Source organism: Megalobrama amblycephala, linkage group LG17 (genome assembly GCF_018812025.1).
Source record: "Megalobrama amblycephala isolate DHTTF-2021 linkage group LG17, ASM1881202v1, whole genome shotgun sequence".
In the NCBI taxonomy this organism is placed as follows: Eukaryota; Metazoa; Chordata; class Actinopteri; order Cypriniformes; family Xenocyprididae; genus Megalobrama; species Megalobrama amblycephala.
The window spans coordinates 14,744,620-14,816,708 of record NC_063060.1 but is presented as its reverse complement, the minus strand read 5'-3'; the positions used below and the strand labels follow the sequence as shown (position 1 = coordinate 14,816,708).

The 72,089-nt window shown below is 35.5% G+C and overlaps 1 long non-coding RNA gene across 1 annotated transcript; it reads right to left on the bottom strand.

The window, feature by feature from the left end:
* Nucleotides 1-22,405: 22,405 nt before the first annotated feature.
* On the bottom strand, nt 22,406-70,269 carry LOC125251165. Its single transcript, XR_007180934.1, has 4 exons — nt 69,453-70,269; nt 31,442-31,549; nt 22,924-23,053; nt 22,406-22,774 (listed from the first exon to the last, which is right to left on the bottom strand). It is a non-coding gene; the product is annotated as an uncharacterized LOC125251165 (long non-coding RNA).
* Between the last annotated feature and the right edge of the window lie 1,820 nt (nt 70,270-72,089).

Genomic DNA, 72,089 nt, shown 5'->3' with positions numbered 1-72,089 from the left:
AACTGTATAAATTGTGTCAAGAGTCAAGAGTGAGGGCTTTTACAAGCATTAGTTGACACTAATAGAAGATACAAAAATAAATAGATTTTTTTTTTAGAAATTAAGTAGAAATTTCACATTTTTATGCATGAAAAAAGTAATAAATCAAAGTAATGTTATGTACTTACTATGTAATTACTAGTAATGATTATGCCTATTACAAATACTCATCATTTTAAACATTTTTAATTCAAAATGTTTTATCAATTCATCAAGATAATAAAGTTGAGACAAATATAGACAAAATACACAAACATGTGCTAACTTTAAAAACATAACAGACCGTGTGTGTCTTAGTCACTCTCATAATTTTGTCAAAAGCAGCCTATACTCTTCTGTCCCATTTTGTGTAATCTTTGTGTCACCTGTACATTTACTGAAGTTAAATGTGCATTTAGTGAAGAAAGAAGTACATTTTCTGAATAACATCAGAGCTCTAATGTTGGGAAATTCGGTCCCAATTTACTACTATGTTCTGGTCACATTGTATTGCAAAACAGTTTTGCTGCTCTTGAGGTGGGATATGGGTGAAGTTAGGGACAGGTTTGGTGGTATGGGTAGGTTTAAGGTTGGGTTAAGGTTTAAGAGATGGGTCAACAGTGTAATTAAAAATATTAAATTACAGAAATTAATTACAGATGTAATTACATGCAGGTATCTTTTAAAAAATAAGTACAATGTAAAAACATGTATGTACACAATAAGTGCATTGTATCATTGATTTAAATGTAAGTAAAAGTTAAAGACACATAAAATAAAGTGGGACCAGAAATTCTGCTAGGAATTGTTAGGATGTTTGTTTACAAGAATCAGAAATCTGTACGAGCATCACATAGTGTGGTGTAATTCTCATCTGTCTTTCACTCATGTGACTCTCTCTGTCTTCCTTGCAGGAGTCTGACCTCTGGTAACTGCAGCCTGTTCAAACATATCCTCATTTCATGCATAAACAATACAGTAGAGGGGAACGGCATAAGAGCCGCAATGAGAAAACCCTCTTCATATTGCTTACTGGTGGCTGATGAACCCACAAATCAGACACAAAGACTTCTTTATGAGAACATAGTGAACCCAGTGAGATAAAAGTGGAGCATACAGCTGAGATAGATTATTAAGCCGCAGGACTTCGAGCAGGTGTTTTCATCCAGCGCGGCAGTGGTTTTAGGTTAGCGGCTAACTACCTCAATCTGTGACAAGACTCCCAGCACAGCATGTCACAGGGGGCCGTTGTTTTTAGCCGCTAATATTAACATTTTTCTTTTTCTCAGCCTTCTCTCTGCAAGGTTCTTCTCAGAGAGAGCGATTTTGAGTGCGCTTTGGGCCACGTACTATTACGTGCAGCGCTCAGGGGGCTTTTAGGCAAGCCGTGTGTTGACATAAAGCAGGGACGATGGATTTAGCCACAAGAAAATTACGCGAAGTCAACCAGGCCGGAGTGGTGGGCATTTTTGTCATTACGGGGTAGGCGGTGAAAATAAAACAGCGAGAGATGTTGAGGGAAAGCAGTCTAGAGAGAAATTACCACATTTATTTTTAGAACGAGTCGATGGTCTTGCTAGTGTAGATGCTAGCATTGAATGTGTGCATGTTTTTTTTTTTTTTTTAAGCTACAGTATATGAAAGTCCATTCTGATTCTGATCGTGACTTTGTCATTCTATACATGTGTATTTTCAATATTTCTATAGTCCAGTTTAGACACTACTATTAGTAGACTGTTTGCTTATTCAAAATAAACTGCTAACACTTTATTTTGATGGTCCTTAACAGATATTCTAATGACTATAAGTAACTTTACAAGTGCATGTTATCTCTATTACTTATTCTACTAGCCTGAGCCTTAACACTTAACATTAACCTAAGAATCTACTAACAGTCTACTAATACTCTAATGAGAGTTAGTTGACATGTAGTAGCAAAGTTACTTACAGTTAGTAGAATGTCAAAAGTTGACCATCGAAATAAAGTGTAACCCTTTACCATCTTCATATGTGACCCTGGACCACAAAACCAGCCATAAGTTGCATATTTGTAGCAATAGCCAACAATACATTGTATGGGTCAAAGTTATCAATTTTTCTTTTATGCCAAAATCATTAGGACATTAAGTAAAGATCATGTTCCATGAGAATATTTAGTAAATTTCCTACCGTAAATATATCAAAAATTTATTTTTGTACGTAATATGCATTGCTAAGGACTTCATTTGGACACCTTTAAAGGCAATTTTCTCAAAAATTTTGATTTTTTTGCACCCTCGGATTCCAGATTTTCAAATAGTTGTATCTCGTCCAAATATTGTCCTGTCCTAACAAACCATACATCAATGGAAAGATTATTATTCAGCTTTCAGAGGATGTATAAATCTCAATTTCACAAAATTGACCCTTATAACTGGTTTTGTGGTCCATGGTCACATATATCCTCTAACCCTATATCTTTGTCTCCAAATCTAACCTCCACACACAAGCCTACTGTATATTTATTTTTAAATGTTCATTATTTAATATATTTATTGAGCCATTTCGTTCAACTGTTGGCTGCTTCAAATATATAGTATATTTCTGGTTTTACTATTTGTTGTGAGCCGGATCACTTAACTCAGTTCAGCAATATGAACTGTCTCTTTCAGCTCCCAAATGACTCTTCATTTAGTAGCACTTCTGGCTTTTATAATTCATTCAAATTTAACAATCGACTGTTATGTAGGCACATAGAGTATGTCACTTAAATTATTCAATGTAATTATAGTACAGATTATAATGTCCAGATTAAATGTCACTAATCTCACCTGTAAAACAAGAAGGTACTAAATGATTTGTGCTTGTATGCAAATAACTTGCATACAACCAAATTAGCATCAGATTACAGCAGGAGGTGCACATGATGGCGCAGTGGTTATGCCACAAATAATGTTGATGTGAATGAGGTCCGTCCTCACCGAGCCATGCTAATTTGTTTCTTTTATTGAGCCTCATCAACTGCCACCAATGGACCTGAACGTCTCCCCATGCGGAAGCTAAATCCACAGGAGCGCAGATGGTTAATGTCCAGCTTTCCATCAGTGGAAGGTGTCGCCGCGCTCCTGTCGCATGGACACAACACAGGCCTCGTCAGCTGCTGAAGAGCTTCAACTATACTTCACATACACTGCCTGTGTGTGTTTGTGGCAATTGTTTGAGTAAGATTTACACTATTAAACTGACAGATACATTTTATGAACAAATAACAGAATGTCAATCTTTTTCATATGTATGATTTATTTATTTAGATGCTATATTGCTGTTATCATTTAATAGTTGAAAGTTTGATAGGACAGAGAAAAAAAGACAGAGATTTCAGAGATATTTATGATCAGTGTTGTATTATTTTCGCCATCCTTAATTACAAAATCCATAATAATGTATTAGGATAATTAACCATGTATTAAGGTAAGAAGAGTAATTAATCACCCTTTTAAAAATAAATAAAAATAAAATAAATATTCTATTTCATTAGAATTTGATCTGTTCTGATGTCCGGTAAATTCAATAAACTGTACATAAAAGCTGATTTTTTTTAAGGTAACACATTGTTTTAAGTTACTTACTATAGTAATAACAGTAAATTATGCATAATTACAAGTAACTAACCCTAAACCTAACCTTAATCATATAGAAGAAGAAGAAGAAGAAACTTTATTGTTATTATAATAACATAACGAAATTTGTTTAGTAGCTCTCAGAGACCAGCAGCATTGGAAAAACAAAAAGTAGAATCCACATAGTATAAATAATTACAATATAAATATCATAGTATATGCAAGTATATATATATATATATATATATATATATATATATATATATATATATATACAGTGGAATTGAATTATGCAAACAATGTAGTGCAAACAAATACAGCCAAAGTATCAGTACATTAGCAGCAACGCTTAAATGTTTAACTGTTCAATTTCTCCCACAACTATGTGTGGGTTTAGTAAGTGCATGTAGTTAATTATTATTACTAAGTACTTATTTATGTAATTACACTGTAACAATGTCATCATAAAATAAAGTGCAACCAAAAAAAAAAAAAAAAAAGAGAGTAAAGCTACTTCTGTGTCTAAATGCAGTCATACAGATGACGATGATGTCATATGAGTGATGATGACCTCACAGCAGCCAGTGTGGATTCATTTCCATTGAGAGCAGTTCAAGTCCAGCAAACCTAAGGTGATTTTAACAGTCCCCATTCACCACGGCTGGAGTTTGTTGTGTGCCCAGACACGCCAGCGTTCAGATAAAATATGTTCCAGGAGATGCTTTCAGACTGCTGTTTCACACTCCACTGAGTTTCTTTCTCTCGATACAAGCTGACACAATCTGTCGGAAAGCTGCCTGTGGCAAACACTGATTATAAAGTGTCACTCTTAGAGAGGGCAAGAACCAAACAAAGATACACTTACTGTATGTATGCGCACAAGGAGACCCACATGTTGTTCTGTGTTAGTACTGATCGATTTAAAATGGTATTTTATTTAAGATGTATAATCATGTTTATATTTTATATTCATTCAAACTTAAACATTTTTTGATGAAAAAATTTGAATGTTGCTTTGTGTGTCTAGTTGACTACTGTGATTTGTTTATTACTTTTATTTTATTTTACTTATTTTATTTTTCATTCAGGTGAACACTGTAAGTCTGATCACATCTCTATTCCACTACAAGAAATTTGATTTGAGGAGCAGAAATAATAATTGTATTTTAGCAATTTTAGAATTATAAACACATTAAGAACAAAACCACTCAAACTCACACACACACACACAAAAAAAAATGTTTCCTACATTTTTTGAGTAATGGACCTCCGTCATATTTGGAACCATCCTCAAGGACCGAAGAATAAGATTGGCTCATTAGTATCATTCATGTCTTTGTGACGACCAAATGCAATGAAGTACAATTTACTACTACGTTTGTTGACTTGTCCTATATTTAGTCATACTGTCAGTTATATTATACACATATAATCTTCTTCTTTTATGGGAACATGTCAAATGTTAAAATATACATAAATTCATATTCAGATATTTTATAAGGACCCCCTGGCATTATGTCAAGCACCACAAGGGGACCCCTGGTTGAGAAACACTGTCCTACAGCTCAGAATAACAACAATATGCATGCCTTTATTATTATTATTATTATTATTATTATTATTATTATTTTATTTTATTTATTTTATTTTTTTTACGTTCTACACGAAATACATGTCCACATGAAATACATGTCCTGACCAATAAACCCTTTCTGCCTCCAAACGGCTTTATTAATCTCTATCATTTTCAGTTAGGTGGACATGGAGTCATGCAGAGGTTTTAGTCTGTCACTCTTTAAAGTCAGTGTTTAAAGTCAGTACTGAGGCAGGATTATGACCGCATGTCTCTTTGCTTTCATTTCCTGAGCATCAGTGTTTGTGGTGGGAGGTAGAGGGGCTTCAAAGAGCTCATGGTGGAGGGGTGTGGGGGGGGGGGGTTTGATGCTGAGAGAAACGGGGGCATTTAGAGGACTTCCAAAAAAACAAAAAAAAAATCCTCCAAAGAAGCTCCACTGCTTAATACAGCCTGATGAGGGTGTATTAATGTCAATGTGGCTGCAAATATATTATCCCACAGATATTTCTTCAGATTGGATGAGTCACATTCAAAGCCAGTGTACACGCCTCACGCATCAATACACTATAGAGTCAGGCTGAGAGATAATGTAAATCAATTATATTGTGATAATGACTAACTGTATGGAACTTCACTCATTACATTCAAAATAAATGGATTTAAAGTACTAATTTATTATGTGAGAGGAAAGAGGCCACTGAGTGATACATGATATTAATACAGCAGTGAAGGACGTTGATTGAAACAGTGGTCAGTTTAGAGGTCATGACCGATTTGGTGTGCGTTTCCTGAAGTCAACTGTGGTCGCAAGCTCCGTCGTTACCAACACAATTCAGTGGAACTTGTTCAGTGGAACTTGTAACACTTTTTTCAGGAGTCTTTGATGTATAGAAAGATTAAAAGGACAGTGTTTATATGAAATATAATCTTTTTAACATTATAAATGTCTTTACTGTCACTTTTTGATCACTTTAATGCATCCTTGCTGAATAATAGTAAAAAAAAAAAAGCTTTTGAACAGTGTATTTCCTGCCTAAAAACACTACTCAACCATGGTAGAATCACTGTACTGGTGACTTAATAACGATTCAGAAAATAAAGAAAGAAAGAAAGAAAGAAAGAAAGAAAGAACAACCTTGTAAATACATAAATGTGAATTATATAGAGGACTGAGTGAGTTCATGTTCTGCTTGTGAGTTTAAAATATCTTAAAAAGCAATAGAATTGCACAGAGAAGACCTCATCCGAACACATGTATTTGTGTGAACCTCTGAACTCATCTTCATTGGCATCCAGCCGTTAGCAGTGTCATCTGAAGCTTTTTCTATCTGCTTCAGCCCTCCCGTACACAAAGCCTTTTCTCTTAATCTATGTAAATTCACCCTCTCACCTCTAACCCCTCTGCCAGATCCAAACCAGACGCTGGATTCATCCAAATCACAACCACTTGAAGCGGTGACCTCCATCAGGTGACTGGTCTGGTACTAATTAAAGCGGAGGGCGTAACCTCTGCTGGGTTAAACCAGCACACCCACCGTCTGCCTGCAGCACCCAGAGACAGTATTACACCCAGCAGGGTCCCACCACAAAAGCCAGTCACTTTTCCTACCAGCAGCTGCTCAATCTGCTTCTAATGGTGCCCAAAATTGCAACAACATGCAACGTTAGCAAAAAAAAAAAAAAAAAAAACGTTTGAGATTCATGTGAAATGAAAGCCGTAATTGTGGACTGTTTGGCATTTATAAAGAGTTAAGTTGATAATAAGGTGAGTAATCTTGTCAGGCAACATTTTGGATCAGTTGTCAGAGTCAAACACTTTGTCCTGACTTAAATATTGGTGCACTGTTGACACAAGAGCATTATTGGAGAAAAGTAACTTTACTCAAGCCATTTACTGTTAATTCATCTTCAGATGTTTGGAGGAATTTACCCTTGTTATAAAAGGGGATTCCCTGAAGGGTGTGTGTGTGTGTGTGTGTGTCTGTGTGTGTGAGAAAGACAGACAGAGAGAGAGAGAGAGAGAGAGAGAGAGAGAGTATGTGCTTGTTTTCATGATTTATGACACAAATTTGTATAATGACATGGGTATTACACTGGTATTACGACGTAAACGTTTTATGAGGACATTTCAAATATTTCAAATAGCTTTAAAAACATACTAAACAATGTTTTATTAAAAATGTAAAAATGCAGAATGTTTTCTGTGATGGGTAGGTTTAGGGGTAAGTGTAGTGTAGGGGGAAAAATGTACAGTTTGTACAGTATAAAAACCATTACGCCTATGGAATGTCCTCACTAAGATAGCAAAACAAACCTGTGTGTGTGTGTGTGTGTACTTGTTTATATTACATTGTGGGGACCAATGTAATATGTGTGTGTGCATGTGTGTGTGTGTGTGTGTATGTGTGTGTGTGTGTGTGTGTGTGTGTGTGTGTGTGTGTGTGTGTGTGTGTGTGTGTGTGTGTGTGTGTGTGTGTGTGTGTGTGTTTTTCTATGTCTAAGCATAGCTGAAAATTATTGTTTCCCAAAAGAATTATTAGCCAACTATGGTAGCAAGTTCCCCTGAATTGTGTTGGTAGTGAGGGAACTCTATAAAGCCCTTTCTTCTGAAAAGCACAAAGTGCTCTGATTGGTTGGCTGGACCAGTGTTTTGTGATTAGTCAAGCGCTTAGTGTGTTTGAGAAATGTCCCACACCTTACTATAACCTTGAATTTCAACACACTACTAACTAACTCAACCAGGCCCCGCCCCTTTATTTTGCGTATTGTTTTAATCAGGAATATTGTGACATATTTTTCCCAGAAGAAAACTCAAGACTACAATGGAGTCTTTTCAGGGAGTTCAAAAACAGTGTGCACTGATATAGAAAATGACTCCCTTTGGACTGACTTGGTGTTTTGGAATTTTTCAGACCTTTTTCATGCTCAAACAGCAACATTACACACTAAAGAAAGACGAACATGGAAAAAAGCATAATGTCCTCTTTAATGAAATTAAATGATTTTAAACCAGTTAAATGCAAAGTCCGCCCCTCATCCGATTTCATTGGCCAATCACTCAGTCACCTGTCAAGCAAAGAAATGTCAGAAACATCATGGATGGATCAAATCATGACAACAGTAATGTGACCATTGCTATACTGAGGTTAAGATTAGGATGTAGGACGTTAGGTTATTATTGAATAGGCAATGAATTGTTAACACATAAAACACAGGCAAACACAACTTAAAAACTCTTGAGAAAAATTTACAAATGTAGTTAACAGTAGTTAATACAGTAAATTGTTGGTAAATTGGTATCACTCCCCACTGCAAAAAAAAAAAAAAAAAAAAAAGTCACCATGAAGTCAAAATCGAATTCTTATTTTACAGAAGGTTGCAGTACTTATTATAAATGATTTATCTGTGTACATCATACGGAAGAGGATTAGGGCCAAGCAATAATAAAAAAATAAAACCATCTCGAGATTAAAGTTGTTAAATTTCGAGAAAAAAGTCGAAATAAAATGTTGAGAATAAACTCATTAAATTACGAGAAAAAAATCGTTCAATTTTGAGAAAAAAGTCGAGATAAAATGTTGAGAATAAAGTCATTAAATTAAGAGAAAAAAGTTGTTAAATTATGAGAACAAATTTGTTAAATTATGAGAAAAAAGTCGTTAAATTTCGAGAAAAAAAGTCGAGATAAAATGTTGAGAATTGAGTAATTTAACTTTTTTCTCATAATTTAATGACTTTATTCTCAACATTTTATCTCAACTTTTTTTCTCGTAATGTAACGACTTTTTTCTCTTAATTTAATGACTTTATTCTCAACATTTTATCTCGACTTTTTTTCTCGAAATTTAACATTTTTCTCATAATTGATTTGTTCTCGTAATTTAATGACTTTTTTCTCGTAATTTAATGACTTTTTTCTCAATATTTTATCTCGACTTTTTTCTCGAAATTGAATGTTTTTTCTTGTGATTTAACGAGTTTATTCTCAACATTTTATATTGACCTTTTTCTCGAAATTTAACGAGTTTTTTTCTCTTAATTTAACGAGTTTATTGTCAACATTTTATTTCGACTTTTTTCTCGAAATTTAATGAGTTTTTTCTCGAAATTTAACAACTTTAATCTCGAGATGGTTTTATTTTTTTTATTATTGCTTGGCCCTCATCCTCTTCCGTAACATCATCATCATTATTATTATCATTTTTAATTCATGAGCCTCATAATATTTATTAAAAATATATAATTTTGTTAATCCCCTTTCGAAAAATCTGTTCTTTTCATGACGTGTGTCTTCGCAAAGGGTAGGACTAAATATCCTCCACAACTGACTGCAAACTGCCATTCAGATCTGCCTACATTTAGTTAGCAACACCCAACTTCATGATTCAATCAAGAACTGAAAGACGAAAACAAACCCCGCCCTACATTTTTTTTCTCTCATTCCAGAAGCTGTTTCACTTGGATGTAAGTCACAATAGGGAAGAAAATACAATCGCAACTTCAGTTTAATTCCAACTTTAAAGTGACAAATATTCTGGTAGCTTTTTACAATATACAAATTTACAACTGTTCACATGTTTGAGGCTGGGAAGACTTTTTTTAAATGTTTTTGACAGAAAGTCTCTTCTGTTCACCAAGTCTGTGTTTATTTGGTAAAAAAATAATAATAATAATAATAAAATAAAAAATACAGTAAAACAGTAATATTGTCAAATATTATTACACTTTAAATGAACTGTTCTATTTTAATATATTTTAAAATGTTATTTATTTCTGTAATGCATTCCTGTATTTTAAGAAATAAAATATTTTTTAAAAAAAATCACCTTTGACATCCAAATCTCTTACACTACCCAACTCATGCAGACCATATCAATCATACACACACACACACACACACACACACGTACGTCTGTTGCTCTGCTGGTGTCATTATTTATGGTGGCTCCAGTGTTCTTGAAGGGTGCAAAGTGTTTCTAATAAACGGTTTCAAATTTCCCCAGAGTTTAACCGTGTGTGTGAGTGTGTGTGTGTGTGTGTGTAAGGGCTTATGCTCCTAAAGAATCCCAGACTGCTGACAGCCCAGGGGTCATCCAACTGTCTCCCCCGCCTTCACTGCGAGGTGAGGAGAGAGAGAGTGACTGACAGACAAAAGCCATAAATAAAGTTTTCTGTCGTCAAGTGTGAGGTGATCCATTAGAGCGCACTGTCAGCAGGGCCGCTAATATTTCACAGGTAGAAGAGATGTGTGTTTATGATTCAGGAGTGAAAGAGGGATGAGTGAGGTGCTGCAGGTCCCTCCTCTGCCTGAGGCTCTGCGGGACAGAGGACAGATAACAAATCATGTCTTTTCTCTTTTATTATATGCTGGATAGGCTTATGTGTTACACATAAGCAAATATTAGGAAGAATTACATTTTCCTAAAACATGGAAGAGCTGTGTGTGGTCATATTAACTTTTGTCCAATCAGATGATTTCTAGAATTAGAATGTCCCTCCCACCTTTGTGTCAAAACTATACTACTAGCCTTAAAAAAAAAAAAAAAAAAAAAAAAAAAAGGATGAATCCTTTGATATGAGCCACCCAACTTCCTGTTTCAATAAGAGAGGAGGTTCAGCTCACAAACAGCAGCTGTCAGCAGAAACTATCTGCCACTGACAATCTGAAGGAGATTCCTGCCACTTGTAGCCGCCAATCAAACAAGAGTCATCGTAGATTTATATTGCATGACTTTTTGTCCCTGTGCATTAATTAAGGTGACTGTCAGGGACATTTATGTTGTTGATATGTACTGAAGACTTGGCAACCATCTATGTGTTTTATGACATTATATTCATGCACACTACTTTTCAAAGTTTTTGGGCCTTTAAGATTATTATTATTATTATTATTATTATTATTATTATTATTATTATTAGGAATTTAATACATTTTTAAGGTAGGACACAATAAATTGATCAAAAGTGACAGTAAAAATATTTGAAATGTGACAAAAGAATTCTATTTTACAAATGTAATTTTTTTTTTTTTTTGTAACTTTTTATTCATTAAAGAACCCTGAAAAAATATGTCATGGTTTTAGCAAAAACTGTTTTCAACATTGATAATAATCAGAAAGGTTTCCTGATCAGCATATTAGAATGATTTCTGAATGACCATGTGACACTGAAAACTGGAATAATGATGCTGAAAATTCAGCTTTGATCACAGGAATAAAATATATTCACAAAGAAAACAGTTGTTTTAAATTATAATAAAAAAAATCACAATATTACTTGTTTTACTGCATTTGTGATCACATAAATGGGGAACATAAGAGACTTCTTTCAAATAAAAATACATGCTTCTTTGCTTCACTTTTTTTTTTTTTTATTCTTATCAAGAATTATTTGCTGTGTATATACATTTCTTGACTTGCTTTAAGGGCTCTTATAGGTTCTTCAGATCAGGTTTTAACTCTAGGCATCAATCACCAGAACATGGATTTGTAAAGAACCTTAGAACTTTACATATGACATCATACGAACTTAAATAGGTTCTTGGAATCAGTGGAGCTTCGCTGATGGAATCATATGGAAACAAAAAGAAGGCTTCTCATGATATCATGCTAAAGTCATTTATTTTGTTTGAATGACAGGCCACATATTTCTATGACTTGTATTGTGTGCCTACAATGTGCTTATTTTTTAATGTGAAGGATAAGTTAGTTTCTAAAACCATTTCAACTGTATGTCCCAGTTAGATAGTTATAGTCATAAAGGTTGTTTATTGGTATCATGGTTCCATGAAGAATTTTTTATATTATTATTGTTTTGTTTTGTTTTGTTTTGTTTTTTACACTAAAAAAAAAAAAAACATTTCTATGGGGAACTCAAATGGTTCGTCTGCGTTACCATTGTGAAAACCCCCTTTTGGAGCCTTTATTTTTAAGAGTGAAGGTAAACATGTTTGTGTTTGTAGTGATGTTTAACACGAGGTGAAATCATTGTGTTCAGAACTGAGCCTTGGGTCTAGTTGGGCCAAATCTTGTCACCACCAACCCGAGACAGAAGCTTTCAGCCAAGCATTTAGCCAACAAAGAAAATGAAATCTTATCTCCCCCCGCAGTTTTATCTGAGCTCAGCATCAGTCAGCAGGCTGTAGAGGAATTAAAGGTTTAATATTTGATATCGTCAAGGTCATCTGCATTCATGAGAACTGGGAAAATGTCTCTTTTCTCTCGTGTTTACCCAGACTAGCCCCATAGTTTCCACATGACATGAACAGAAGTTAATGGCAGCTCAGATTTAATGTCAAATTAAGACCTCAGAGTCTTAGATATGGCAGTCATGGTTTATTTAAGTTAGAGTGCATTCTCTATTTATTTACAAAACTTAGAGGCATATATGATTGTTTCACTTTTTAATGTGGTCTTTATGACCACTATGTTGCTATTGACCAAACAGTCAATTTATTTTTCGGTCCCACTTTATTTTAAGTGGCCTTAACTACTATGTACTTACATTTAAATTAATAATTCGATACAATGTACTTATTGTGTACATACATGTTTTTACATTGTACTTACATTTTAAAACACCTGCATGTAATTACATCTGTAGTTAATTTCTGTAATTACATTTATAATTACACTGTTGACCCATCCCTTACACCTTACCCCTACCCTTAAACCTACCCATACCACCAAACCTGTCCCTAAACTTACCCGTATCCACCTCAATAGCAGCAAAAGTGTTTTGCAATTCAATATGAACCCAGTACATTGTACTTATTTTTGATGTAAGTACATAGTAGTTAAGGCCAATTAATATAAAGTGGGACCTATTTTTCAAATGCAATTCCTATGGGTATGGAATCACATGGAATCACAAATGAAACACTAATAACTGTTCAATAATACTGATATTACATTATGACTTTGTAATAATACTGTTATTAAGGTATAACTTTGTAATAATACTGTTATTCGATTATAACTGTGTAATAATACAGTTACTACATTATAACTGTGTTATAAATCTGTTATTGTAGAGTAATTACATCCAGAGAGTGAATTACATGGATGTTTAAACTCACTAAAGGAAGGCAAAACAAAATTATAACATTTTTAAAACCATTTAAGCAATTTCCATTTGTGTTGTTAAGTGTGTGATTGTGCTCAGGGGCTCAAAAGACAATTTGGGTTGCACAAAACCAATCTCTACAATTACAGCTAAAAATTAAACGCTTAAATTCCTTAATTCTTCCAGGATGTTATTGTATATTATTCACACAGATTCCATCATAAATCTGACTTTATCTTTGGGCCACTTAATTATTCTCTCTTTTTCTCCTCTAAGCCATGACCACTGCAGAACTGGCCCCAACACTTTCTAGAAGCACTTGACCTCTCATTGAGCAGACGCATAAATTCTTGCTATCTGGGATGTGGGGTCGATGGCTGTTTAACATTAGTATCAGGTGATTCATTGCTGAATTACCTCTATACAGTGAGACAGCAAGGTGAGAGAGAGACAGGAGGAGAGAAATATGGGGGATGTGGGGCGAGGTAATGGGGTGTTATGAGATGAGACCAGCGTCAGACCAGCATCTCTGGAACGACAGGAGACGTCGTCAGTTTGTATCTATCTACACATACCCTTGTGCACAAGAGAAGACGTGTGAACAGAGCCAAGGACGTGCATAAAAAGAGCATTAACTCTTATGGCACTATCTTCACACAGATTTGTGGAGAATGTGATGCGGGACAGCAGACAGATTTATAGAACAAGGTTGAAGATCAAAGTCTCCCGTGTTCTGTTCGAATCCAAAAACAGACAGCACAGATTTTCAGATATTATGTGTATTTGATATGACTAGCAATTTAACGATCAACATATATTATTTATTACCTACTCAATATAATGGACTGGTGCAGTTTATGTCATATTTAAGTTACTGTGAATATTCAAACTAAAAAATCATTCGAAAACCATATTATTTACATTAACAAGAAATCATTATTGAGTTTCAGACTTCATCAATCATATACGAGTTTAATTTCATCCTGTGTACAGTACAATTTGTAAAGCAATAAAAAGTGTAATTACCATAAAACCATTTATTATAACATTTGCTTTTCACAATGTTTGAACATTTTCACCCTGGATCTCTCAGTCAGGTAGGAACACCCACAGCCACAGTCAGGTCATGTGACACTTCAGCGTGTGAAGAGGTGAAAATGCCTGGAATTCCCTCCCATCAGACAACGGACGAGTGCAGAAGTCTTCAACAACTGGAAAACAAACTCTGCTTTGACCTACTAGCCTTCATAGACAGGTGACAAAGAGCTTCACAAATGGAGCCGAGAAAGCTCAAAGTATTCTGTCTTGTACTGGCAAATGCAGCCCCCCTCTCTCTGTTCTTCTTTACAGCTGCGTTTGTTACGTGTTTGACGGCCTCAGGAGTATAAGATATTCTTCATCCCTCCCCACCTAGCCCTTCTGTTCTCTCCTCTCAGCGTGAAGGAGGAGAGGAAAAAAAAAAAGAGAGTGACAGAGGGAGAAAATATGATGTTATTGAATCCTCTATACGAGTACAGACACAGTGTGTGATGTAGTTGTGTATGTGAGAGGTAAACTATTGTTGTATGTCTCCTGCGCTTGTATTTTTTCTGCACTCTTAAAAATAAAGGTTCTTAAAGCTGCATGATGTCATAAGAAACCTTTTACATGTTAACATATGATTCCATCAGAGAAGCTCCACTGATTCCAAGAACCTATTTAAGCTCCTGTGATGTCATATGAAAAGCTGTATATGGTTCTTTACAAATCAATGTCCTGGTGATTGATCTTGAAGAATCTAAGACTTACTTTAAAATGTAATTTATTCCTGTGATGCAAAGCTGAATTTTCAGTATCATTAGTCCTGTCATCAGTGTCACATGATCCTTCAGAAATAATTCTAATGCTGATTTACTGCTCAGTTGTTATAAATTAGTATTGGTATTCAGTTATTAATAATGGCTCTTATTCTTCTTTTTATTGTTATTATTATGTTGTAAATACCGTCATTTCAAGATGCCAACACGAGCTCTTTATGTCCTCGAACTGGGAACTATTACTTTCAACACTTAGGTGAATCTGCAGTGGTCAGGTGGTACAGTGGTCACATGGTACAAGTAAGAGCTCTCAGAAAATTCCCAGCTTATAAATTGTAATTAGAATTCTGCAAGGAAGTGAATGCTTTTTACAAGTTGAAATCTCGTGATTACAACCTGGCTTGAATGCACCTTAAAATAGGTCTGCACGATTTATTGCACGATACGAAAAAAAAAAACATTGAAATTCTCAAACTGTGAGTTTGAGAAGCTTATAATTTGAAAAAGCAACACACGTCAAACATCTTTCCAGACATGAGAACCATTTATTAACATATTGTCCAACAAAAGACAACATTTAATTAAAGCTGCAAGCAGCGTTGAAAGAGCCCTCGCACCCGGGCCACCACCACCCGGTGGCCTTAGGAAAACAGTGAATAGTGGGCAACATGCATTTAAGCAGGTAAATAGAGGAGAAATGTGGCAAAGACATTTCGATGTGCCACACTTCCTGCTGCCAGCAGGTGGCACTTTGACCATAACTGAATATTTGCATGTAGATGTTTTTAGGTCAGGACTCTTGTCAAACGTGAAGTTTGGGGCAGATCGGACATTGTATGCCTGACTTACAACAGCTTGTATGGTGAAAACATGATGGTGAAACATCAAACTTTGTCAGAACATCACGGACACGCCCTTAAATGAAAACTCAAGATCTTTGCAAATTAACATCGCCAAAGCCTTAAGATTAAACTGACCAAATATGATGCTGATGTGATGAAATCTCTATAAGGAGTTAATCACAGCGTAAAACATGCCATTTCCTGTTGCCCTCAGGTGGCGCTATGACTGTAACTGAATATTGGCATGTAGATGACTTCAGGCCAAGACTCTTATCAAACGTGAAGTTTGGGGCAGATCAGACATTGTATGCCTGAGTTACAACATCTTTCTGTTTCATGGTGAAACATCGAACTTTGTCATTCCGCCATGGACATGCCCTTCAGTGAAAACTCAAGATTTTTGCAATTTAACGTCACAAAGGCCTTTAGATTAGACTGACCAAATATGATGTTGATCTGATTAAATCTCTAGGAGGAGTTTGTTAAAGTACAATGTCTGAAAATGGTAAAAACTGCAAAAATTTGCAAAGAAAATTCAAAATATCTGACTTCTTGTTTCAGATTTTCTAGGTATGGGGCTGTTACATGTGTGTACTGAATTTCATATTTGTACGTGAAATGTAGTGCGAGGGGCACTTCGTTGAAATTTTGTAGGTGGTGCTATCGAGCCATTTTGCCACACCTAATTCTGAAACCTGTAAATTTTTACCACTTCTGATGTGTGCAAAATTTTGTGAGTTTTCGAGCATGTTTAAGCCCTTAAAAATGTGATTCATTTTGGAGAAGCATAATAAGAAATGGAGCAATTCCAATATGGTCCTCGCACCATCGGTGCTCGGGCCCTAATAACTCCAAACTCACTTCATAACAACAGCTGAGCATCCTTCTGTGAGATGATGTGGCTTCTTACACAGAATAAGGCAGTCATGTGTTTATTAGTCATGTTTAATCAATCAAAGCGTTTCAATCTTCTGTTTATTCAGCTACAGCGATAGTATTATGCCCATAGGGATTTCCTGGAATGACACGCCTTATCTGCTTCTACGGCAAGGCATATTTGGAGGTTCTTCGCAAGAGTGGCCTCTAGCTTTCAGATGGAGAAGCATTTACTACTGATCACAGAGCCGTACAGTTCACAGCTTTTGCCAAAACCTGTGTGGTTTAATCGCAATAAATCATGCAGCACTATAGCTTATAGCACTATAACTAACCCTAAACATTTGAATGGAAATGTATCATGGTTTTCACAACAATATGAAGCAGCACAACCATTTCAACTCTGATGATAGAAATAAATGATTCTTGAGCAGCAAATCAGATATTAGAGTGATTTTTGAAGGATCGTGTGTTACTGAAGACTGAAATGATGCTGAAAATTCAGCTTTGCCATCACAAATATATTCAAATAGTTATTTTAACTTAGAATAATAATAATTCACAATAGTACTGTTTTACTGTATTTTTGATCACATATGCAGCTTGGTGAGCATAAGAGACATCAGAAACATAAAAAAAATGTAATTTTGCCTGGCTTTTGATTGGTTGTGTAAAATAAATGCTGGAATGGAGAATATTTGGCGCAAATATGTAACATGTTAACGGAGACGGTAACAAAAGTATAAAGCTCTTGCTCAGCTGAACGGGATCAAAGAACGTCCCTCTTCGACCCAGCTATGCCCTGACGGCCGGGCCGCATAGGGGAGGCGTCTCTCGCTGCTCGCCGCGATGATTAGTGTCCGTGTAACACTTTGAACGCTTCCAGCTCAAAGCAGAATCCAGCTGGGTCAGAGGCTTCAAACATCTTGGAAGAGCGGATGAAATATGTAGGCGTGGGTGTGTGCGGGTGGGGGGCACTGGTTCCCGAGCCACTGAAACGCTTCTCAGAGTTTAGATGTTAAAAGATATCATATTCATTTTCCTGCCTTTAATGCGTACCCCGGGAATAAAAGACAACAAATAAAATCTGGGGGGCAGCGCGCATGCCTGTCATTTTTCCTCGTGTTCCTCCAGGTCGCCCTCCCGCGTTTCATCGTAAATAGTCCCAATGTTGGGTTTGTGAGCTGCTGGCCAACAGAGCTCTTACCCTGAGTTTGACACGTGATTTATTCTGCTGGAGGTATTAGATGCAGGTCACTGTCAACAAGTAAGTTGTTTTTGTTGGCCGTTGGCTGCACAACTCTGTCGCACTCTTTTGTCTTGATAATTTGCTAAGTTCTTGGCAGTGCTGCGCTTTTATAGTATTGTCTTCACTCATATTTTGACGGTCTAATCTACATACTGTTTTAATAACAGATTTATATCCTCAGAGTTTCATCAGGGTTTGGCCAAGATAGACCTTTAGAGCTACAAAGTAATATAAAGAATTAGCAACAAATAATGATGATGATGATGATGACAATAATTATGATGATAAGATGACGAGAAAAGAGGAAAAAAATAGGATAATTGAAACTACTATGTTCAAAATGGGCATTTAGTTTGAGATCATATTTATACTAGCATTCTCCTAAAGGTCGACAAAATAAACATAGGCCTGTATTACTAGTAATAGCATAGCAAATCATGGTTCATGGCTGTGACATACTATCCAAAAGTTTGCGGTTGGTAAGAGTTTTTAATGTTTTTGTAAAAAATCACTTCTGTTCACCAAGGGTGCATTTATTGAATCAAAAATACAGTAAGAAAAAAAGAAAAAAGTAATGTTGTAAGGTTCTTACTGAGTGTTTTTGTCTTGTTTTCCATTTCAGATATCTAAACATTCTTAAATCAAAATGCAATATGACTTATAATAATGATTTAGTCTTGTTTTCAGAAACATGTATTTAAAAATAAGCAAGTTAATCGTTAAAACAAGAAACAATATCTGACAATGGGGTCAGAAAAATTAACTTAAAGGGATAGTTCACCCAAAAATGAAAATAATGTCGTTTATTACTCACCCTCATGTCGTTCTACACCTGTAAGACTTTTCAAAAATATCTAGTGATGGGCCAATTTCAAAACACTGCTTCATGAAGCTTCTAAGCTTTATGAATCTTTTGTTTCGAATTAGTGATTCGGATCTCCTATCAAATGGCTAAACTGCTGAAATCACATGACTTTAGCACTTCAATCCATTGATTTGATTTGTAAAGCTCTGAATCAGTGTTTTGAAATCGCCCCATCACTAGATATTGTTGAAAAGTCATTATTTAGTTTTTTTGGTGCACAAAAAGTATTCTTGTCGCTTTATAATATTAACATAGAACCACTGAACTCAGATGAACTGTTTCAAATATGTTTTTAATACCCTTATGGACCTTGAGAGTTTCAATGGCTTTGCTCTCAATAGAGGCCTCACTGAGCCATCAGATTTCATCAAAAATATCTTAATTTGAGTTCCGAAGATGAATGAAGGTCTTGCGAGTGTAGAATGACATGAGGGTGAGTAATAAATGACATTAGTTTCATTTTTGAGTGAACTAACCCTTTAATTCAAAGGGAAAACAAGACTGTTTCTCCTAATATTCACTGATTATTTTTTAAGTTTTCATTGTAAAAATGATACATGCTTTTGCATGCTATTTAGCATTTTTAGCAACTTGTTTTATTCAATTTACACCACCACTGCTTATACCTATCAAACTTTTATTAATCGTGATTAATTGCATCTATATGTATATACACACACACATTTTTACAAACTTTTTTGTTAGATGATTAATCAATTTGACAACACTAAAAGAAATGAATAAATAAATATATAAAATTAAGTTTGAAAGTTTCACCTATTGTTTCAAGGTAATCCCACTTTTATTATGGTTTCACAGTAGCAACAATAGTTGTATTAACTATAATGTTTTGCTGAAACTATGGTTACTATGTTAAATTTCTACAGTAAGGGTCACGTGTCAGATCAAATGGTCCGTGACGGCAGCCTGGTAATCTGCAGCTAGTCATCCTGGTCCGTGAAGAGTCTGTGTGTCGGCTGGTGACAGAGCTGAAGGCCATGCTGACAGCCGTAAGCCCCGCTGCAGCTCTTCTGTCAGTGAACATTGCTCCATTGTGCTCTCTCTCGTCCTGGCGCTAGGCCAGCACTAGGTTAAAGTCTTCAAGCTTTTCATCTGTCAGAGGCCCGTGGTGGTTTCCCATCAGCCAGCCCATCAATATCAATGCTTAAATGAGCTATCACTGAGCCCTAGCTGGGAGCAATGTCTCAGCGTGCTTACAGAGTGATGTGAATTGGGTTTAAGAGAAGACTTTGAGTTAAAATGTTGTACTAAGTGTTAAAAATACACTTGACTGTCATTGGCTGTTTTTTTTTTTTTTTAACCATGGGTGGTACAGTGGAATGCCAAGGAGTTGAGATTCAGTTATCTTAAAATGTTGTGTCAGATTTGTGATTTTGAATTTAAGTTTGAATATACAGTAGTGGCCAAAAGTGATGTTGGAGGGGATATTTGTTTTTTAACATCAAAATATGAGGAAAATATTTTATATTGTTGAAACACTACACTTGGTTAAGGTTTTTTTTTTTTTTTTTTGACAAAATGATTTGGCAAACTACAGCTACAAATTTTATTTTACTATAAAAAAAAAAGCTCACAGCTCACAGGAAAAAGCATACATTGACAAAATGATCAGTTATTTAAAGGGTTAGTTCACCCAAAAATGAATTTCTGTCATTAATTACTCAACCTCATGTCGTTCCAAACCCACAAGACCTTCGTTCATCTTCAGAACTAAAATTAAAATATTTTTGATGAAATCCGAGAGGTTTTATCTCCCATAGAAAGCAACGAAATTACCACATTCAAGGTCCAGAGAAGTAGTAAAGACATCGTTAAAATAGTCAAGGTGACTACAGTGGTTCAACCTTAATGTAATGAAGTGATGATAATACTTTTCATGCGCAAAAACAAAACAAAAATAATGATTTTATTCAACAATTTTTCCTCTTCCCTGTTAGTCTCCTTAAAAATGTGTTAGTCTCAACAAATTTATCAAGTCTCAAAAACTGTCACAGTGAATGCAGTGCAGAGCTTCTGTGTTCTACATCAGAACGGCAACTTTGTATTGGCCGGCTCCTGCGTCAGCATCACACGCATGCGTCGTGGTGCTCATGTGAACACGTGTTGGCCAATAATGAGCCGGCGTTCGTATGTAAATATGGAAGCTCTGCATTGCGTTCACTGCGTCAACTGCGTAGGAGACTGACAGTTTTTGAGACTTGATAAATTTGTTGAGACTAACACATTTTTAATAATATTTGAATAAAGGTGAAGATGTCAATTTTCCTGGGCCATACATCACTTTTGGCCACTTTTGAATTTGTGTATTTGTAGCTCTTGAGATCTAAATTGCTTCCTCAGATTGCTTTTAAAATATTCATCATAGACACAAGTGTTCATCCAATACATATTTTTTAGACTCATATACAATATGTATATGATGCACTGTGTGCATGAAATTTCCCAAATGTAATCTTTATTTTACTGAAATCCTTAAAGGATTAGTTCACTTTGAAACGAAAATTAGCCCAAGCTTTACTCATCCTCAAGCCATCCTAGATGTATATGACTTTCTTCTTTCTGATGAACATAATTGCAGAAATATTAATACGGCAGTGATAGGGTTCAATGCGTATGAGCTGAAGAAAGTGCATGCTTCCATCCACATCCATCCATCATAAATATGTGCTCCACATGGCTCCGGGGGGTTAATAAAGGCCTTCTGAAGAGAAGTGATGCATTTGTGTAAAAAAAAAAAAAAAAAAAAAAATCCATATTTAACAAGTTGAAGTAAAATACAGCAGAAGTATCCGGCTTCCGCACGAGCCGCCTTCCGTATTCAGCGTACACAGAAAGTGTAAATCTCTTGCTTACACTACGTCGCCTTCCCTATTCAGCTTACAGAAAAAGTGTAACTGACGTGATGACAGTTTACACTTTCTTCGTAACTTCAATACGGAAGGCGGTCTGACGGAAGCTACATTTTTTACTTCATAACCTGTTTAAATATGGATATTTTTTTACACAAATGCTTCGCTTCAGAAGGCCTTTATTAACCCTCCGGAGCCGCATGGAATATGTTTATGATGGATGGATGTGGATGGAATCACTTTCTTCAGCTCATACTCATTGAACCCTATCATTGACATTTTAAAGCTCGGATGCGTCAAGATCTTTATTAATATTTCTACGATTATGTTCATCAGAAAAAGGAAAGTCATATACACCTAGGATGGCTTGAGGGCGAGTAAAGCTTGGGCTAATTTTCATTTCAAAGTGAACTAATCCTTTAATCTGCATTTTTAAAAATTCGCAAAAAATAAAATAAAATTATATTTATGTTTTATATTTAAGTATAATCAGTTATAAATGATTATATTATAAATAACAATTCTAATCCTCTATTATTTATAACAAAAAGAGGTATTTTCAGGAGATAAGTTGATTATAGTTTGTCTTACAACATCTGGATTTTTGGAAACTCTTTTAATCCTTTTTCTAGAGGATAATCTGACTTGGCTCCACGGAATCATTTGAATAATGCTGAATAAAGCCTGACTTATGTGGAATTTCTTTATTAAAATCTCCATTGGTTTGTGTATAGAGAGCACTGGCTTCACAGAAAGGCTTTTGGTCGAACCTTGTCCGTGGGGAAACACATCGTGGAATTGAAAGCAGCTGAGAGAAGTGGGAAGCTTTGAGAAGCTAAAACAAACAAATTGCTCTGGTTCTTTACAATTATGTAACCATTTCTGTGGCAGCAAAAAGGCAATGAAGGCTTAAAAGACAGGGAGGCTGTAGAGGTCAAGTTCTGGCAGATTTCTCTTGCTCTCCTCCCCCTCGCTTGCGTTCTCCGGGAAGGAGGCCAAATCTTGTCAGTTCTGGAGGTCTGAAGCCAAGACGACACGGCGAGAAGACAAAAGTGAAATGTTGGACTACATTCCTTCTTACAGGAGACCTTTTAATATCCAGATGTTGAAAGGAGCATTTTAGTCAGAGCATTTTTTTGTTTCTTTCTCTCTGTTCCTCATTCCTTACCTCTCTCTGACACTTCTGTACTCCCTCCAAGATCTCCGTGAAGTGTTCTCTATTATAACTGTCTTTTCTTTGCTTCTCATTTGGTTACGAGAACACCGTCAGACTTGTGGCTTTGACTCAAGTTGTTTCTCTAAGGTTAAAAAAGACATTTAAAATGTGTATTCAAATAAAGTAATGGTTTAAAAAATGGTTTACTGTTCAATACATTTGAAATTCTATGATTTTATGGCTACATTTCAACAACAAATTCACAACTCTTCTTCAATCAAAACTTCATTCAAATTTACATGTCAAGTGGTGTGTCATAAAACCAATTTAAACAGATTTATTTAAATGATTTTATAATTTGATGAGTAATTATGTAATAATTAAGATTTTTTTATACTCACCAAGGCTGCATTTATTTGTAAAAACAGTACTATTGTGAAATATTATTATAATTTAAAATAACGGTTTTCTATTTGAATATATATTAAAATGTAATTTATTCTTGTGATCAAAGCTGAATTTTCAGTATCATTACTCCAGTCTTCAGTGTCACATGATCCTTCAGAAATCATTTTAATATGCTAATTGATTGCTCAATTATCAATTATTAATGGTGCTCATTTATTAATAATGGTTCTTATCATATGTTGAAAACAGTTTTTGCTGCTTAATATTTTTGTGTAAACCATTATTTATTTATTTATTCATTCAGGATTGTTTGATGGCTAAAATGTTCAAAAGAACAGCATTTATTTATTTATTTATTTATTTATTTTTAGTAACAATAATAATATTTTTTACTGTCACTTTTAGTCAGTTTAATGCATCTCTGCTAAAAAAAAAAAAAAAAAAAAAAACAATGTATTAATAAAAATTAACTTTTCATCATTAATAATAATCAGAAATGTTTCTTTAGCAGAAAATCTCAAATTAAATTGTACTAATATTTTACAAAATTGTGATAAATGCAGCTCTGTTGAACATGGGACTTCTTTCAGAAACATTATATTGTCAATATATGAAAATATTGTAATTATCCCGAATATACATTGTGAATAAACCCTTTTACTTTTCACAACTTTATTTTAATACAACTAGTGAATGTAAACTTAAAATGTGTTACTAATCTAACTAAGAATACTTTCTAAAGAGATCTTGTTTTTCAAATTCAGTTACTTTATTGCTTTATTGATTAACTTCACACCACAAAAACTGATTTAACTATTCCTGTGCTGTGGTTATCGTGTCTACATGACTGCCACCTGTAATACGCTGTCCTGTTTGCAGAGATGAAAGTGTCGGATGTGCTAACCATGTAATCGGAGGAAGCTCTGTTTCTTCCCCGGGGTCTTTCTGCCCATAACATATGACTATTACAGGACAGCTATTGTGTGCGGGTGTATACACATATACACACGTACAAACGCTCGCTGATGGCAGCTGTCTAACAAACCCACCCCGTTCTCTGTGTGAATTCACAGACTGAAACCAGCATCATCTTGAAAACCTTTCATGGACTCTAAAAATACTCCAAATAATCTTTTCATAAATAAACATTCCTTAAAATAAGGAAAGGAATGGGGCTTTTAAGGCTCAGAATAGCTGTGGCTCTTGCCCTGTCTCTTTCATGTCTGAGGAAGCCAGAAACAATCTCATTGTTACATTGTTACATTTCCTTTTCTCCCAGTGAAACCTCTGTAGTTTTCAATATAAGGTCACAAGCAGGTCCATTCAGCATAATCTGAGCTCTTTGTGCCACACAGTCCAATATAAACTTACCCGACCACACCTCAAGACGAGTCAATAACCTAATGTCACACATCTACAAGACTCAAGCTTTATTGAGTTGTGAAGAATACAATTCCTCTGTACATTCATGTATGTAAAATGTGAAAGTGTGAGCTGATCTGTATACAAGTCCTAATTGAGTAAAGGCATGGTCTATGTCTTAGGACCTGTTTACACCTGGTCACTTCATGCATTTTCTCTTATTGGATACACATTTATGTGGCCAAGTGTAAATGGAACCATTTTAACAAATGTGACCCTGGACCACAAAACCAGTCATAAGTCATAAGGGTATATTTGTAGCAATAGCCAACAATACAAAATATGGGTCAAAATGATCGGTTTTTCTTTTATGCCAAAAATAATTAGGATATTAAGTAAAGATCATGTTCCATGAAGATATTTTGTAAATTTCCTACCGTAAATACATCAAAAAATGTATTTTTGTATGTAATATGCGTTGCTAAGGACTTAATTTGGACAACTTTAAAGGCAATTTCCTCAATATTTAGATTTTTTTGCACCATCAGATTCTAGATTTTCAGTTGGATCTCAGCCAAATATTGTCCTATCCTAACAAGCATGGCAACCATAGCAACCATACATCAATGGAAAGCTTATTTATTCAGCTTCCAGATGATGTATAAATCTCAATTTCAAAAAACATTGACCCTTATGACTGGTTTTGTGGTCCAGGGTCACAAATCAGATGCAACTCAATGTCTTTAGGCATGTAGACATGGTCAAGATTATCTGCTGATGTTCAAACTGTGCATCAGAATGAGGAAGAAAGATTTAAGTGATCGTGGCATGGTTTTTGGTGCCAGATGGGCTGGTCTGAGTATTTCAGAAACTGTTGATCTACTGGGATTTTCACACACAACCATCTATACACTCTTAGCCCGGATTTTATATTTACTTAAAAAATATAATTACAATATACTTAAAATATTTAAGTTTGGTTGCATTACTTATAAAATATAAGTACATTCAACTAATTTGTGGGTGTATTTGAATGTGTTAATAAATGTAAGTTAAATGCACTTAAATTATGAAGTTTTCCTCCTGGCCACGCCTCCTTCACACTGGTTTGCGGCAGGTAATGACGCCATTTTGTCGTGGTGTGTATGAATTCAAGGAGCTGTTGATGAGCAGTTGGAACATTTGTTTTGGCTGTTCTACAGACATTTTTTCCTAACATTTACCTTATAGTTTTTCACCAAAGGAGAAAATCACAATTTTTAAGTTACCATCATCGAGGGTCAGTGTTTGTTTTAGTTGAGCTCTTGACCCTTGACTTTTTAATATTAGATTTTGTTTGGGCAGTTTTAACTGTATTAAAACCAACCAGACAAGCAAAGTTAAAAGATGATCAGGTGATGTTGGTTATGTTTTCACATAATCATTATTTCATCTGAATCACTAAACTCATTTAGAGCCCAATCTCTGAGTTAGATTTACATTATTGATTACAGCAGCACTGTGATTCTACAGCGGAGGATCAACTTCTACAATACATTTTTTTTTTTTCAAAGTTGTCCTTATCACAAAAAAAAAAATATATATATATTTTAGGCACACACAGACATCAAGAATCAGCCTGTGAATCTCAACGACGGTGACAAGCAGCATGTTCTGATAAACAGATCAACTCTGAACATTAGAAAACAAGCTACTAAAAAGTCACAGAAAAACAGCAAAATTTAAATAGTGAGAATAAAGAAAATTACTAAGACAATTCAGCTCATAATTTATTCATGCAGCAATGCATGATGGGAGGCATGGATGAATTTTGATTGGTGGCAAGTTAACTTGCTTAGTACATTGAACTTAAATATACTAGTTGTAATAACTACAAAGTAATTAATATTACAAAACATTTTAAGTTAAATGAACTCGAATTATTAAGTTCACATTACTTAATCATTACTTAATTTTTTTAGGGCAACCAGTTTCCTCAAATTTTTTAAGTAAATTCAACTTATCTGGGCTAACAGTGTAGGGTTTATAGAGAATGGTCCGAAAAAAAAAAAAAAAAAAATCCAGTGAGTGTCATTTCTTTGGGCGAAAATACTTTGTTGATTCTAGTGGTCAGGAGAATGGCCAGACTAGTTCCAGCTGATAAGTAACTAAAATAAGCATTCTTTACAACCGAAGTCTGTACAAGAGCATCTCTGAACGTACAAGAAGTTGAACCTTGAAGCAGATGAGCTACAGCAGCAGAAGATCACAACGGGTGCCACTCTTGTCAGCTAAGAACAGGAAACTGAGGCTACAGTTCCCACAGGCTCACCAAAATTGCACAATAGAAGATTGGAAAAACATTGCCTGGTCTAATGAGTTTCAGTTTCTGCTGGGACAACCAGAGGGTAGGATCAGAATTTGGCATAAACAACATGAAAGCATGGATCCATCCTGCCTTGTATCAATGGTTCATTCTGCTTGTGCTTGTGGTGTAATGATGTGGGGGATATTTTCTTGGCACACTTTGGGCCCCTTAGTACCAACTGAGCATTGTTTATGCTTGATGCTCTCACATCAATATGGACCAAAATCTCTGAGGAATGTTTCCAGCGCCATCTATGCAATGAAGAATTAAAGATGCCCTAGAACTTTTTTTTTAAAAAAAAATGTAATATAAGTCTAAGGTGTCCCCTGAATGTGTCTGTGAAGTTTCAGCTCAAAATACCCCATAGATTTTTTTTTTAATTAATTTTTTTAACTGCCTATTTTGGGGCATAATTTTTAATTCCCTTTAATTCTCATGCTCCACGCCCCAAGAGCTCGCACTTGCCTTAAACAACATAAAAAAAGCTCAAACAACTAATATAACCGTCAAAATGGATCTTTACAAAGTTTTCGTCATGCAGCATGTCTAATCGCGTAAGTACAGTGTTTATTTTGATGTTTACATTGATTCTGAATGAGTTTGAGGCTATGCTCCGTGGCTAAAGGCTAATGCTACACTGTTGGAGAGATTTATAAAGAATGAAGTTGTGTTTATGCATTATACAGACTGCAAGTGTTTAAAATGAAAATAGCGACGGCTCTTATCTCCGTGAATACAGTAAGAAACGATGGTAACTTTAACCACATTTGATAGTACATTAGCAACATGCTAATGAAACATTTAGAAAGACAATTTACAAATATCACTAAAAATATCATGTTATCATGAATCATGTCAGTTATTATTGCTCCATCTGTCATTTTTTGCTATTGTCCTTGCTTGCTTACCTAGTCTGTTGATTCAGCTCTGCACATCCAGACGTTAATACTGGCTGCCCTTGTCTAATGCCTCAATCATGGGCTGGCATATGCAAATATTGAGGCGTACACCCCGACTGTTACGTAACAGTCGGTGTTATGTTGAGATTCGCCTGTTCTTCTGAGGTCTTTTAAACAAATGAGATTTATATAAGAAGGAGGAAACAATGGAGTTTGAGACTCACTGTATGTCTTTTCCATGTACTGAACTCTTGTTATTCAACTATGCCGAGGTAAATTCAATTTTTGAATCTAGGGCACCTTTAAAGGCAGGGTAGGTAAGAAATTTTGTTCCAAATTTGTTTAAACTTTCTATATATATACATGCATAATTAAAATGTAAGAACTCTGATAAAAAGAGTATAAAAATCGAGTGACTCTAGACCATTTAATCTGTATTAAACACAGCTCATTATTTCCATCCGGGACGAAACATAGGATTGGCTTAGGCGGCTGTCACTCTCTCGCAACCATGGCAACCATCCTTTTGCCACACATGACCTGCCCACTTGCGCGCGCACGTTTGATTTGGGGAATTCAAGAGGCATGGATCCTAGGAATACCAAAACAATGGCAGAGAAACAGCAAGCAAAATTCACAGTACCGGCCTATGCAGTTAGTGAAGGCAAACCAGGCAAAAAAGGAAGACAGTAACAGTACAAGAAAAGGCAATGAACAAAAAGTCTTTGGATAAACAAAGAAATAAAACGCGAGTTAATATCGGCGTGGCTCTCCAGCGATGGCGAGAACTGAGGGAACTCAAGGGGCTGAAAAGTGACTCCTTGATGGCTTTATTTCTGCTGGACAGGTAAATCTTTCTTTTTGTATTTTGATCATACATATTTTTTTGTTTATTTTTTCATGAAGCATGTGTCATTAGCACACGTAGATGCGTAATATAGCTAACATAACATTACTTAGCGAGCCGTAGTAGAGACGATAAATAATCTATAGGCCTAGCACAAGATGATAGCTATAGTGTTGAATTGTGCATATTTTGGCTTTAGATAACTAAATACATGTTTAACAGATAGTAGGCCTAACGTTACTCCGCATCTAGGAACTTTTCTTAGAACTATATTTACCCTCTGTCTAACTCTTTTACCATGTTCACCTGTAAGTTTACCTGCACGTTTTTTTTTCGCCTTTGTTTTGTTTTTATATTCTCTACCTATGTTTACTGATGTCTTTATCTTGTATCTGTGTGTGTCGTACACACTTTGTTGTATGTGTGTGTTATTATTTTGTGTCTGCAATGCAGTTGTGAGTTGATATTTGAGTGTATGTTACTCTGTTTATCTGTAGAACAACGTATATGTTATGAATCTTACACGAAATTCATCTTCATCACAGTGTAAATGATGGTAATGGAAAAACGTGTATCATGCAACCTGTTTTTAGCTTTGCCTTATAGATAACTAACTCGTTAGCGAGTTAAATTATGTTTATCTTCATAATTATAAAGTTATTTTTATTACATGTGATTCTGACATGATGTCACTACATGCACTGTGCTCCTTCCTCTCCGCTCATCTCAGGTAAATAATGCGTCTTCCAGCTCAGTGGTCGGAGTCGCACGTTCATGCGTTTTGGGGGCCTGGCTTTGGAAGGAGCCCAGAAGGGAGGGGGTGGAGTGAATGGAAATAATGAGCTGTCTTTAAAACAGTCGTGAGAGGTCTACAGACACTCGATTTTTATACTTTCTTTTTCAGAGTACTTACATTTTAAATATGTATTGATATATAAATAAAGTTTAAACAAATTTTGAAAAAATGTATTTTTTTATACATTTTTTACCTACCCTGCCTTTAAGGCAGACTTCATTAAAAAGATCTTAATTTGTGTTCCGAAGATGAACGAAGGTCTTACGGATGTGGAAGGACACAAGGGTGAGTAATAAAGCAATAAACAGAATTTAAATTTTTGGGTGAACTAACCCTTTAATGTTTGCTCCTCACAGAAAAGTTGTCAACTACAAGCCTGACATCAGCCAGATGGTAATTCAATGGACAGCTCTACTTGTACCACATGACCACTGTACCACCTGACGGCTGTGGATTAATTTAGCCATTGATAGTGTAGCATAGAAATGCATAATTCCCACGTCACATGTTGTCATCTCGGAATAATTACAACAGGGCGTGAAAATAGCATATGACCTAGTATTTGACAACAGCATTACCTGATATGATGATGTCTTTGCCTATCTTTTTCTTCCTCTGTTAGGTTACAGCTGACAAGGACTCATACAGATAAACTCCAGATAGAATCCTCTGCGTTGATCAAGAAAGTCCTCAGCTAAACCCATCCAGAGTGGGGTTCGTCTTGGAAGGATGTTTGGTGATAGATGAACTGACCAACTCAACTGACTCAGGCCTTCTGTGTCCTTTTCTCAGACTGATTTATGCCCTGCACCTGGACTACCCTAACTGTATAAAAAATACTGTATATTTTATTCAGGTAATGCTCAACCTGGGAAAATGTGTGCTGGCACCTAAAATTCAATACTGCCAATATTGTGAACTCAGGAGTGTGAACAAACCATATAGTTTTGACGCAATTTGTTGTGATTCTGCGATAAGACTGTTCTTGTGCTTAACAATAAGCTGATTTGTTAAAACTAGATTTCTTCATGTTTTATGAGGAAAATGTATTCAGGATATGAAAAAAAACATGTTTTGATGTATTTGGTATTGAACTGAAATAAAACAGAAAATTGTATGAATGTATGTTTATTTATTTTTTTCCCCCTTAATTTTCTAGTTTAACAAATTAAGTAAAGCAATTGATATAAATTTATATATTGATATAAATTAGTACATTGAACTTAAATATATGTGTAATTACTATTACTATTACAAAACATTTTAAGTTAAATTAACTCATTTTTTTTTAAGATGACATTACATAATTTGTTTAGGGCAACCAGTTTCCTCAAATTTTTAATTCAAATTTTAAGTAAATTTAATTTATCCGGGCTTACAGTGACATGTCAACTTGCAGAAAAAAATACTTCATGTCAACTAAAACAAATTAGATAATTGTTATAGTTTAAAGATGTTTAGAATGAGATGATATATTATATATTAGACCAAGTTTATTCTGTGATATAAAGATTTCCAGATTTCATTTTAACTGCACATAAGTTTTACCCATGCAAAATGGTGTATTACAAGTTTGGGTGTTATTTGAAACAAACTGCAACCCTGAAACACAAATATCAAACCACAGCAGGATTCACCTAGAATTCATTTAGCTCTGCAAGAGTTCACAACTCAGAAGAGAGAAAGGCAGAGAGAGAATGTGTGAACTATGTAAGCAAAACTAGCAAAAAATAAAAAATAAATAAAAAATCAGAACAACAGGGAATTAAAGATAATGTGTTTCGTGGATAAGGGGGTCTAAGAAAGATAATGGAAAGAGAGAGTGAGAGGTGTAACACTATAGAATAAAAGAGCCAAAGAAAGTCCCATACGGATTCAGTGGATATGAAGTGACATCCCAGCAAGCACAGCGGTCACACTGAGAACTGACCCAGCACACCCAGGTCACAGAGATCTTCCCTCTAGAGACACAACCCCACCTAACACAGAGAAAAACACACATGAGTGTAGGTTTTAGCATGGAGCAGCTGTTAAATTACAGATATAGCCCCTTATGAAAAGAAGTACACTTTAGCACTTATACAAATAATATACTTAAAAAGAATATACCTTGGTTATTTTCATTTTTTTTTTAATCGTTTGTTTGTTTGTTTGTTTTGTTTTGCTTTTTTTCTCTGAATTGTTTTGGTTTTTAGTGCCATTGCATAGGTTGTAATTTTTACATAAAAGGTGAAAAAGTTCTGATATGATATCAGTTTTTCACACACACACACACACACACACACACACAAAAATAAACAAGGGTGTGTAGACTTTTACAGTCATTTTACAGATTTAAATTTACAGTAAAAAAAAAAAAAATAAAAAAAAAAAATAAAAAACATGTTTCATTAACTGATGTTAAAAACTTACTGAAGTATTAATGTTTTGTACCTTTGTAATACATTGACAAACACCAAAACCAGGTGGTGATGAAAAAGTCACATGATGAATCAAAGCTCATGATGAATCTTTTTTGGCTAAACTAACTCTTTAAGAAACACACTCATGAAAGTGCATTCTCTTTCAGTATACTTAAGTGGTCTTTTATTTTGTTAATATTATATTATCTGCAATTACCTATATATATATATATATATATATATATATATATATATATATATATATATATATATATATATATCGTCGCTGCCCGATGAAACTCACGTATGTCCAAAACGGTTACTTTTCAGGAAGTGAAAAAAACACCGTATTTCAAAAGCAGTTGAATGTAGCGTTGTCATACTTGGTATGGTATCTTTACATGTAACCATATTCTTGCCAGTGTAATGATATAATTCACATTTGACCAAAATTGAGTTTAAATGGACATACGTGCATATTTTACAGTAACGGTGGTCGATACGCGTTCTTCCGATCATTAATTAGAATGGCCAAGTCGCGTTTCATATTGACAGATGAATACGCTCAGTTTATTAAATAGCCTACGTCTTAGTTTATTAAATACGCTTAGTTTATTTAATATTAATTATACATTTATTAAATGTCTATTGCAAACTATGAAGGGACAATGAATCAATACACTGACATGGTAATGCTAGACAGATACTTTGTTTGCACAGTCCTACCGTAATTTTGTCACTCCTAGACGTACGTCTGGCGTCAGGGGGGAAACGTTTACCTCGATAAAGGAAAGTCATTGTCTCACCAGGCTATGTTTATTTGGCAATGTAACCTCACAGTGTTATTCGGCTATCCAGTGCTGAGCTTCGATGAAACTTCACGAGACCGGCGAGATGCTTCCACAGGGCGGGAGATACGCGGCGTGATTGACAGCTTTGACACCAAATGGATATACGTGAAAATCAGATGACATGATTTCACAACTTTTCATTGGCCATTTAGATATGTGAAGCATACTGTATACGGAAATGAACCTGGACATTCAATCCGTCGAAAAATCTCAAAATCGGCAAAATGGACATACGTGTTTTTCATCGGACAGTGACGATATATATATATATATATATATATATATATATATATATATATATATATATATATATATATATATATATATATATATATATATACACTGCCCTCCAAAAGTTTGGAAACACCCCTGGCAAAGTGTGGTTTTGGACTATATCAGCATAAACCCTTATCATTTTTTGGTGCAAATACATTATAGTAACTTGACATTATCATTGAAGACCAGCAATAATAATTTTCATTTTGATTACATAATAATGGCAATATATACATGTCAAAGTCAGACATGCCCCTTTGCCAAATGTGATGCCTGGTTACTGGTTTAAACTTGGCCCAGGTTTGTAAAAGATTTTTGGGTCAGCACACCTTAATAGCTTCATTAACTGATTGCCAATTAAGTTTAGAATACAATGAACCAATTAGAACCCAGTTTAGGTCAGATAGCTGCTAATGGTGGATATTTTGATGAATCGAAAATTTAAATATATATATATATATATATTTAAATTATATATATATATATATATATATATATATATATATACACACACACACACACACACACACACACACATACATACACTATAATAGATTTGAGGTACACTTTTGGAGTCATTACACTGAAAAAAACAATAAGTAAAATGTACTTAATTTTTCTTTTTTTTTTCTTTTTTTACAAATTTACATATTTTTAAAGTAAATTTCAAACATGGAATTAAGTAATTCTACTTAACTAAGTTAAGTAAAATTAACAAAGAAAATAAGTATTTTAAAATGTAAAATTTTTTAAATTGGCCAGTAAAAGGTTGAGTAATATCTACTTAGTTGAAGTTTCTTTTGCAATACATTTCACTCAAACAATAAAACACTGAATTAAACCTGGTTTAAAAGTGTATGCTTTACTTAGAAACATCTAAGTAAATAATATAATAGATATTGTGTAGACACCATATCTACATATTAGAAGTAATGTGGCACATGAACACAGAGACCTCAATACTTGGTACACAATACACAATGACGGTAACATTCGATAGATCGTTTTTGAGTATGAATGTGCCATTTTTAGTAGAAAATGAACTCCAAATGTCACAAAATGGCAAGTTACTAAACATAACCACAAAAGCAATGATGAAACAGTGTAAATACAGCTGGAAAACAGCAAAAAAATCAACCTCATTAATTATTCAAGGCCCAGTGCATGATGAGAACACCAGTATCAGAAATGTTGAGTAGTTTTACTTAATTTTATCATGTTGATAATTACACTTTAATTTCTACAAGAGTACTAATTTGGAATTTACTTTTTTTTTTTTTGGTATTTTTTTTTTTTTTTTAATTCTTACCTGAATTAAGTTTTTCATGTAAAAATTACATTTGTTTTTTCTGTAGTATTTACTTCATCATAAAATCATTTTCACAGTGTAGTACTATGTTCATTCTACATGAATGTATGAACAATAATGACAGATTCTCAAAAACTCCTACAACCTCTGTGGACAAAGGTACAAAACAAAAAAATGACTTAATTTTTCTTTTGCAAGTTTTTGTACGCACATTTTAAAGTAAATTTCACATATGGAATTAAGTAAAATCTAAGTAAAATTAACAACAACAAAAACATAAATAAAAATAAGTAACTTTAAATTGGCCAGTTAAAGTTTGTTGAGTAATTTCTACTTAGTTGAAGTTTATTTTGCAATGCTTGGTTTTAAGTACATTTTACTCAAACAATATAACATTGAATTAAGTAATGTGGTACCCACCTGATCACAGAGATCTTGATACTTTGGTAGACAATACACAATAACGGTAACATTGTTTTTTTTTTTTTTTTTTTTTTTTCTCACTTTCCAGTACTCATTTTTGAATATAAATGTGTCATTTTGAGTAGAAAATGAACTCCAGATGTTACAAAAAAGTTATTAAACCTAGCAACAAAAGCAATGATAAAACATCGAAATACAGCTGGAAAGATGTGAAAATGCAACCTAAACGTTAATTATTTATGCCCCAGTGCACGATGGGAACACCAGTATCAGAAAGTTGAGTAGGTTTTACTTAATTTTATAATGCTGGTATTTACACTTTAATACACGCTCTACAAGTTTAAATTGAGTACTAATATAACAATTACTGTTTTTTTTGTTTTTGTTTTTGTTTTTTTAATGCATTCAGGTAGAAAGGACATTGTTTTTTCTGTAGTATTTAGTTCACCAAATAATTTTTTACCAGTGTTGTCCTGCCAAACTCCCGCCATTGGTTGTTGTTGACATGTTGGATCACTCAATCAAACAGAGCAATGCTAGATGTTGAAAGTGCCACAGAATCACTACAGAAGAACAATCAGTGGCTTGTTAGGTGCCAAGCAGTTTATAGTGGACACTAGAATTGAATCAGTTCACCTGGGATAGAATTACTGAACTTATTTTACATTTGTTCAATTTCTCAGTCATGACTGTGTGTCTGTACCATGCCAAGTTTGCTACAATATACAAACCAGTATTATTGCTTCACACATACAAAAATGTACTGCTCTACTGCCCTCTTCACGACTAAAGTGTCAGAGACACTTCCTGTTCAAGACACTTCCAATGCCAGCATACATCATGTCATCAAACACCCCTCACACTTTGAGCTCCATACATAGTCTACACCCTCTGTTCTTCCTGCTGTCCAGCTGCTGGCTCTATGGCCCAGGTTGGTGCTCCATTTGGTGGTAATCAGGTAGAGAGCAGGAGCCCCACATCCTGTTCGCTCCTCCTGATTAGCACCAGTGAACTCCAAATTCCTTCTCCTGTCAAATCTTCCACCCCAGACGGTTGACCAGAGGCTTGATGAATACACTTGTGTTCTGTGAGTGCCAGGCCTCCTCTTTTTTGTGTTACCTGATCTTTGAAGGGAAGGAGAAATCAAGCAGAAATGTGGTAAAGAGAGGGCAAACCAGCTAGGAAAGTAACAGCATCCAGGCCACATCACTCTCTCAGCATTTCTGATTTATGACATTCCAGGCTCTATTTATATTCATGAGCAGGCATGGAAGCGGAGTTGCTCTCATTCCACAGCTTCAAGTTCCCTAGCTATACTTCCAGGAATCCCCACCATTCCCATGCAGCGTTACCAGCTCTGTTTATCCCTATCTCAAGGATAGGACCCACACATAGACCCATCCTTTTCTAACAAGCATTGAGCTAATAGCCAACCAAAAAGCTAGTAGTCCTCATCTTAGGCTATAAACACACTAAAATCAACTACTTTTGCAGGTGTCAGTGTCACTGTTGTAAAGTTTAACCCAGTAAAACTAAATAAATGTAGAAGACTCCCAGTTAAACATCGTTCCTGTTGCAATACCCATACTTGTACTCTACTTGAGAAAGTGTGCATGCAAAATGAAGTAAAGTAAGAGCACAAGATTGTCCCAGGTCTGATAAATGTCAAAGCTCAGTGCCCTTAATGCATACTAAATCCACACTAGCTACGTTTATATGGACACTTATAATAGAACTTCATTCAGCAACAGCTTGATCCACACATCACACATGATAACGCATCTCTACATCATTGCACATGCAAAGTACTTTCCAGTTTCGGTTTTCAATCCAATCAAGTGTTTACGTCCTCTCGATCGGATTAGAAAAGGTTTAAACACCCCTTACAATCCGAATTAAATTTTAATTAGATTTGGCCAATTCATTCAGACTGACTGATTATTAAAGTCCATGTAAATACAGATACTATCTCTAATACTGCATAGGTGTGGGTTTTGAGGCTAAGTGAGATCTCAAGAAAATATTTCCAAGTGTAATTTAAATTATTTAGACATGACATACAGTAGTAGAAGTGACCAGTGGTCATATAGAGCGGTGCCATGTGAAGTTACAGGGACAGTCACCCTGGAGAAATCTGAGGCTGCGTGACTTGCTCAAGGACACAGTGGTGTCTGTTCATGGATCATCCTTTGCGGGTTTAAAACCTGCAACCTTCTGGTAGAGACTGTCCTCCAAAAAAAAAGACCCAATAGGTCGTTTTTCAACCACCTTATTACGACCTATATTTACGTTTTAAAGTCATGCGCCTTCTAGCTGGCATAAAAATAATGACAGTGTCATGTTACGTCTGTCGTCATGAAATGACGTTGACTGTCGTTACCAATCAAAATGCGTGTTCATTTAAAGGCAATGTGTGGACATTTTACACCATTTGTCCTATTTCCATTTAGCAATTTACCATTAACAAGTACACCCACCCCACCCCTACACCTACCCTTAGTGATTTATAGTGCATTTACACTTTATGAGCACATGCGTTCCCTGGGATCGAACCCACGATCGCATGATCACGACTACACATTGTTATATATTGCAATGCTCTGCCAATTGAGCTACACGAGACCCGAAACATGACGCAGATAAAAGGGAACAATGCATTAAAATGAAAGTGTCCTGTTGTCGATAGGGGCGCAACTTTAGTAAACGCTCCTATGGGTCGTATTTCAGGGAAGTGACAAACGACCTATATAGGCGTATTGGTTGGAGAACATGTTGTTGTGGCAATAGCCCAGACCTTTAACCTAGTCTTCACCAACCCCAGTGAACTAGATCCTGGCAGATGCAGGAGCTCACTTGAACAGGGTTGATCAAGTAATACCAAATTGTATAGAGTTACAAAACTAAAAATGGCCTGACAGCAATGCTTGTGGTCAGCCACTTTGTAGAGTTTGCTTTTAATCGATGATCAGTTGCAGAACAGTTGAGCAGTTTGTCAGCAAGCTCTTCGTGCTGAAGGTTTATACAGCTATGCAGGTTTCTGCATTTTCATTCTTTGTGTCTCACTTACTCTATGTTCATTTCAATCATGACAACCAGTTATGACATCATCTAACTGTACTGTGCCAGTAGCCAAAGAGTTCATTTCGGCTTTCTTTTAACAGAAAGGGAAATGTTTAAATACATGTTTACTTTTTTTTTTTTTTGATGATGATGATGATGATGATGATGTAATGAATGTTCAGAGAGGGGATATGTATGTGGGGGAGAGCAGGGTAAGTTGTCACAATTTTCACACTGTCTAACATTTACTGAGCACCATGCATCACAATGGTATAAGTGTCATACCAAATGAAAGAAGGAAGTCTTGGGCACACATGTTGTATTCATTACATTTTCATATCTTATCTCATTACAGAGTTGTAGACTGTTGAATAGAGAATGTGCACTTGTGACAATTTGCCCCATAGGTGGGTAAGTTGTCACACTAGATTATCTAAAAAAAATAAGAACACAACTACTTCATTGTGATTATTGATTTTAATTTTTAAATTCAAACCAGTACTGGAAATATAAACAATCATGCCTAGAGAATTTGGAAAAACAATTATTTCAATCCAAACAATACACGTCAATCAAAACACATTAACCCTTTGACGCGTACGATCACACCGGTGTGATCAGTCTTGGCTGGCCCCAGAAGCGTACAATCACACCGGTGTGATTAGAACGTTCAGTGCATTACGTGATCAACTGCCAAATTAAACTGTGCATGCACGCTTTGGCTGGCGCTAAACGTCGGAATATTAGATATTTCATGCTATAGTTAACAAATTTGTGAATATTTTGAATAAAAAAGGAAAAATTAAATGAAAGCAGATCATCATTCATACAGTGCTGCGGTGTGTCACGTACCAAGCAATGACGCGTCACCATGGAAACCATAAAGTGATACGTTCTAAATAATGGTCGCCTTAAAAAAACTCACGCTGGGGGGTCAGCCAGAATATTTGAAACTTACGTGCGAAAGGGTTAAGTGGCAAGACCACTTTACTTTGAACTTTAAACTCAAATGTTCTCTGGCTCGCACATAGATCCATGATAACTGAATGGAATGCTGCAGAAAACTCGCTTAACTTAACTTTTGAACATAACTGACTTAACATGTTGAACCTCTTTTTTGAGCATGTTCTATGTGTTTATTTGTACTGGGGCAAGTTGTCACATGTGACGACTTGCCCCAAACTGACATGTGTGCTAATGTTGGCTAAAATCTCAAGGTTCGCTCAACATAGCACGTCAGCTAAAGTATCAAAAGACACATTATTGTCTCCTCTATGTTGTGCAAAATAATATTTTTTTAACATTCATACCAAACAAAGTTGTATTGCATACATTTAAACCAAAAAATAAGAAAATTGTGCTAACCTCAGATTAGAGCGATCTTGACCACATGTGAACAGGAAGTTGACTATAGAAGAAGAAGTCACACAAAGTGGCTATTTGATTTTTGAGATAGAGCATCTAGTGTTGAAGTTATGAAGAGTGTGACAACTTGCTCTGCTCTCCCCTACTTTATGTGTGTAAATGTGTATTTTCTTGAATGGATATATATATATATATATATATATATATATATATATATATATATATATATATATATATATATATATATATATATATATATATATATATATATATATATATATATATATATATATATGAATGTATTTGGTCTTGGTGGACTAGATCTGTTATGCATGCTGCTTCTGCAAAGCAAGTATGAACTTGCTACTGTCATTAGATACAAAGACATGCTGCAAGCATGTACGATATGATGCTGCTGCATGACTGGACATACATAAATCCCCAGGCACATCTAAGCAGGTGGAGCTGGGGGAGGTGGAGGGTTTACTCTAATAGCGCACTACAGGACCAGCTCACAACAAACACTGAACCAGACTATTTAAATGTTGAGCAAGCAAGCTCATTGGCTGCAAAATCAGCTGAGGTCAATCAGCTGAGGTCAATCAGCTGGTGCCATGTAAATGATGTGATTACTTGCAGATTGCACATAAAGGACCTATCAGTCTGCACCATCTAGAGTTTCATGACTGAACTAGATTTTTCATCATAGCTGAGAATATATATGAGGCTTCGTTTTGTTATCACACCTGTGCTGTTTGGTTTGCATGAAACACAATGGCTAAAAAAATTTAAAAAAAAAAAAAAAAAAAAAACATCACATGGGCCAAGTCATTATTTAATCATTTACTGTGGTGCACTTGACACTTCAGGAATTTCCAGGGACACTGTGATAACACCAGTAGATGTACACGTATTTAAGAGCCAAACACTCAACACTACAAATGTTGTATGTCTCCCTCATCTAACACATCTAACTCATTAGCTCATTATTATATACTGCAAGACCTCAAATGGGTGTGGTCTGATAAGAGAGATACAAAATATGCAGTGTTAGGGATGCTTGAGAAGCACTGGGTTAGGGGTTATTATTGTTTGGCACCATCTAGATCCAGGACCAGCACAAGATGTTGATCAAGAAGCATGTGCTACTTTGCAAAGTCACGGTCAATCCATGTGTACAGTGTGATTATTACACATCTGTGCTAATACTCAACCTCTGCAGCTTAATGGTTTACATGCATTCCTGATGTCTGTGTGCCAGGATGTGTCTCGGTGTGTCAGGATGTGGAGCAAGAGTTGCACTCTTCCTTCCTGACTGATGAGCAGACACATACGTGTAGAAAAATAGTCCCATCCATCTATTATGACACAGAAGCACCCTAGGGAACCCACCACACCTTCTCCTTATCTCTCTTCAGTAAGAATTTGGCTTGCTTCTGAGAACTTAATGGTGATTTTACTTCACCTGCAGGCTCTATGGTATGCATGCAATATATCATATTGTAACAATTCGGTATCATTACTTTTATGCATTTATTATTTGGCAATATGTAAAGATTTGGTTGTATTTACTATTGTCTTATTTTCACGGGCAAAATAGTTCCACAGATTTTGCATCGGGTTCAATTATTATTATGCAATTATTGCATTTTAAATCATAATATCTTATTTGACACCTCTTTAAAAACTCACTTTGATTCCATTTTTACTTAATTTTTTTTCTGTTGAGCATTGGTTATTCACAGATTTTGTTCTGCAGGATACTGTGTCATTTGGTTGAAAATTTGTAAACATTAAATTATCATCATCGAAAATGTATCAGCCTATTATTTTGACTGTTGATATTTTCATAGTGCACAGATGAATGTCACTGCAGCGACTATTCATTTAAACTTCTATTTAAGGTCAATTGTCTTATTGTCTTTTTTTTTTTACCCTGCCATCTGGTGGACTGTTGCAATAGAATTAAGCTGTAAATATAAAATGTAAAACTAAAACCACATTTACACAACATAGGTTATAAAAGACAATTTTCAGTGTAACAACACGCACCCTTATGGCAAAAGACCATCTCCACATTTCCCTGCCTCTACAAACACACCGTCATTTTCACAAACCACACAGAGCTCTAGACCAAACACAGACAGGAGTGAAAAAGTGACAAATTGAGTGTGTACAGCGAGCACTACTATTATGTGTCTAATGGGGGCAGAAAACGTGCCAGGACATTTCAGAGGCATCAACTTGAGCTCAGATTTATGGTTCTCTTCCTGTCCGTCATGGTCAGTGACCTCAGAGCCAGCGGTTATAAAAAGACAGATAAGTTTCCCACAGGCTGGCACTATGGTCTGTGTCAAATACAGGTGAATTTAGCAGAATTTAGTTGCTTTCCCCCTGTGTGTAAACAGTTCAGACCTTCATAACATGACATCATAACTTTTTTTATTGTGAATGCCATGAAATTGAAAACTTTGAAGATATATATATATAAACTACTGTACATTCAATTATAACAACATTTAGTTTATAATATATAATATGTACCACAAACGTACCAGAAAAACAGCAATTATTCTCATTAATCTTACTGAAAATTATACTTCTTTTCAGAACACATATTAGCAATACTTATTTTTAGCCATTTTTGTGTAGTACATCAAAAACTTTTTCTCTCTCTTTTTTTTTTTTTTGAAGTATGAGATGGAAAGAAAGAGAGAGTCTTTTACACTTTCAGCACAATTTCCTTTCTATTTCCTCCCTGTAGACCAGCGTCTGCAAAATGTGCAGAGTAGGAATTTTGTGCAGCGGTGGTTGTGAGAGCTGCCAACTTGAAGGGAAAAGACAAAGAATGATACAAAGAGCACGAGAAGGACGAACGTTTGAGAGAGAAAGAGATCCATGAAGAATATTCCCTCTTTTTGCTGCTGTCCAAAAATGAGTGGAGAGCAGCAAAACCTCAGTTTTCCTTCTTTGACTCCTTTTCCTCGTGTTCCTGGAAGGCTCGACCATTCCACTCGGTGGAATATGAGCCACACGCAGGGCCCACATATGCATCCTGTTCTAGACCTGCCTGCGCGCTGATGATCCGAGACCAGCTGTGCTGTTCCATTATGAATGCTCCGACTCTGAGTTTAAAGAGGTTAAACTGACCGCAGAGCAGTGCGAACCCTCCACCACACATACCTGCATAGATAGTATATATATTTTAGGTTACACTAATTTGCAGTCTGGAAGGATCACTGGATTGTCATAAATCTGTGGTGGGACAGCATGGAGGGAAATGTGCTATATAAGACATTTCGAGAAATGAATTATGAAAGAAGAAGTGATATGATTGTTATAGACTCAACAGGCAGGGTTTGTAATCAGGTCATTCAATATGAGATGTATTTAAAATAAAATTAAAGGTTACACTTTATATTAGGTGTCTTTACTATGTACTTACAAATATTGTGTTCATGTTGTATTGCAAAACACTGATATTGAGGTGGAATACAAGACAGGTTTGGTGGAATGGGTAGGTTTAAGGTGTAAGGGAAGGGTCAACACTACAATTATAGATGTAATTACAGAAATGAATTACAGCTGTAACTACCTCCAGGGATTTTTTAAAACACAAGTACAATGTAAAAACATGTATGTCCACATACATGTTTAAATGTTATTACATAGTAGTTAAAGACACATATATAGTGGGACCAAATAAAATGCACTGCATAAAAGATTACTAGTGCATAAAAGCTACGCATATATTTCAGAAGGTGTGTTTGTTTGAAATTGAACATATTTGCTAAGAAAATGTGTTGTAGGTCTGTATGGTAGGCTCTATATTTATTGTGTGAGTCATCTATAATGTCTGTAAATTAGTAACCATAACCTTATTACATATTTTCAAAAGTGTGCTGCTTTGTTTGCCATAAAGTAAAAAAAACCCTCTTGACATTACTCCGGTGTAACTAAACAGCCGCAGGAACCCGGCGAGAAGGCCCTCGGTGATGGGGTCATTCCTCCCGTCTGCTGAGGTGTCAGGAAAAACAATTCTGAAGTGCTTTAAAACTTCTGGCCCTTCCTGCTCATTGCAGCTGGCACACCCAGGAGATAACAAGCCTTTCAAGTGTGTGTGTGTTCGAGTTAGTACTCATGAGTGGATCTGTTTGTGTTTGGACTGCTTTAAGGTTGTTCACTGACAAATACTTGGAGCTCAAGGATGTGTTTACCTGCCCTTGTTGTGTCGGTGCTAAGATAATGTTATTGTGTGTTAACCTTGAAAAACCAATAGACAGCATCCTTGCTCTTGACACATTAGAGAGTGACTGTAATCAATTTCAGTTGTTTGTAAAGGGCAAAGGTTATCATACTATAACCTCTAATCACTCTTGAGCAGTTTACGATTAGAAACGCAATGCTGTGCCATTTTTTGCGTACCCAGCTTCTATGTGGCAAAATGCTTGTAAGGTAAGGTATCTTACTAAAAAAAAAAAAAAAAAACACTTTTTTTTTTTTTTTTTTGCTGTTATCATGGAATAAACCAAGTGTAAAATGTGCAGGACAGTGTTGGACAGGCCCACGTTAAATAGTCTCTCAGGGTGAAGCTTATTTGGTCTTAAACACAGGAAGCTCTGCCTTGTGAGAGGAGGAGAGAATGGCCCCTCTAAACTCCAGGAAATGGGCCTTCAGGACAGCCAATCTTCCCCAGCACAGGGTCACAGGCACTTAACCACTGTCTACTTCTGCGCTGTCTGGCATTGCCTGCAGGTCAGTGCTCAGATTTTCAGTTAAGGGACTGAAATTTCATTGTCTCCAAATTAAACAGAATAGTATAACAGTAGTAATAACAGTGGTAATAAAATCAATAATCATAATAATTGTACCAAAGAAGTAATTGTACAAGCAATGACAGTAATAGTAGTGGTAGTAAAAACAGAAGTAGCAATAGTAGTGGTGGAAGTTTCAATAGCAGCAGTAGTAATTTAACTAAAAGTAGTAGTAGTTCAGTGCCTATAATTTAACTAAAGTAGTAGAAGCAATGGTAGTAATAACAGTAGTAGTCATAGAAGAGGTTTAATAACAGCAGTAGTTGTAATTTAACTAAAAGAAATAGCAGAGGTAGTGATAACAGTAACAATAGATAACCCAAACATTAATGGTAATAATGGTAACACGCACTGTTATTATAATAGTTGTGGTTGCGATATGAAAAGTATTAATAGATGTATAGTAGTAAAAGCAAGTAATAGACATAGTAGTAACAGTAGTGGTAGAAATAGCAGCAGTCTTTATAATATTAAAAGTAATAGCAATGGTAGTAATAGTAATTTTAGTAATAAGTGTAAGTAGTAGATATGGTAATAGCAATAATAGCAAAACTAGAAGTATAGTAGTAGAAGTAATAGTAGAATTGGTAGTAATAATAGTAAAAGCAGTAGTAACAGGTAGTGTTGTAGTCAAGACCACTTAAACTGAGACCAAGTCGAGACCGAGTCAAAACCAAGACCAGACTAGCACTCCTCAAATTCATCTGAAAGATCCACATTTACAGCCTGAGAATTGTCTTATTTTTAATAAAAAATTGCAATTAGAATAACAAGACACAATATAGAGCTGTTATCAATAAATTAAAATCACTAACAACAAAATTAATCTTTACACTACAGAGGTGGAACAGAAGCTGCATCTGAATTGGTACAATTACAAATGCATAAATAATTTTTAATGTAAAAATGTTTTAAAAATAAAATTTTGTTTATTTAACATTTGTAAAAAATAAAATATAATGTTTTGAGAGTTGACAATTGAGTTCATATTTGTGAAAACAGCTCTCTTTCTTGTGATATTGCTTAATTATATCATATGTTATAATATAAATATCAAGATCTTATACAAGTACTTTTTTTGTAATTATCTTGAATTTTTTGGCCATTTGTATTAATTTTGGTGACATTTTTGACACAATCCCTTGTTGATTTCCGATCCGGCACAACAGTAACAAATTAAAGAAAATAAGAAATAAGTGTTATATCCAATCAAATTAACGACGTTACCAAAGAAATCAGACAATTCAACAGCAATTTAGCGATATCCCCGCAGTTGTGGTCTTGACTGGTCTTGAAATAAAATCCAGAGTCCTTTTAGTCCAAAACCAAGACAAGACCAAGACCTTGGTCTTAAACACCAAAACACTAGTAACAGGTATACAATTACTGTAGTAACAGTATAGTAACTCATGTACACTTAATGTTTCAAAGTGATTGTTTGCATTTGCGAGGTACTGTGACACCAGATAAACAGTTCAATAGTGTTCACTATCAACCAGTAAAAAATATTTTTTAAGAAATCACAGATTTGCATTTTCTGGAAAGATGTAATTGAAACTCTTTTGTATTAATTTCCAGCATAGCAATAATTTATATCTAGTTTATTGTAATCTTATATATGATTAAGCCTATACATATACATTTTCACAGTCTGTGAAAGATCATAAACAAGCATGAATTACTAAATATTTAAACAATCAAGTCTGATTTAGGGAGTGTTGATCTTCAGGAATTGCTAGTGTATTTACGGTTTTGACTGTGACAGCTTCTTTTAACGATCTGTGATTGTTATCTCTTTAATTGCTCAACACCAACTTGATGTTTCCCTCCAACATGTTGTTTTTCGAGAATTGTTAAGTGGTTTCTAAAAACAAACATTATCTGAAATATCCTCTGTGGCCAAGATTGTCTGCACTGTTATTACTTCATTTTAACCACCAACCTTGTTTTGATGAGTATGTGGTTTCATAGTACCTCCAGTGCTTTGTCAACCTACACCCCTCCCTCCCTCTCTCTCTCTCTCTCTCTCTCTCTCTCTCTCTCTCTCTCTCTCTCTTTCTCTCTCTACTTTTCCCTTGTAATGGGCCAGAACATGATTTGTCTAAAGTGTGGATGGAAAGGGGTGGAACCATCCAGCTATGATTGATGAAGTCGTTACTGATGATTCCTCTCAATTAAGTCGTTCTAAACACAAATTGCCTTGGTAGCAGACCACAACTGATTACACCATCTCTCTCTATAACTAGGCTAAAGTATGTCATTTTTGATGTGAACACTTAGTATATGCTTTTCAAAGTATACTCCATTTTAAAACATGCACAAACACAGACTCTCACAACCCGTTCTCGCTTACTGTTAATAGGCTCAAGATACCCCAAGGCATCGTTATATCAACGATCCAGGGACTAATTTCAATGAGAAACCTTCAATGGATACAGTAGGTATGGAAATTTATCATAATGAAATTATACATTATGACATATACTGTATGTTTTTCAGTAAACATCCACAATAATTTTAGTTTAGACTTTATTTTGATGGTCCACTTTAGACATTTTTTCTGATTTCTGATAATAAGCCAACAGTCTACTAATACTGTAATGACTTCTGGTTGACATGTTGTTGCAAAGTTACTTATAATTAGTAGAATGTCTAAAGTGGACTATCGAAATAAAGTGTTACCTAATTTTATTTACATTATACTATTTAGACTTTTTTGAGCACCTAAGCTGACCCCTGGCAGGCTGTTTTTCAATATAAAACAGGATACAACAAGTAGGTAACATTACAGTCATAATTTAAAGAATCACAAACATTCTTCTGACACCAAAAGACTGATTTATGTGAGTAACAGACCCATCATCATCTCCATCCACCATAAAGCTCAGCTCATAAAATGGCATTGGCTCTGATGTGTCTTATGACCGACTGCATCATGCTAAAGTTTCCATTTATCTTTTAAATGAAATATGATTGTGACAAATCATGTTCTGGCCAATACTGAGCCGCCATTCGGATGTAAACACTGAAGCTCTGCAATGAAAATAGTGTAGCAGTATGACAGGGGACAGACAAATTTGTTGAATAAAGTTGTTTTTGTTTTGTTTTTGCGCACAAAAAGTATTCTCATCTCTTCATAATATTAAGGTTAAGCCACTGTAGTCATGTGGACTATTTTATCGATGTCTTTAGTACCTTTCTGGACCTCAAAAGGTGCAATGTCGTTGCTGCCTATGTGTGGGTCAGATACCCTCAGATTTCATCAAAAATATCTTAATTTGTGTTCCGAAGACAAACAAAAGTCTTATGGGTTTGGTATGACATGAGAGTGAGTACTTTCATTTTTGGGTGAACTAACCCTTTAAAGACTATTTGTATCATATTCTTCTAAAGAACTAAAGTAAACTAAAGTAATGCATTACTTTTAAATTTACAACAAAATATCTAAGTTACTTTTTTCAAATAAGTAATGCAATAATTAAATGTTAAATAGATCAAACATACTTTATGTATTTAATCGCACTTTATTAACCATTTTTCCTGAAGTTGGAGTGTTGTAGTTTCTTCTCCTGCATCCTATTTTTTCTGTCCAGTTGTTTTTCTACTTTGCTTTATTTCTGGATTCAATCATATGCTTGTTCTTACGTACTAGAGCAAGTACGCACATGCACACTCTTTAAAAATGGTGCTTTAAATCTCTTGACAAACTAAAATATGTAAATGACATTTGTATATATTCGAAATAAAAGATATACATTGTAATTAATGTCAGCTTGCTTATTTTGCTCAAGATAACGATTTATTAAGTCCACGTGTCATAAAAACAAGAAACTATGCTTCTAACCACAGCTCGAGAGCTGTCGTTCCAACCACACAAGTTTGCGATACAGTTTGCGAATGTTCGTTTGAACGATGGTTTTAGGAAACACCATATCGTTGAACTATGTAAGTAACGACAGAATTTGCGAAGTTAGTTGGCTAACAATGCTTTTGGGAAATGCACCCCAGAATGGCTGAAAGGTTTGTTTGAGCTGTACCCTCTACTGTACAGGTGTGAATTTGCTTTTCTTTCAGCCTGAGGCTTATTAATTTCCACTTTGGTGTGAAAGGGCCTTTACATTGGCAAAAAATAGAACTGTTTTTTTGTTATTAAAAAACAAACAAGCAAGCAGGTGAGAAAAAGTAACACAAAAGTAATGTAACAATACTTTCCATAAAAAGTAACTAAGTTATGCAATTAGTTACTTTTTAGGGAGTAACACAACATTACAATGCATTACTGTATATTTAAAAGTAAGTTTTCCCAACACTGCAGTATACATCTATTTTAACCATACCTGCCTCCCAATGGCACATTAAAACAAAAATAAACTCTTTCCAAACAGTCTCTTCCTATCTAAGTGGGCAGATCTTTGCCAGAATAAACTACAAAGTGAACCATACTTTTATGCTGATAGCAAAAAGTCTTAATATGAGACACTAGATTCTTTGAAGCTTTTCCCATTAGGAATACTAGTGGGAACTAAATATCAAAGAGGGCTGTACTTAATTTATGGTTAAGAAACATTCTCTTTTTTTTTTTTATATCTTCATCTAGTTTCAAACAACACTGATTGACAACAGTCTTTTCCAGTGAATATCACCTTCATTGGCCCTTGTTCTCTCTTACAAACTCCATCAACACTGTCTCAGTCACATGTTAGTCCCTGTAATTCCTCAAAGCTGCCGCAACCTTCCCGGCCTGCCATGAGCGGAACTATTCATGTCAATAGACAGACGGCCATGGGTTAATCCTTGTGTTTCGCTATGCCAATATAAACTCGGCTTTGTCTGAAAATGAAACTCGCCTGTGACGGACATATTGAAGCCCAGAGAACCCTGTGTGGCTCGTATTAACAGCAAATCTGCCCTCTCAAGGATTCATCACTGTGGCTTTGAGGTGTGGTGCAATTTCCATTTTCAACACTGCCTCCTTGATGTTCCTTCACAAAATGTCTCATATGCCTAATGATGTGCTGATGAAAGAGTGTATTATACCCATGGTACAGGGGCTGTGCTGAGAAAAGGTCTGGAGCTAAAAAAGGATGCTAATGTAACATGATGCCCTGAGCTCTTTAAACTGGTGTGAGGTGCCGCCGAAAGTGTGACAGCAGAACAAGCACCCCTGTGTTTGTACCTGGGCCTCTGGTGGCCCGCCTCACCTGTCCACGTGTGCAACACAAGCTAAGATCTGTCACGCAAAAGATCTTTGTTTACAATGGTCCAATGTTCACATACCAGTGAAAAAAAAAAAAAAAAATTAAACAACTGTGTTCACTTTAAGTGAACTTTTTATATTGGTCTAATCGAAAATCATGGCTTCCAGTTTAAACCTTTTTTGTTATTTGGCTAAAAGCAAATAACACTTCCAAAGAAAAAATAAATAAATAAATAAATAAATACACTGTTTTGCTTAAATATTATTTTGTCTTGACACCAGAGTGTTAATGTACAGAATATGCTTTACTGGCTAAAGAAATTATGTTTTTATTTATTTACTTACGTATTTTTTGCATTAAAAAAAAGACATCGTATTAAACATTAAGGTCTTTTGAATTTGTCAGCATTTATAGAAAATAATCAAAAATAAACATTGACTAACAAAATGTTTTTAGTTTTATCTTAAGTGAAAATTTTACTTTAATATTATAGCTAAATTAGCTTTTGTTTATGGTGAAATTAATGAAAGCAAATGGGGATTGACAAGAGAAAAGGAAAAAAAAAATAAAGAAACAACATAAACACACACATACAATATTCTAATAATCAATTCTTTCCAAAGAGCTATTGTATGGCTCCAGAAGACATGGAATATAGTGCACAAACGGTATCAAACCTTTATAGCACTTGTTTACTATTTTGAAACTGACATTCCTAATCCACCTCAATCTTCAAGATATGGAAAAGAGCAGCCAAAAAACTCTGCAAAATATCTCAGTTTGTCTTTCAAAGAAAAATTATAATCATCTGGATTTTAAACAATCAGGGCCACATTTCTTAAGAGGACAGTAAGCCTTACGTAAGCAATAAGGTACAAGAGGCTATGCTGTATCGTGAATAAGTCACGGCTGAAGGGCGTTATTAGGCACGACGTGGGCGTTGTTAGCCTCGAGTACCTTACTACTTTTACAAAACGGTTACCACACAATACAAATATTAAAGCCAAAAATATGTATCAATGCAACTTTCATGAAGTTTCATGAAGTACTCGAGGCTAGTGCTGTATCATGAACAAGTCACAGCTGAAGGGGTTGCAGGCACTCAGCTTCGTATCGTGCCTAACAACGCCCTTCAGCCGTGACTTATTCACGATACAGCACTAACCTTGAGTACCTTACTGCTTTTATAAAACGGTTACCACACAATACAAATATTAAAGCCAAAAATATGTATCAATGCAACTTTTATGAAGTAAACTTTTACTAAAAGCCTTCCTTCCGCCGGAAAAAAAATAGTCCCTGACCTTGAACAGCAACAGAAGTTACATTAGTACGCCATTAGATGGCAGCAAAGACCGTCTTTATAAGTGTGTTAGTCAGTAGCGAAGACTTTTACATTGAAAAGACTGAATTGTTGTGAACAAGACAAAACTGACAAGTGCTTTGACTAGCGCTGTCAGTCACGGAAAACCCCTTAACTGCTAAAAGTACATCAGACATTTAAAAGATTTTTTTATTATGAACATAGGACTGACCTGAAGGAAAATGCTAAATCTGAATGCAGGTAATAAACCCGCTCTCTCGATCTCTTTCTCGCAATACTCTTCTACATAATACAGTTAGCTTCAATGAACAATATCAACTGAGAACAAACAGTTTACATTGCTAAGAGTGGTTGCTAAGGGTGTTGTGTAGTTGGGTGAAGCGGTCATAGCCGTGTTTTATCTTGAATAAAACACAGCTATTGGCCAATCAGAATCAAGGACAGGAACTAACCGTTTTATAATAGATCATAACCACCATTGGATCCGATAGTTTCTACAATATACTTATGATGTGGCCGAGGGCGAGTATAAATGATGACAGATTTTTCAGTCCCACTTTATATTAAGTGGCCTTAACTACTATGTACTTACATTTAAATTAATAATTTAATACAATGCACTTATTGTGTGCATACAAGTTTTTACATTGTACTTATATTTTAAAAACACCTGCATGTAATTACATCTGTAATTAATTTCTGTAATTACATTTATAATTACACTCTTGACATATCCCTTACACCTTACCCCTACCCTTAAGCCTACCAATACCACCAAAGCTTTCTCTAACCTTACCCGTATCCCACCTCAATAGTAGCAAAAGTGTTTTGCAATTCAATATGAACCCAATAAGTACATTGTACTTATTTTTTGATGTAAGTACATAGGAGTTAAGGCCACTTAATATAAAGTGGGACCGATTTTTCATTTTGGGGTCACTTATTTCAGACTTGGTCAACACACGTCAAGTTTCAAAACAATCAGTTGTTATCCAGTTCACATGGCAATGCAAAATGTAAAGAAACAAGTACTCATAAATGGTTTTTGCATGTATTAGTCTTGCAAGGCCAGACATGTTATCTTCAGTACTCGGGTAATATCACACACATACTCAGCGTTTGTATGCGCTCACTCATAGAGCCGCTCACACCTTCTAACAGCCTGTTCTCTTCTCGCAAATCACACAGCTCTGGGTTACAGGTTACAAAACGCCTGTTTGCTGACAGCCGCTGGATGGCTGTAACCCACATCCCCTTCCCTCATGCTGATAAAGTGCTGCGATAAGCAGCCTGGCCCCCGGCCCTCAGGGGCCAGACTCACAGAACCGCATGTCTGAAACAAGAGCACTCAGTGATTTGGAAGTAGGAAGGGAGAAACGCTGAGGAAGAGGAGATGCAAAAAAGACTTGTGTTTGGAGGAGAGGACATGCCCTTCTGTTTGAATATATTTCATGTTTCATTACAGTTGAGCAATATTTTGGACCAAATTTTACTGTGGGAGGGTTTGCAGTGTGACCAACAAGATTAACATGGAGGAGATGCCTGTTGATTGTTGCTTTATCCCGTCAGCGGATACCAGCCCTGAGCCTAAACCTCTGTTCCACGTCATCCCAGTTACTTGAACAAATGATGTTGCTGCAGGTCAAGAAAATGGCACTTCAAATACTAGCACATTGGTTGCTAGAAGAATGGATTTATATGTCTTTGAGTTTAAGGCCACATCCACATTAAACAGAATAAATCTGAAAATGTTTTGCCCTTCCATCTACACTGAGACAGCATTTTTATCCAGTTGTAGTGAGGACTGTGAAAATGAAGGTATTTGAGAATAGCAGCATGTTTGGTCATGTGACCCATATACAGTATCTACCCAGCTAACAAATATATATTCTAAGAACATTTTGCCAACTTTCCCATTAAGTTTAGAAAACGTTATTCCTGAATGCCATGAAGGTCCAAATGCCTAGTGTTTTATTTGTTTGGTTGTTGTTTTTTTGTAATATGAACATAACTGGAATGTTCCATTTTAAATTTTTTTAGATAGATAACTCAACGAACATCCTATTAATGTTACTGGAAGAATGTTTGTTTATAACTTTCAAAGAACCTTGCCAGAAAGTTCTGAGAACGTTCCCTGTTCCCCATTTAGTGTTGTGAAGCAGAGCCAATATTTGTATCTGTGTCTGTAACAATCTCAGAATTTATTGTAAATAGTAAACAGATAAAAACGCAATTAGGTGGGGCTTTAACAGGAAGTTCGTAAAATTACTTGAGAACATTGTTTTAAAAGTAATTCTGTTCCCTTTGTATAAGTCAGAAAATTGTACAATATCATACAATGTTTAAAACATCCAAATAGACATTAATAAGTAGGTAGTAGAAAATGTGTATGATTTAGTATGTTAGTTGATATTGAACTGGTTTCTAAGAGATGCACAGAGACGGCGGAGTGGCTACTGTAGGTTTTTGCTCATTTGATTCAGAGTTTACACTTATTTAGTTCACACTTGTGTAGTGATATTAGAGGTTTATATTATATATAAAAATATGTCGTTTCCTGAGTCACCCGTTATCCAACAAACATTCGGTAGATTTCGTTATTTGTTTTTAAGTCATTATCCATGCCTTTCCAAATACTTTATTTGGGCTCGGGCACATTCTGTCACGACTGGGTCTTGTTGTATTCAATGCACGACGAAGGAGATATCTACAAATAACATTTAATGGAACACCAGGAACAAGGGGAAAAAAAAAAACAACCAACACAAACACACCCCACCAGGAAATTACACACCATGTAACTTAAACAATACAGGACAAAGACTGGACTGAAACTGAAGGCTTAAATGCACAGCAAACAAGGGGTTAACGAGACTAAATTAACAAGACACACCTGAACTCCTGAACTGAAGACACGAATTAATCAGTAACCAAGGAGACAAACAGGCAGGCACAAGGAGAACTGAAACAAATGAACAAACTAGAAAACTAAGAAACTGAAGACAGGGGAATAAAAAAAAAAAAGCATGAAAACGAATCAAAAACAAAACTCAAAACATGACAGTACACCCTCTCCTGAAAAAGGCGTGTCCTCATGGCATAAAAGAGTCCAACAGAGGACGGTGGGTGGGAGGAGGGCGTGGAACAAAGAAAAATCCAAGGGGTGGGAGGGTGGGTGTCCTGGTGGCTGACTAAGAGAGTCTTAGACAAGGCGGGAAGCCTCCAGGGCGGTACCGGTGGTACAGGGATCCAGGGAGGTGCAGGCAGTTTTGGGGCCCATGAAGGCACGGCAGCAGGCACACTGGAGCAAACTCAGGGGCTGGAGTAGACACTGGAGCGGATTCAGGGGCTGAAGTGGCCAAAGGAGTGGATACAGGGGCTGGAGAAGACACTAGACTTTTTGGCTTCAGCCATAAGTCTTCCATTGGCTCTGGAGAAGACTCATGCAGGGCAACCATTTTGGAAAGAGTCTCATTCTCAGTGGTGGCCATCTTGACCGAGGGCTCAGGCATGGCGGCAGCCATTTTAACCGAGGGCTTTGGCATGGAGGCGGCCATCTTGACCGAGGGCTCAGGCGTGGCCGCGGCCATCTTGCAACGAGGCTCTGGGATGGCGGCCACCTTAATCACTGGACTGAGGACTTGGGGAAGTGCACAATGAGAGAAGCGTCAGGCCAGCTCACCTGATGGGAGAGCTCAAGAAACTCCTCCACATACCTCTCCAAAGGACGACCACTCTGCCTCAGTCCCCACAGGCGGTCCTCAGCCAGGCTCATCTTTTTCTGTTCACACAACAGGACCATATCGTAAACTGTTCCATGTGTGCAGGCAATTGCCCTTGCATCTGAACGCTGTTCCCCAAAATCATCGGCAAACTCTATGTCGAATGCAGTATTGCTGGACATCTCATTACCACTGAGAAGAAAATACTGATAATTCCCCATGCGGCTTGGATTCTCTATCATTTCTGTGAGTACTGAAGATACAATATCCAAATAAAAGCACTTTATGTAAAGCAAATGTACCACAACCTTCATGATCGCCATATGAAGTTACTGCTACATGCTAGTCTCATCACAGTAGCTACATTAACATGCACATAAATAATCTTTTAATAATCAGATTCATGGCTCAATCAGACGGAAAATCCTTCATCTAAACACCTCGACCAATCTGACTGAGCTCGATTCATATGAAATTTCGGTCAGATTAGAAGCGGTGGTGTAGATCTGAAATAATACAATAAATAGGAAACAATTAGGCATAAACACTTGAATCCAACTATTTTCTCAATTGATTTACCTTGTGCTGTGATATGTTTACACAGACTCGGCTTAATAATAAGAGCATATCTAATTTACATATGTTTTACATCTCATGATTACTTACTACATAATTGGTAAAAAAAAAAAAAAAGCTTTGTCAGATATGTCAGCTTTCAGTATCTCATAAGGCAAAACAACAATACCTGTGGTAGCTCCTTTGACATTACAGCGGTGGCTTTCTCCGGTTCTGAATGCAGCGACTGCTTTGGTGGAATCCGGCTTGTCCAGTAGATGGTCAAGGAAACGGAAACGGAAACGGATGCGCAGATCCGCTTCCTTGCTAGAGAAGCGTTCATTTTTCCGCTTGCAAATTCCGCCATGTAAATAGCGAATCCGCCATGGCGCGAGCACAACAGGCTTTTAAAGGGAATGGGAGATGAGACTCTGAATGGTTTATTGCACGTTACGCCCAAAACACACCCATTGCTCATTAAGAGAATATAGACAACCCTTTTAGACTATGCGCCAGGCGTGCCGACCATTTTCCCCATCCTTAAACTAGCAAAAGTGGATTTGGACACGCCCTAAGTGCACCTGCGCCGGGCGCTTTTGACCATGTGCTTAGATCATTAAAATAGTTCCCTACATGCCTATAGACTGAATATGTCTATGAATATGTGCATGACATCACAGTGTTCACAAATTTGCATTTTTGTTGTTTACACGGAGACAATATTGGTATCGTTTTAAAAAACGGTTTCGGGAAACAGTCATGACTAGCTATTTGATTTGTTCAACGATGCATCGTACTGTGGTAGTTCAGCAGCGAGTTACATCATTGTTCGGGAAACGCACCCCAGATCAGTAGCTGATATAGATTAAAATATGACAATATGGCATTTCCAGCATTCTAAATGTATGCATAAGCAATGAGCTGTTAAGTATTTTATAACTGAATGTTTGTTAATGTTATTCGTGAAAGTTATTATAAAGTGTCACTGAAAAATCTTCATTGTAACAGATGTCAGAATTACTTAAATCAACAATCTGAGTCTTTATAGGATTACAGCCAGTGAAAGTCTTAAACCAGAAGACCAGTGTGTGTGTGTGTGTGTGTGTGTGTGTGCGCGCGTGCGCACGTAGCACTAACGCCACCAGCTGGGCAGAGCTTGCTACGTGTTTATGTTAACTAATGAGCTAATTACCCAGCTGAACTTGTGTCATTTCACAGGAATGCCGTGGCGCTCAAATGCGCACTGATTATGGGCCATTTCCTGTCAGTCAAGACGCTGACAACAAGGGCCTCTTTTTCTACACTGTTTGCTAATTCGAGTACAAGCACTGCCACAAGACTTGAAGATTGTTATTAGACTCTGTCATCTGTGAAATACATGCTCAGTACACAAAATACATCACCACATGCCTGAAAATATGACTGGATAATATGTCCACAGTGGAAACTCTTTAACCCAGTCAAAAATATCCTTTGAAATTCAGTAAATTGTCCCAAATTGTCACAACTAGATCCAAACACCAAGCAAAAAGATGACAGCTGAATCATCCTCAAGTTGAGGCATAGAACAGAATTTACATTAAAATCAACGAGGAATCAAAATTGAGGCAATTTTTCTAATTCATGTTCCACATATTATGCAATTAATCACTGCACATTATTCCAAAGAATACAATAGTTTCCCTTTTTATCTTTCATTAAAATGTAATAACTTGCTTCACCCCTGAAACATCTTTCATTTACGGCTGACGTCACCAAGACCTTTAATTTTTCAACCCTCCAAACCAACGCTCATTACTAAGGATAAAATAGTCCCACTAATACTATACAGTATTTCTGTGGAATTTCCTGTTTCACTCAAAAACACGTCAACCAATCACAATGAAGACATGACCCCTAACCTAATCTTATTGAGATTCAGGCATCACTAGACCTTATATGTGCTCATTTTTGTTCATGGTATAGCATCATCAACTTATATCTATTATAGTCTTAATAGTGTCAAGTCAAGTCATATCAGTGGAACCTCATGACTTATATTTATGCCAGGTTGTGAAATTTGTGCAAGCTAAAATACAGAGCTACAAATTATAATGTTAATGTTTCATGAACATTAATGTTTATTAATTATTAATATAGTTAATATGTTTTATGCCTTAAACAGTGACCATAAACAGTCATTCTGTTTTTCATGCCATGTCATCATCATCATTGTCAGTATAGAGAACAACATCTAAATAAGATATTGATCAGACATGAGCTCTGTCCACGGATATTTAGACGTCTAGTGTGTGTTGATCTTGCGATCTCATGTGCATAAACATGCAACTCCAGTGTAAAGAATTGTGCCTTTTCAACTAAATCGCACTGGGAAACGGATGGGGAAGGAAACGTTTCTTTGGTGTTTTTCTGCATTGATGGAATGACTTCCCGCCCTTGAATAAAGAACTGTTCCACTCTCAGCCTCCGTCTGGAACAACCTGCTCGTTTCCTGTCCAGAGGAACCTCCCAACAAAACAATAAGGAGCAGGACTGTGTCGGTCGGACGGACTCACACCTGACTCATAGTATTTTGCTTTATTATTCTTAGTCACATGTATTGGTTCGGTGGAATGCACATAAACTATTTCATTTTGTAATGGGCTTTGGCTGTTTTCTAGCAATATGAATCAGCTTTGCTGGGGTGGTTTCGAAATGACGGCTTCCTTTTCAGTCATTTTATGTTTATGTATTTTCATTTTCAAAGGCAACAAGGGAATTTTAATAGTAACTGTGATCACTGACACTGTAACATTTGTCTTGTAGTTTTCATCATTTACATGAAAGAATCATTGTGGGTAAAAGGACATCAGGACTAACATCTATATACCCAGAAGAAAATGTTATTGCTATAGATTTCTCTTACATAAATCACAAGACTTAATGGGTATGTTATATTTTAACTATTGACTTGATTTTTTCACCTACAAAAAAAAAAAAAAAAAAAAAAAAGGACATGAAACATTTTTGATACAACCTGTTCTTAAAGGCAGGGTATGTGATTTGCTTCAAAAAAAAATGTTGTTATGCTGGTCTCTTAACAAAATCTCTTCACATCCCCATGGCAATCACTAAGTTGAGTGGTCTAAATGTATTAATATGTATTTATATCATCTGTGGAAGGTGTAGGACCATAAAATGTTCATCCAATCATATCCCTCGGTACTATGGGACACGATAGGATGTCCTACCTGCCTGTCCAAGTATGTTTTTACATACCCTCGTGCACCCTGTTCGTGCAGACATCATACGTCATCAGCGTATTTCATGCTATGTAGAGTACAGACATAAACAAGTAACTAGCACCGCAACCAAATCAGCAGCCACCTTTTACAGTTCCTCCTGAACCAAAACAACAAGCTAATGCTGCGTTCACACCATAACTAATTAAGCCGTAATTTGGAAGAGATGGAGTGGTTCGTGACTCGAATTTATTAATGCTGTTAATGAATCTGCTGCAGTTAGGTGTTATAGGTCAGTGCTCTTTAAGATGTTTACGTTCATTATTATATTGTAATGTCGTGTGCTTTGAGACATGAGGTAGTTTAACCGTTTCTCATGAAGCTTTTGTTTTCTCCCTGCTCTACGCGTACATGTGTTTTGGAGGAGGCGTGGCTTTAGAGACGCTCTGAAGGGAGGGTGGGATCTTATGCTTTCAAAGCTAGCTTGCTATTGCTAGCCTCTCCGAAAATGAAAATGACCTATACCCTACCATTAACAATTATAACAACTATCCTACTACTTGTTTACTACTTGTTACTACTTGTTTCAGAACACTCAAAAAGTAGCATTCCCATTTTGTTTGCAAAATAATGAAATGGAATGTTCCCTTAAAGTGTTAGTTCACCCAAAAATTAAAATTCTGTCATTAATTACTCACCCTCATGCTGTTCCAAACCCGTAAGACTTTCATTCTTCTTCAGAAATCAAATGAAGATCTTTTTGATGAAATCTGAGAGCTTTCTGCTCTCCATAGACAGCTATGGAACTGAAACTTTGACACTTCAAAAAGTTCATATAAGATTGTAAAACTAATCCTTATGTATTGAGCAATTTAGTACAAATTTTCAGAACAGATTGAATTTAGGCTTACATTAACTTAAACATTAATCAACTCACACATCAGGTGTGGTTAAGGGAAGCTCAAGCATGTTTGCTTGGCCTGCAAGAACCAACGAGGTTATTTCTTGTGTGTTACACAGCAAGTCTGAGCTTCTGGAAGAGGCATGTTCTCGCACATCAAGCAGGTTCGGCTGAGCTTCTGTTTATGTTCGCTGATCAATGTTATGTGAATAAAAGCCTAGATTAAATCTGGTCATCATATAAAAGTCTCCAAAAAAATTGGACAAACTTTTTGAAGCTTGACAGTGGTAGTTACGTAGTCTGTCTATGAAGGGACAGTAAGCTCTCAGATTTCATCAAAAAGATCTTCATTTCATCTTCAATTAATGACAGAATTTTCATTTTTGGGTGAACTATCCCTTACTGTTCATATAACCAAGAATTAAAAAGTTTGAGTGTTTTGAAATAGCATTTTAGCAAAACTTTCTTATAACATATTTTTTATTGGCTGGGATTCTATAAAATGGATGCAGATGGCATAGCTTAGATCATTGTTAAAATCATTTTACTAAAATATATATAAAAACTATATAGAGATCATTTGTTCCTGAAAGACATTTTGGAGTCATACTGAGATCTCTGACTTTTGATTGCACATTGTTGAAATCTCCTCTCAAACTATTTCTATGATCTGATTCTGAGAATGACAAATTAAATTCTGTCATTATTTACTCACCTTCATGTTGAATGACTTGTGAATTATATTCCAAGAGTTATATTGAATAGTGAATAATGTCTTAAATTTCAGTCTGTTCCTCACACACACAGCTGTCATACAGCCTCATTTACTTTCATTGTATTAAAAATATAAGTAAAAAAAAAAAAAAAAAAAAAAAAATCACCAAAAGACAGAGATTTTAATTTTTATTTAAGATATCTAATATGTGACATGCCACATCATCATTTTTTCTCACATCAGTGGCAGTTTGCCGATTCAACGATTCAGAACTCTGATTGGCTGTACAGTTTAGTCAAGTCACCTTTATTTATATAGCGCTTTTTACAATGCAGATTGTGTCAAAGCAGCTTCACAGTGATAACTGGTACATAATTTTGGCTGCACAGCAGCTCGTAAAGAAAATGGTGTCAATGCAAACAAGTCAGTTCACAAGAATAAAAGCAAAAGTGATGCAGGCGAGCAAAGAAGTCAAGACGGCACAGACAGAAGGCTGTTATAGTTTTAGGTCATCGTGTCTGAGAATTCCAGTACGCAAATATTTTCATAACATGAGCCACCAGGAATAAAGAAAGTGATCAGCATGATTGATATTCAAAACGGTCAGCAAACGTTGCTTTGTTTACGGTTTGTATATCTTTATTCCTAGTTTTTGAATGACGAATATAGACTACTGATACCTGCTGATAGACAGTTATTTCCTTTCACACAGCCTCAGAACACACATGCTAGTTGGCAGTCGACTGTAGTCTTTGCGGTGTGTTTAAGTGCAGCTTTTTGTCCCAGACACAGCCGACGTGACACATTTCGTCACCATTAGTTCTTTGACGTTGGCTTGGAGTGTCATGACCTTTAAAAATGATTGATAAACTCATTTGTCATCAGTGTCTCTGTCCTCCCTCCTTATCTTCAGAGGTTTCTCAAACATTTCAAACGTTCACTCCATTTGGTCAAATGGAGAAAACAGAGGGCTCACACTCACAGTCCTAACTAACCTCTAATATCACTGGCAACAATGCTTTTCACCAAACACACCACCTTTCTCTTCCCTTCAATAAACTAAGGGAAACTAAATGATGCTAACATGATTTTTTTTTTTTTGGGGGGGGGGGGGGGGGTTTTCTAGGTCACATAAAACAAACAAATATATGAGTTGACAGAAATACACTTACACTGGACTTACAAAAGTCTTTGGAACAATCATGGTAAGTTCCCCCACTGATGAGCATTACTGTATTAAACTAAGGGAGAATATTTACAGTGGGAACTGACAACATGAATTAGGCAGACAAATTTATCCAAAGGGACAGACAGTGCACTTAAGATGTGATCACTGGAGATTGTTGCTAGCCAATAACAGACGAGTTACAGAAATATATAACATGAATATTTATTTAATGTCTTCTCAAGGTTTTAGCTCAGTATCATGTGTAATGTTCTGTGAAAAATTACATTCTCTGCATTTTTACTACAGCGATAATGCAGTGTCGAGCAGTGATTTTTTTAACCGGGTATGCTGGGTGGTGTGTCATGTAAAAAAATGTGGCCAATACAGTTACGTTGAATGGGTTTATAGCTATGTGAGACGCTCGCAATCTCAGTGTTAGTTTACTCATTTGCTTGCTCGTGACAAATAGCAACACAGCGAAAAGTATTTCTAATATGTTGGACCTTTTATTGAAAGTAGCCCATATTTGCCTGAGACATGTCTTCACAAGCAATGTGAAAGTAAAGTAAAAGCTTTTCTGTGTAAAGTAAGAGCTTTTGTAATGTTTGAGTCAACGGAGGCGCGACATGCGAAAGGTGCGTTTGCAAAATATGCTGTGTTTTTGTCATCCGCTAGGTGCCGCTCGTGTCACACAAACAACATACTTCACCTTTAAACCTATCAGTTTAAGACATAGATCTAAATCAGACACGACAAATAAAAAACACCATTGTGTCAATTTAAATGTATGCCAGAAGTATTTTTTAAACTAATAATTAAAAACAAGTATAACATAATTACAGAAGAGGATTAGGGCCAAGCAATAATAAAAAAATAAAACCATCTCGAGGTTGTTAAATTACGAGAAAAAAACTCGTTAAATTTCAAGAAAAAAGTCGAGATAAAATGTTGAGAATAAACTCGTTAAATTACGAGAAAAAAAAACGTTAAATTTCGAGAAAAAAAGTCGAGATAAAATGTTGAGAATAAACTCGTTAAATTATGAGAAAAAAAATCGTTTAATTTCGAGAAAAAAGTCGAGATAAAATGTTGAGAATAAAGTCATTAAATTATGAGAAAAGTCGTCAGATTACGAGAACAAATTCGTTAAATTAATGAGTTTATTCTCAACATTTTATCTCAACTTTTTTCTCGAAATTTAACGACATTTTTCTCATAATTTAACGAATTTGTTCTCGTAATCTAATGACTTTTTTCTCGTAATTTAACGAGTTTATTCTCAACATTTTATCTATACTTTTTTCTTGAAATTTAACGAGTTTTTTCTCATAATTTAACAAGTTTAATCTCGAGATGGTTTTATTTTTTTAATTATTGCTTGGCCCTAATCCTCTTCCGTACATAATAAGTATTAGCAGCCTATTATAAAAAAAAAATAAAATGTAATTATAATAAATATAAGTAGGCTATAATAAATAAAAATATCAGTATTCTTTAAAAAATAAGTTGAAATTGTGCAAACTGATGACTTTTAACAAACACAAAGACTATCGATTAACATCCTCTGATAGGCCTAGTTACAGTGGGACTGTCTTAAGTTTTGACAAGTTTTTCATATAAAAATTCTCTGTGGAGAAAATGAAATACTATGAAAGTAGTTTGTTATTAAAAAAAAAAAAAAAAAAAAAAAAAAAAATTGGCTAAGTCTAGTTAGTTTTGTATCAAATACAATGTGATTTTCGGTGATCGAGATCTGGCAGCATCATCATTTTTCCTCTTGGGCGAGCGGTCCGCTCAGAGCTTATCCCGCCATGAAAACTCCCATAGACCAGCAAACCAATGAGAACGCGGGAAAATTATGATGCTCCATAACAAAAGCGCAAAGGCGCAAAAGCTGCTGTAGATCAGCTTACCCGGAAGTCTCCGTAACTGGCAGATTTAAAGAAAATTACCGTCGTTTGGCAAATAAATAAATTACGGACAGTTACACAGGCATTACCAATCATGCAGGCTTTATGGTACACCTCAAACAAGGGATTTAATAGTAATTTATAATGTTAATATTAGTTGCCAAGTCCAGGAATGGCTTGGGTATGCAGAGCATTCGCAGCTTATATGGACCGCACGCCACTGCAATAATGATAATAACAGTAACCAGTTAAACCAGAACAGAAAATATCAAAGCCTGGTGTATTGATACATACTTGATACAGTAAATATCCACATTAACATCCCAATTAATTAGTTACTGTCCATGTGACTATTTGTGTGTATGTGTGTGTGCGCGCATACAACATTTAATTATGACTTAAAATTCCCTAAAAACTTTAGAAAAGATATTAACCTTTAATAAAAGCCATTTGCGTAGATAGATAGATTAGATTTATTGATTGATTGATTTTTATTAGTATTAAGATTTCCCCCCTGGATTTGTACATTAGTAATATAAATTGTCCAATATTAGATCTCTCACACTGCTGTGCGGCTTTTGACATGATTGTCATCTGCTCTGTTTGCTGACATGTGTCTCACATTGGTTGGATGTATATTTTTGGTCTTCATGGTCTGGCCACTGAATTCAGAAACACTTCAACCTCCGACTGCCAAATCCGCACCACTATTACACAATCACTTAACCAGACCCACGTGTGTGTGTGTGGCGCGTCTGTGTCACAATGCAAATATCTGACGTGCTACATTATTTAAATATGTTTAAAAGATGCTGTTTGATGCAAAGACAAAACAATATTTTTTTGCACAAAAAAAAGAATCTCTGTAAATAAATATCACATTAATGGGGAATGCACACCTCTGTCTTTCCCTTGCAAGTCTCCAGTATTTAACTTTCTGTCAGTTAGAGTCTTTGCGAGCATTTCTCTTCTGTGCTGTGATGGCTGTTTGCTTTTGTTTTTAATTCTTGTAAATGCTTGAATGAAAGGAGGTGTAGACACTGAGCGATTGCTCACAGCCACCGAGGTTATTAATAGATCAGGAGCAAACATGGGGGTGAAAGAGATGGACAGATGGAGATAGAGGAGAGAGATCTTCTGCAATCATCTGCTGGGAAATTTAATTTAAAATGATCAATAAGTCCAAGTCTAGTAGACAAAAACGTATTATATTACATAATAGTTCAGGTTTTCCTTTGTAATTTAATAAATATAAATAATATTACCATTTTGACTTGACTACATAGCTGAAATTTGTGGTAATATAAGAATAGAACAGAAAGAAAAGAAATAAGAAATAATGTTGGGTTATGTTTTATGGAGAGTTTACATAAACATAATGATTGTTTATACTGTACAAACTGTATATTCTATCCCCTAACCCTAATCCTAAACCTACCATCACAGAAAACTTTCTGCATTTTTATACTTTCAAAAAACATCTTTCCGTTTTCCTCATGGAGACTATAAAAAAAAAGTCCCCACAATGACAACGATTTCAGATATTGCCATATTTTTAGGGACATTTTGTCTCCACAACACAGGGTTTACCAGGACCACACACACACACACACTACAGTTGGAATACATGTATTCAACATTAAAGTTTTTAAACAATTTAAATAGAATCCAAACATGCATAAAATATACAAAAAGTGGTGACCTTTCAAAATTGTATTACAAGAATAACATTTAATATAGAAAAATATTTTTTTGACATTTTAAATTGCACGTTAAATGCCGTGATCACAATGGTATTACAGAATAATGTTGTAATTTTATGCTAATATTATGAAATCATATTGCATGAGAAAGTAATTAATATACAATCACGAAGAATAGAATAAAACAATAAAATCAAAGAGAAATCTGCATCAGTACTGTTTAATCCAGGAATTGTTTGGAAAGTCTGCGATTTTTCCAGGAAAACTGATCAAGTAGTATTTCCATCAACAAAACCGAAAACACAATCAAAATCAAAAGAGTTCATCTATGTTACTTCAGCATATACTGAAAATTATAAAATGGTTTTCCCATGTGAGTTTTTTTTTTTTTCTTCATATATAAACGATGTTGAAAGAGTTACATTTGCAAATGTCTTTAAAAGCCTCTGCTTATTTTACACTTTCTAATCAAAATACATCAACTGCCTTTCAAGCTAATTAAATGAATATGGACAAAAGCTCCATTTGTTTTTGAAATGATCCTGAGATTAAATATATAGTACATGTTTATTTATGTTCAGTAAAGGTAAAATCATTTTTTTTTTAACTATTTGTGTATTATACAATATACAAGTATGGAATGAAAAATACACTGTATTGTATTAAGATTTAAACTGCAGTGATGTGATATGCATATAACATTTCTTTTTACAGTAAATTTGAAAAAAAAGTATACTTTCTCACACAACTTACTTTTTACAAAAACAAACACAAATCACTTATTCTTTAGCAAAGAAGCTACAGAATACAAAAGATCTGTTTTAATATGCTAACCTGCCAGAAGAACTTCCAGTGTAAATTTAGTAAATGGTTAAACACACACACACCCTTTCCGCTCCAACTGCCAAACTTATGGGATCAATCAATTAAGTGCAACATTCTTTAAATAAGTCTGTCTACAAAAGTAATTAATCACAAACTCCCCTCCCCCATTTCGTCTTGATATTAGCTCAGTGTTAAAACAATTAAAGAACAAGCAATGCTTCACTGGCCACTATAATCAAATCTCTTGCTGTTTTGAATCACATTTTACCAGCCGTTCCAGTCAGGAGAGAAACTGAGTACATCAGGGAGGAATAAAAAAAGAAAGGCTGGTTTGAGGCCTGAGGTCTCCAGCCCACTAATGGCAGCGCTGGAATCAGCTCTCCTGCGGCGGGCATGTTTTCCAGACGCTGGAGGTCCGAGCGGCGGATCACTCCCCCTCTTTCAGGGAGAGTCGCCGGGGAGGACGAAAGCCCGAGCACTGTGGTGAAAAATGGCTGCCTGCTCTCACCATCTATGCATGCACCACTGAAAGCAACACTTCACATGCTGACTATAATATTATCCAGGTCCAATAGTCACTAGTGTTTGCAATATGGGGGGGGGGGGGGGGGGGGGTATTGACTGAGAGATGTGACTAGATGTAGCATTATTTAATAATACGGAATAATTCTTATGTAATAATATTTAATACTTACAGATGATAATGCGCTAAATACATAACCTGGTAAAAAAGCATACTGATTCTAGTTTCTACTTCATTTGAACTTTTGCAGTCAATTGTTTTACATCCATATTAGTGCTTTCATTTGTTTTGATTTTCATGTAAGGATCAGTGTTAGGTGTAATGCATTACTAAGCAATTAAGTACTGTAATTTAATTGCTTTTCCTTTGAAAAAGTAAAATAAGGGATTACTCTTAATTTTTCTGTAATTTCATTACAGTTACTTCTGATATAATTGCATTAAATACTGTATAGACTATAGAATAATAGTGGATTTAACATTAAAATGTATGTTTTTAATGCAACCTTCTCCCTTTAAATACTGTTTAAACACTGTCACGTAAAGAATGATTTATTCATTTTTATATTATTTATTTGTCTATCCTTGTATTGCTCAACTGTTTGAGGCTGATTTGGGATTTAGAAAGTAATAAGTAATGCAATACTTTTTCGAGAGAGTAATTAGTACAGTAATATAATTACACTGATGAATGTGTGATTAGTTGCTAGTAATGAATTACCTTTTTTAAGAGTAACTTACCCAACACTGATAAACATCTAGACAGACACGTTGAACCAAACGTTCAAGAACACGAGAGCTTTAACAGTCCTTGAACATGAAGAGTGAATCAAGTGGGTTTGAAACAGTTCAACAGAGCAATGAACTAAACATGAAGCTGTCATGGAGAATTCAGACACTTTGTTAACACATTAATTAAACACAATAAAGACAGATTATGTTATTTATCCTTATTAGATTTCGACTAAACATACTCAAATCAGGCAATGATGGCTGCTCCAGTCATATGTCCTGAAAACATTACTTTTGCTTTGTTATCCATCTGTTATTATAGTTCTGTAAAACTCGAAGAATGCACAAACCTAGACACAATTAGGCTTTTATTTATGCCAAGAGAATACCACTCTCTCTCTCGATCTCTCCCTCTCTCAGTATCTGCCACTGACCTGGATCAATCCCAGAATGCTTGGCAATATCTATCATCAGGTGTGCAAGCTCCAACGGCAACGAGCAATTAGAAAACAACAACAAAACCAGAGCAAAATAATGATTGTAGTGAGTTTTTTTTTTATTTTTATTTATTTTTTTTTATTGTGACTCCAGCAGGTCTGCTCACAACCCAAAAAACACGTCTGTTTATAGAAACGGCACAACACACTTGTCTCACCTGTCTTTCACCAGCTATAGCGTGTTGATATTTGAAACACCTCATTTAGAAATTATTTTAGTGGCGTGTGGGTGCGAATTATGAAATTAACGTTTCAGTAATGCAACCACAGGTTATCACCATTGGACACAGACAGAGATTAACAATACACAAAATTTGATGATAACCAGTGTAGACGTTCATCATGGGTGATATGATGTCGGTTTGTCAGTTTGAGACAGAGTTATCAGTAAAGGAGGAAAAGATATGGACAGATGATATTCGTTCAAGTGAAAAATTAGTAACATCATTATTTTAAAAAAGGAGATATTTATACGCGAGAATGTTATTATGTGTCCTGATATATGAAAGAGGAACCTCTGGACAATTTCAAAGCAACGAAAGTACCTGACAAAGCAATGCTAGCATTCATATTCAACTGACACTGTTAAAACTTATAATAGCAGCACAGAATAAAGTTAGACCTCCATATGAGTCGCCAAACAACAGAATCCAGGTGGGCAGACGCATTTCTTAGTAAAGTCATGACCCTACAAATAGCCCGACGTACATCACCCTCCCACAATACATTCTAAAAGCGGTGCCAAGTCAACATCCCTCAAGACTTTCATTAAAATTGTTAACATGCAATCAAGCAAGAAGCACCCCCCACCCCTCACACGACTAGAAATACCACCGGCCTTTTAAAACTCCATGCGTTGATGAATCCACTGGCACATGATCATTGCACGCATTCTTATTGCCCCTGATTTACGTAATATTTCTTTCAGCATTTCGTTTCTTGTTGGCCCCCTAGGAAGCCGACGCTGTCAGCCTCAGCTGTGCGACACTCCAAATATTTAGTGTAATAGCTAGTTACTGCGCTCGTGGTGTCAGGAGGAGTTGTCAGCCCAAACCTCTGGCTAATTAAAAAGTCAGGGGGGGCTGTGTTTATTTCCACTGCCGGGCCCGTCGGGCAGCCCCGTGCCCCTTTAAATCACTCCTCAGCACTGAAATGCTGATGCAGGGGAGAAACCCTGACTAAACATTCCCAGAGAGAGAGAAAAAAAATCAAGATTACCAGAAAAAATCAAATGCAAGTGTTACTGAGGAAGGACAGTCATGCGTCTGTTGCAGCAAAATAATCGCTTCTTTAGTCTGTGTATATCTGTAATAAGAGTATTCATACAGTAATATCATTAATGTGTTCTCAAGTTTTTTTTTTTTTTTTTTGTAACTATACATTATTATTGTAACTACTATTTATTTTCAGTGTTCAGGTTCTCTTCCCCCCCCAATAATAGATTTATAAATGATTTGCACTGAAAATTAATTCTGATTGTGATTAATAAATAAGGCCCATTTTATGTAAAAAAATAAATAAATAAATAAATAAAAATAAATCATGCAAATGTAAGATTTTGAAACTGACTCAATAAAAGTAAATATGAATAATAACAATCAAGGTTTGTGTCTCTCCTTTAATTTAGTTATTTCGTTATAGGTGTTTTGTTCACTTCAGAAGTTTGTGTGTATTAAAACAAAAAGATTTCAACGTTTCCATGCCTTTGCATTATTTATTTTTCAGATGTATTTTATGTAATATTTTTAATTGTTTTATCCTTGTCTCAGACCCACAAATCCATTATAAAAACTGGAATTCTTACATAATAAAAAAAATATACATGATGATCTAAACAAATAGTGAAATAACCACAAAATATTTCAATATTTATATGATAAAGAATGAAAAATAGCTGTGCAGTTATTTCCTCCCCAAAACAATGTTGCCACTGATAAAAAAAATTTATCAAACATCAGTGTCCTTGTTTAGCAAAGAGACTGCAGTCACTTAAAAACTGAAATATGACACAAAATCATGTGAAGAACGCAAAGAAAAATCTAAATAAACTTCACTTTTGAAAACAGTAATTTTGTAAAATTATGCAAAAGTATAAAAAAATGATATTTGCTTTTATAGTAGCCTATATATTAAAACGCTGCATATGAAATTAGCTTTAGAAAGGCAACTGTATTTACCAAGTTTAATCCAAAAATGTTTTGTCATTTCCGTCTCAGAAGACTACTAAACACAACACATAGGCTAGGCTAATTTGAAATGTGACAGAAGTGACACTGTGGTGGAAATGTTCAGAAGAAATGACAGAATTCTCTGTCCACGGAGCCAAAATGGCCATAGTTAAAGAAACACCTTCAATCATGTCAGTATTGTCAGTAATCTATGATCTCACCTGTGTGATCTCTCCTCCCCTTCCATACGGCGCTCTAAAAGACACACGCTTGTTTTCATGTCCATTATTGCGGGGTTTCCTTTTCGCTGATGTTATTTCTCGTTGCTTTCTAAATGACTTTTTCCTCACAATCTAGTGAATAAAACACAATGAAGTGTGCAGCAGCAAAGTCAGACTCTCTGTAGTAACTGTGGAAGTGTTGATGTGCAAGCATGACAGCTGACTGCTGCCATCTAACCGCAGAGAGCAGTATTACAGGCCTGATATCTAGCGCAATCATTCTGTTGCCAATCACTACTTTAATCATCGTTTCTGTGTATATCTGTAATTCTACAATATTCAGTATTACATTCTTGAGATTGTATTTTTAAAAATACATCACATTATTTTAGTTACTGATAACAAATGTTCAACTAGCCCACAAGTCGATGAGTTCCAACAATGTTGATGTTCTTTCTTCTGACGTCTTTCTATAGTCTTCTACAAAGTGACCCCGTTTTTTCTTTTTCTTTTTCTTTTTTTTTTTTTTCTTCAGTTGGCTACTGGAACTCCAGTAACGTTGTCTGCAGTAACTCACAGTGAAACCTGACTCTCAGAAACGCTTGACAGGAAATGCATCAAAGCTAAACATAAATAGCAATCAGAGCACAAGTAAACCAATCAGCAGCTTTGTTACTGAATATGCAGCAATCAATTAGTGGATGGATTTCCGTGCATTTTAACGAGGCGAATCAAGGCACTTCTCACAGCACGTTATGGACAATTTGCAGTTTGTTTTACTCAAATGAATCCCAGACCCTCTCTGGCAGGGCAGACTTTCAACAAGCTGAAACTATTTAGCCTGTGTTTCAGGTAGGCCTACTGTACATGCTGCAGTCATCAATGCTACATATTATAGAGTAGTTAACATAATTAGGAGTTTTATGCTTGGCAAAACTCAGTAAAACTGGTGCTGAAAAGTGATGTTTACTGTATTTTTTTTTTCTATAAACACTGACTGTCCAAATTAATAATAATAATGATCAAAACATACATTTGAAAGGTATGTACGAATGAATGAATTATATTAATAAATATATTAATTATAATTAACTAGGCCTACTGTATATTAGCACATACCTGTATGCACATCTTTCTGTTCAAAATGTTTACAAATGGGTTCCATTTTATGAAAAATTGCTGATGAGTCTATGAATCCATTGCTTAATGACTATCCTTGATTCTTAAGTAGGCCTGTCCAGTAGCATTTTAAAGCTAACAGGTATGAACATTTTTCCAAAACCGGTTAGGAGAGGTGAGACCTGAAACATAGTAGATATTATGATGTTATGTAAAGTGTAAATTAAATCATTCATGGTCATTTACTCACCTAAAAGCCTTTTGGTTTTATTCACAACAAAATATCCAAAACGGCTCTTTTCCTAACAATAAACTTGAATTATGACCATGTTTTTTTCCAGCTTAAATTTCAGCTAAGATTGAGTTTCATTCTGCTTCTCACACACATCTATGATATGTGTGTGGATCAGACATTCATACTGTATGGTCTCCACAGAAGCAAGAAAGATGCAATGAAAGGGTGAGTAAATAATAAAACAGTTATCCTGTAGAGTCACAGCAACTTCTCAGGAAGATTCGTAGTGACAAAATAGCAGGTTACATCTCCTCATATGAAACTCGGACGGAATTGTTTTGAATTTCTTTGGAATTTTACTTTTAGAATCAGCAATCCTTTTCTTTTATGACATCATGCTGTTAAACCCCTTTTGAAACCATTTTAAGAGTGCATGAGTTGGTATCAATGACTTGTAAAGTTTCAAACAAATCAGTAGTGTACATTAAAAATACAATTTATGAAATTAGCCTTACAAGGCAACTTTATTTAGTCTGCCAAGTTTAATCCAAAACGTGATATCTGTTGTACAATAGAGTGCTGCAGGGAGGGCATATTTTTTGGCCAAAACCTGGAAATGAGTTAACATTTTAGAACTTCCGTTTTCAGCGTCCTCAAGTCAGTGGGATTTTTTGAGTTGGTTTTTGGTTAAATGCCTGAAATAAGGTCTGTGGTGAACACAAGCTCAAGATATTTTTAATGTTTTATTTTACGGCATAAAATACATCAGAAATCCCACCTGGTGATATTTTTAAAGCTTTTACTTGTTTTGAAAAAGGCAGCAGTTAACAAGTGGCTAAATGTGACTACAGATGTTGTCAGGGACATTAACCGTCATCACACCGAACAGATAAACTCTATGCACTAGTCTGCTTTCACAACCTCATTGTTTTAATAAACGTGTCCTTGCAAACTTTCAGGGATTTTTTTTTTTTTTTTTTTTTTTTTTTTTAAATAAAGACTAAGAGTTGACTGAAGCTTAATTGTGGTGAGTGACGTTGAAGTCATGTGACTGTGGTGTAGTTTGTTTAGCCTACGTTTAGCTTTTCACATCTGATGAGTGTTTAGGCTTCAAAATTCATGAAAGTTGTGTTCATTTTTTGAAGATTATCATGATGAACAAAACGTGTCTAAAAGAATCATAAACTTTTTGTTGGTCACAGAGTTCATTTTCTGAATCCAAAAACCAATAGAAAAATCCTGTTGTGTTTTTCTTGAGGGAACCAGGCTGATATTAACTTACT